Below are 72,089 nucleotides of genomic sequence, written 5' to 3' on the forward strand. Positions count from 1 at the left end.
CATTGTTTTGCTGAGCTATAGAGTTGAAGTATTGTGAATTCGGAGAAATCATTTTGGGACATGGCGTATTGTTAATATTTTGTTGTTGCGCAATGGCTTTTTGCTTTACAGAAACAATTCCAAGTAATCCAAGTAAGTATGATTTATCGGCAACTTGTTCAGCTCCAAAGCAATGCCACAAAACATAGTCAAAGATAAAAGTATTTTCTTCCTCTGAGGCAAAACACTCATATTCGCATGGCATAGGTATTCATTTTACAGCTTGGTTCTGTGAGATCTTTAAAGGATCGTAAAATGAAGAAATATTTCGCATGTATTCTTCAGCTGAAGTGATACATTTTTATCGTGGATTTCCAAGGTATAAAGCAGGAAGGCCAGCCACCTGCAGACTGCGCGCCGCGTACAGTCGCTGATTTACTGCAATTCTTACTAACTGCAACCTTGGGAGAAGAATACATTATGATACCAATTCTGTATTTCCTCCACGGAGGTATGTGGCGATTGGTATAACGTAGCATTCAGTAGAGTATATACAGAATACACAAAGAAGTCAACATTGTACTGTACGTTGCGAGACAGGAGGATTGTTTTTTGTTTAGTCGGTTATTTAACGACGCTGTATAAACTACAAGGTTGAATAATTTCGAGGGAAAAATTGTTCCGGGGCCGGGCATCGAACCCGGAACCTTTGGTTTAACGTACCAACGCTCTACCAACTGAGCTACCCGGGAACTCTACCCGACACCGATCCAATTTTTCCCTTTATATCCACAGACCTCAAAGTGGGCTGACAACCATCAAGCAACCAACTTCGAGTGCACACTAACTCCGTGTGACTTAAATTGTGATTTTCTGTTAACGAACTGTGACGTGTATTATGCAAATCAAGATTTCAGGTATAACTCCCTGTAAAGTTGATTTGAATAATTTCGAGGGAAAAATTGTTCCGGGGCCGGGCATCGACCCGGGACCTTTGGTTTAACGTACCAACTGAGCTACCCAGGAACTCTGCCCGACACCGATCCAATTTTTCCCTCTATATCCACAGACCTCAAAGTGGGCTGACAACCATCAAGCAACCAACTTCGAGTGCACAGTAACTCCGTGTGACTTAAATTGTGATTTTCTGTTAACGAACTGTGACGTGTATTATGCAAATCAAGATTTCAGGTATAACTCCCTGTAAAGTTGATTTGAATAATTTCGAGGGAAAAATTGTTCCTGGGCCGGGCAACGAACCCGGGACCTTTGGTTTAACGTACCAACGCTCTACCAACTGAGCTACCCGGGAACTCTACCCGACACCGATTCAATTTTCCCTCTGTATCCACAGACCTCAAAGTGGGCTGACAACCGTCAAGCAACCAACTTCGAGTGCACAGTAACTCCGTGTGACTTAAATTGTGATTTTCTGCAAATCAAGATTTCAGGTATAACTCCCTGTAAAGTTGATTTGAATAATTTCGAGGGAAAAATTGTTCCGGGGCCGGGCATCGAACCCGGGACCTTTGGTTTAACGTACCAACGCCCTACCAACTGAGCTACCCGGGAGCAATTTTCCCCTTGAAATTATTCAAATCAACTTATACCTGAAATCTTGATTTGCAAACTACAAGGTTATTTAGCGTCGATGGGATTGGTGTTAGCGAGATGGTATTTGGCGACATGAGGCCGAGGATTCGCCATAGATTACCTGGCATTCGCCTTACGGTTGGGAAAAACCTCGGAAAACCCCCAACCAGGTAATCAACCCAAGCGGGAATCGAACCCACGTCCGAGTGCAACTCCGGATCGACAGGCAAGCACCTCAGCCGACTGAGTTACGCCGGTGGCTGGAGGATCCTGCGGGGAGGAGGAATTTTATTGGTGGGTGAGAAAACAGTCACATGGTGTCAAACTCTTCTGATTCTCTACGATATAGCCAGTAACAGAAAAAAAATGCATTGCAATACTACTCATTCAGTTGTCTGATGTGATGAGCGCTATGTAAGATTTGAATTATTTACAGGACGTTATGGTTATTATATTCTAACATGGAAGAACAGTTTCCACCCTGACGAGACTAGTGACGCAGTAAATAAAATAAACGAAGACTTGAATTCGATTTCACTGTGGGCACACAAATTTGGATTAAGGTTAACTCCAGAGAAATCGCAAGCAATCGTAATGGGACATAATCGTCTTCGAAGCACTCTTGATAGTAGTACTATACCACATATAATATTGAATGGGATTATTGTTAAATACAGTGAAACAGTTAAAAATCTTGGCATTTTTAAGGATAGCTATCTAAATTGGAACACTCAAGTAACACACACTTTCAAAATAATATTTTCTTAACTTCACTCCTTGTTTCATATGAAAGAATTTCTACCACTTAGTCTAAAAAAGAATCTTATTCAGACGTTTGTAATGCCGCATTTTGATTATTGCGATTTCTTGCTAACTAATGTAAGTTCACTCTTAGCTGAGAGATTACAACGTGTTCATAATGTGTGCTTCCGATTCATCTACAATACTCGTAAATTTGACCATATAACACATTCCCTCCAGTTATTTTCATGGGTGCATCTGAAGGAACGTAGAACAATACATTCACTGTCTCTTCTCTTTAGAATCATGCATACTTCTACTCTGAATTATCTGCTATCGCGCTTTTAATTTCTTACAACTCTTCGAAACCGACATCAAGCACTTCTTTCTATTCCTCATCATAGAATATCTTTATACTCATCCTCCTATACTGTAGAAATACCTCGCCTCTGGAATTCGTTACCTAATGATGTCAGGGACTACCGGACTTCATCACAATTCAAAATTAAATTGGAAAATTTTATCTTATTTAATGCCTTTTAGGTATTGCTAGAAGTGTTGATTTGTGTCTTTTTTTTTACTCTAGATTAAGATTGCAAGTTTCTTGTTTATGTTAGTTAATTAGTTAGGATACAATTAATTACGATACTTGATCACTCATTTAAAGTTTGTGTGACTGCGACCTTTGTATGTTTTTGTGTGGCTTTACTTTGTTTATAGTGTGTTTTTTTTTTCTTTTTATTTCTATTACTGTATTTCTATTTCTGTGGAAGAGAAGGCCTGATGGCCTTAACCAAACCAGAATAAATAAATAAATAACATAAATAAATAATAAGAGGAGCAGTTTGACTTCATGAAGGGAAAAGGTACGAGAGATGCAATTGGACTGCTACGAACAATCTGCGAAAGATACCTAGAGAAGAATAAAGAAGTAGACGATTGGAGCGCATGTAATAAACCATTATTATTATTATTATTATTATTATTATTATTATTATTATTATTATTATTATTATTATTATTATTATTATTATTATTATTATTTGGTTACTATCCACCTGTATATATTTGTCGTTCTGGTACACTGACATTCAGAGATGCGCTATTACTTTTCATTCGGTAGGACTGTAGTCCAAGCTCACACAACTTAACAGTTTTGGCACCAACTTCCTAGTTCTGGTCATTATCCACTCTTCAATGGCGATTCTGCGTAGATCTTGCAGATTGCATAGTCGGTCTGGGAGTGTATAAACAGACATTTTAATCGATTTTTTTATTTATTTAGTAGGTGATTTTACGACAGTTTATCAACATCTAGGTTATTTAGCCTCTGAATGAGATGAAGGTGATAATGCCGGTGAAATGAATCCGGGGTCCAACACCGAAAGTTACCCAGCATTTGCTCATATTGGGTTGAGGGAAAACCCAATCGATCGCAGGTATGTTCAATAGGATTCATGTTCTGGGAACAAGCAGGACATTCCAGATGGTTCATTCCTGCACGAAGAAGGAGATTATTAGAATTATGATGGACGCTCGAATTACGAGGGGGATCCAGGAAATAACGACCGTTCGCGCATACCCGCCGCGCCGCTGACTCCCCTTCCTTGTTTGAAGGTCAACTGGCTTCCTTAACATGTGTTCTCATAATGTTGTGAGTACTGGTTGCAACAAGTCGCCATTGTGCATTTTGTGTTACTTCAAAATGAACGACGTGATTGATAATCCCGCCGACTGTGAGGTGAGGAGTGTGATTCGATTTTTGAATGCCCGACATTTGAAACCTGCAGAAATTTACCGACAATTGAAAGAAGTGTATGGTGATACTGTAATGAATGAAAGAAATGTGAGAAAATGGTGCGAAATGTTCAACAATGGGCGAACAAATGTCCACGATGAAACTCGACCCGGACGCCCATCACTCATCACAGAAGACCTGAAGACTAAAGTGAACGACAGAATCTTGCAAGACAGGCGCACATCACTCGACGAATTGCATATTGCCTTTCCTGACATTTCTCGTTCTTTGCTTGGTGAAATTGTGTCGCAACATCTTGGCTACCACAAAATCTGTGCCCGCCCGCACACTGCTGCTTCAACTCGAGAATTGCTGGATCAATTCGGTTGGGAAATCTTTGAACATCCGCCCTATAATCCAGTCCTTGCTCCTAGCGATTTTTACCTTTTCACTAAGCTGAAAGACTTTCTGGGTTGTACGCGTTTTCGAAGTGATGAAGAGTTGAAAAAGACAGTGAACACCTGGCTTAATGAACTGGCGGCAGAGGAGTATAACACTGGAATTCTAAAGCTAGTCAACAGATACGACAAATGTTTAAATGTAGGTGGTGATTATGTAGAGAAGTGAAGGAAGCTTCAGTTATGTAACAGACTTTGTTTTTTTTTTTCAAATAAATATATATTTTTTAATTATTACAACAAAACGGTCGTTATTTCCTGGATCCCCCTCGTATCATTCATGAAGACGAATTCTTCTCCAAAATGCTGACGATACGGTTAAATTATTAGTTGGAGGTTGTCGTTCCTGCATTGTTGATCCCTGAGATTGACCTAAGTGACCAGTAGGCATATGGTGTCCCCACGTAATAACACCCCAAAACATCAGGGAACTGTCCTCTTGCTGCACTCGTTGGACACTGTTGGAGACATGTAGCCTGACCTGGTTGCCCCCAAACGCTTACATGGAACAAGACACATGCCACATTCTTCGGTAAACATTACCTTATGCCAATTCTGAGCAATTCATTCTGCATGTTGTCTGGCCCATCTGTAACGTGCCCATGATGTCGAGATTTGAGAGATGGGTCTCGCTCTGGACGTCGAGAGTGCATAAATTTACAAAACTCCTATCCCACCCCTTTTCTTCTGACCGTCTTCTGCTAGGACAAGAGAACAATCCCCAAACCTAACCGTCCCTTCTTCGGTTTACTTGTTTCGCACAGGTGAGTGCCATCAGTTTGGAGCTGTTCTATACCTGTCTTCTTTCTTTTTGTCGTATGACTCTGCTGCCTGCACTTTAAATTTGTTTTACTTTTGATAGATAGCGCTTAGTGCAGGGTTCTTTACGTTTCTAGATAATTAAAGGCAGTAGCGGCTGGTGATCAAAATAATGAGTGTGCTACAATCTCTATATCGGCCTACTGTAGGCTTACACTTACAGTATATGTATTTATCTTAATTTGAGTCTCGCCTAGTCACGAAATATGAAGTCCATACGACGTTCCTTCCTACTGCAGAACTTGTCAGTTACCCTGATATTAAACCCTCCATCTTGGACATCATACTCTTTTCTGTTGGCAGTATTGCAAGAGCAGAGAGACGATCCTGGGACATAGTGTTCCTTAAAAATCGTTTTTATGCGTTTCAAGCAAGAAAAAAATCTTTCTGGCTCAGCAGTGGTCATTGGTGTTGTAACCAAAATATTTAACAACTTCGGTACTTCACAGAATGGATCCTGTAAATTGTTGGAGACTATGTATTGTAACAATTGAACAGGCATCTATATTTTGGAAGTCGGGTTTTCCGTATAGAACTCCAAGTTGTGTCTTTAACACTCTTTTGTTCAGTATAGTATAGCTGTTGACAGCAACTTCAAGTTCGCGTTCACGATAATTATACGAAAAATTCTAAAAAAAATGTTGCTGTTTAACAATTTTGTTGCGTCTAGGTAGCTTAAAGACTGGAAACGGTGAGTAGCTTCCTGAATTATACAATCACATACTTCCTTGGCTTCAATTTTCTGGGATCCCATTTTCCGTCGCTTGCTAGCTGATTCAGGAGGAACCTCATAGGCCTACAGGTAGATGGCAGCAGCAGTCTGATATTTAAATTACAAAATACATTGTAAATAGTTCCGAGTTCTTCCACAAACAAGCATTCTTTCGTTACGCTTTACTTTTGCAATCTCCAAGCTGTGTTGTGCTGAAGCTGACTACAGCACTTTCCCGCGTAAAAGTAGCCAATCACAGCAGTGATTTCAGCTTCGCACATGCGCATTAATTGTCTACATTCTCATACGAAGTTCAGAGTAGCACAACGAACCCCCTGAGGCACCAAAGAGCGAAGAGCGAAGACTAAACACTCGATAATGCGTCATGAATATAACCACGGGAAATTGTTAAATGACAGATGAGATACTATGGTATTACAAAAACATTATTTGAGCAAAAATTATCAGTGTGCTGTAGCACCCTAGCACATAGGGACGGGCCGCCCCTGGTTAAAGGGAATATGCTGGGATGGAATGGAATTTCGGGAGGAGGACAATACGACTCAACACTGCGACCTTTCAAGATCTACCAAGCTAGGCGCATTCTCAAACCCACACCGGCTGACTACACTAAGGTTCGCTGCGTACCCAGGTTTCGAGCAGGCAACCCCACTCATCTCTAGGCCAGCCCCCTCCGTGCGTCGTCAGTCGGTGTTCGGGGAATGCTGTGGAATGATAACGGAATGAAGAAATATTGACGGAACGCTGTAGGTGCCTAATATGGGGAAGTTTGAGAACACCGAGGAAAACCCCAACTGCGACCTTGTCCGTCACAAGAAGAAGAATCCCAAGCCAGACCGGGACTCGAACTGGAACCACCTCTGTGACCACTCAGTCACCGCTGGGTTAAGAGATTGTGTTATTGACGTAACATAAATATTCAATATATGGTAATGAAGGAAACTTTGTCTGGTGTGTTTATTATGATGGAAAGGCTATACAGTATAAGCTTACTGGAGATTCCATGGACTCTGCGGCTGCAGGAAATCTTCGTTGTTAATTTTACTTCATGAACTTCCAGTGCTCAAAAATTCGCACTGCTTTTTTTTTTTTCATTTATTGTACACAGATCTACAATTAAACAGGATATGTCAACATTTGATTTTGAATTGACTAATAACAGATGGTCTGTGTACATAATGAGGTACATGACTTCCGAGTATCACAGCTGTGGATGGAGATGAGTCTGTCGTGAAGAGGACGTCTCTTTTGTTATAAATAAGTCTCTAGCTCATCATCTCATGGGCTTGTTTAAGCCCTTCTGGACGTTGTGTTTAACAAAACCTAGAAGAAAAAGTGATTTTCAGTTTAATATTGCTACTGTAACAGCTTTAAGTTGTGTGTAAATTTATAATATGATGTGTGTATGTATGCATGCGGGCATATAGGTACGTTATGTAGGTCTAAAGTAATACATATATATGTTTTTACCTATGCTTAAGATTTAAAAATAATACATTTTGAATTCCTTCTTGGAGAAAGCCATGCTAATGATTTTATCGCCCTTTAAAATCTATCGCCTTCCGCCGGATTTGAACCCGCGAACCTCGGTTATACCAGTCAGCATGATAAGCGAGATTTTTGGGTTTCCTGGGTTTTCTTGCATTGATGTGGAAATATGCAATATTTCGGAGCTCTTGGTAACAGAGTTAACAGATAGATTCCCATATATTATATTATATTATATTATATTATATTATATTATATTATATTATATTATATTATATTATATTATATTATATTATATTATATTATATTATATTATATTATATTATATTATATTATATTATATTATATAATGCGTGTTATATCTAACTCGGCAAACATTGGCTTTCACCTATATCGAAGGAGCAGTGTCTTTGAGTTGAACTTCCCAATAAAAAGATAAAACATCGCCCTGTCTCTTTCGTGTATAATAATTTCTACGCAGTAAAAATTATTTGACAATTCAATGAAATTTATCTAAAACGATAATAAACTTACCGGGAATTGATAACAAAGCGATGATTATTGGTGAATATCAGTAAAAGTCGTCAAAACCATAGTTCCCACCGCCGCCTTTACTGCCGGCCCCCGAGTTGGCTTGACTTTGTGAAAAACTGGCTGAGAAGGGACCAACTCCAAAACTCGCTGACTGGCTCTGGCTGGATGCGAAGCTCTGACTTGGGCTTCCATGACCATGACCTCCACCAATACTGCCACTAGACGCTTGAGCCTGTTGACAATGTGCATGACACGTTACCAAATTAGACACTTTGTTCAGTTTGTTTTGCGTTTTAAATAATATTAGCTACTTCGGATTTGTTTTTACAGAAACCTCTTGAGTACTACTGTATAATCCATGTCGTGATCCTTATCTTGGTCCCTGTCGTGATCCATGTAGTAGTCGCGATCCTTGTGATTTACTTTGTCATTGTCCTTATCGTCATCCTTATCTTTTTCGCGGTCTTTATCATGGTCCTTGTTCTCTTTGCCATAGTCCTTTTGTGGGACTTATTTCTTTGTCAGGGTTCTTATCGTGGGACTTATTGTCTTTGTCACGGTCCTTATAGTGGGATTTAATGTCTTTGTCATGGCCCTTATTGTGGGACTTATTGTTTTGTCATGGTCCTTATCGTGATTCTTGTCTCTGTCGTGGTCCTTTTTATCATGTTTCTTATCGTGGGACTTATTGTTTTGTCATGTTTCTTATCGTGTTCGCTGTCGTAGGCATGATCCTTATAGTACCTAATTCTTATCGGCGTCCTTGTTATTATCCTTATGGTCCTTATCGTGGTACTTGTCATAGTTCTTACCGTGGGTCTTGTTGTCTTCGTCATGTTTAGTATAGTGATTCTTGTTGCCTTTGCAATGGTCCTTATCTTTGTCGTCATGGTCGTTGTCCTTATCGTGAGCCATGTCATGGTCCTTATTGTGGTCATTGTCGTTGTCCTTATCGTGGTCGTTGTTGTCTTAGTTATGATCCTTCTTGTCTTTGTCATTGTATTAAACATATTTGTCATTTCAGAATGATCTTGTTTTCTCCATGTGGAAAGTGACTTTTGTATCACACGGTAGTAAATCTAATCTTCATCGCAGTACGGCAGTCTGATCAATCATAGATTTACTCAGGATCTTGTACATCTAACATCATGAAAAATAATATTTGAAGCGACCTGTACGTGTTCCACAGCCTTCTCGATGACGAGAAATCAGCATTCTCACACTCACATCTCAGCACTCTCACTCGCACGTTTCCTAAATGGACCGGGCTATATAAGTAAAACTGTTGTTTCTCACATTAAGTTATATTTTGCAATTTTCATTTTAAATGAAGCTCATTCTAAAGTAAGAGGTGGGATGGTACAGCGTTTTTTCGTCACAGGTCCCGAAAAATCGCTGTGACAGATAATGGCGGTTTTGTTACTGAGTGATTTTTGTGTTCGGATGATTCTTGGCGATTGTGAATGTTTCTCATCTCGAACCGACGAATGTTTATGTTTATCGCTTCTTTGCGAATTGAATTAATACACCGATGCTATATCCTACATCAACAATAGCGATTAGCGCGGCGAGTATCCTATACTAAAAGCAAAATACGCTCTGAGTTGTGTTATCGCGATGTGTGGGCGTGTATATTCTCCCAAGAATGTTTACGAATGATTCGGTGAATTATTCGTGGAAGAATATAGCGAGTGCATTTTAGCTGAAGAGTTGCACACGTTAACCTTTAGTGTATCCACTCGAGTGGAACGAAAATTAATTACATCCCAGATGTTTTCCTTCAAGTTAATCTGCTGACTTGCAGTTGTCTGGACTCTGGAGCTGTAACCAGAGGCCTAGACGTACATCAGTCGCCATCGATATAAATCACATCGGTAGGCAATGAGGAATTCTCAGAGCTGTGATTTTGGAACGCTATACTCAGTCGGAACCAGTGACAAACCTGTCACAGCGGCAAAATCACAGATCTTCTAATCATATCCAACCACTATTCTAGCAAGGCAACACTGCTACAACATGGAAATCTTAAAATATAATAAGCAAGAAAGTATGTGGATGTAGATTTCAAGTAGGCCTATAGATACCAGAAATCGTTATTACTTCCTTCTATGAAATATAGGGTAATATTCACGGCTAACAACCCGCGCTTTATTAATCAATTCTATAGGCCATTTTGAGCAAAAAATGTCATATGAACATTATCAATCGTTGAGTTACAGCTGATTGAATCCTATGGAAGTAGCAGTGGTTTTGAGCACGACTAAGAATATTATTATTCACTTAAAATAGACTGAAATATTAATTCAAAATACTGTATTAATAGTAAAAAAATATTCCTCAGTTTGGAAGCAGATTTCCAAATATCCTTCCTTCCACTTGGTCGCATAGATGTGAATGGCGCTTAGCTTTCCGTACCTCGGCACAGCTGTCCCTGTTGAGCGTAGCTGATAATCACTAGGGTGTGACATATGTACATATTTATGTAAGAAAAATAAGTTGAATATGTACCAAAATATGTAAAATCATGAAAATATTTAATATCAATATCTGGCAGGTATAGTATAGGTAAGACTCTCCAGTTGTGATTTCATAGAGCACCCGATTTTTTTACCGCACACTTGACACATTACTATTTTTCCATCTGTAGTGAAAGCTTCGTCCATTGCAATTCATGATTTTATTTTTGTCGTTAGGTTGAAGTTACAGGGGCCATTTTAGTTAGTTAAAAGCACTAGATAAACTCACTTGCACTTATAGGTAATGTAAGTACTGAAGCTGGAAAACCGAGTGAAATGAATGACAACAGTACTGCAAGCATTGTTTCGCTTTACTGGATTAGGAGAAAATAAGAGGAGATGTGAGACACATGCATTTTAGCTGCTCCCTGTAAGAAACAAGTACCTACTAAAACCTCAAACTATAGGCATTTACAAACTGTTGTTTGAAAAGTGACATTCATATCTCATTCAGAAGGGTAGGATTATTCCAGCCGAGAACCATACTTTCTAATTGCTCGGAAAATCCCATTTCCGTATAGGTCTACTAAATTTTAATAAAGAGATCAAGCAATAACCTGAAAGTCTCATGTCAGACTTGACACTGGTTTTCTCTGGAAGAATTAGGAAGAGGGTGGGTAAGGTTGCAAATTGCATGAGAACGGCTTGTTAAGACGTGTGCAGAACAATTATATTTCGAGACAAATTATGTCTTCCTCGTCCCACCCACCGCATGAAGGCAACGCTACTTTCTGAGTGATTTTACAAAGTCTTTTTAAATCTGTGCATTTCAAATTGTAAACTTGCCCAGCAGAAGTTTTTTTTTTTTTTCCTTTCAGAGAAGTAAAAATGAATAAAACCCCTATAGATTTATGTAATACCAAGCCATAATATGTAATGTGGGGTAAATATGTAAAAATATATAGTAGCCTATAACATTTTAACATATTAATGGTAATTACAAGATTCGAAAAGATTTGTTATTTATATACGGTTAGGTTGAAAGGAATATAGTATGTAATTACATAAAAATCCGGTCCCTAAATCACTATCTTCCCCTTCTCCTCCGCACTTCTCGTCACAGTGCAACCCTCCTATTAGTTTACGTTCTAATGTTTCTATTACGATGCAAGCAACTCCAAAGCCTGATTCACAGTATGACGTTTGGATTTTTACGAATTACTTTCAAACTAGTGATAATTTTACCCATGTTCATATGACACTTTATGCTCAAACTGGCCTAAAGACGTGATTGCTAATACGCGGGTCAATAGTCGTGAATCACTCTGTATATGCTGTAACTATCAAATTGTATAAATAATAAAATTAATGTAGTCTTCTTGAGACGAAGATTTGCAACACAAGTGAACATGTTTCGATGTAGGCTACACTACAAATACCGTCAGATATCTCAACCTTCTAAGATTACGTAAGCAACGTTCTTGACCAAACCTGTGCAGCACTTCCAGAGAACCCACCACCACCGTGATGTCCACCGCCACCGCCGCCTCCACAGTAATTGCAGCCACCTCCATAATGGCCACCATGGTGATGACCTTTGAAACCGAGAAGACCCAGGATCGGGGACCGTCTATCCCTAACATTACCTGTAGAACAATAACAAGCTTTAATTTTATATGTTAGGTAATTCAAGACACATTTGAAAATGATGAAACTTTGTTAGAAAATGTTAAGAAACAACATTTCGTTGCAAAAGAATGGGTTTTACTTAAGTCAAAATTGATTAATACAAAATTCAAAATAATATGATCCACGCCTGGAAACATTACTGTTCTAAATATTCTTAGGGAGTTAGCAATCCTATCTTAATCATGATAGCATTAAGTACCAAATCTTGTCTACAGAGACAAAATCATTATTATGACGAAAAAAATTATGAAAATAAATCAATGAATAAGTTTAATTTGTTAACTTTTTGAACAAAACATTGCCAGTGCAACCGAGATGAAACAACTGAAGATAATTATTGTGCCAATAAATCCCATTTTTTAAATGAAAACCTTACTAGGTTCATTATACTTCAGTCGCTACTACCAATAACAATGTCGTGTCCATAGCCCTCGGGTTTGCGAACAGACTGGAATTGTAGGTTCGTTGCAGGAACTAAGTCCTCAGTGTGTACGTAACAGAACAGCTTTATTACCAGATGCCAGTGCGTTTGACAATGCGTTAACAATTTATATAGAATCTCGAAAGATTGATAAGAAAGGACGGTGGCCAAGCTCATGTACCCTCTTGACCGTCGTCTTCCTTGACCTTGGGGTCGGGCTTCACTTATATTTGATTGTTACTTCTTATAATTTCATAAATGGGCCGAATCGGTTAAATGAAGCAAAGGTTTTAAATCTAGCGTTACAATTTAACTGAAGCAAGACGGATTCAGAAAACAAAATAATTGGAACATCAATTTTGGAGGTCCAGATTTCAGTTTGAAAAAATTCTTACACATTCTGACGAAATTATGAGTTCAATTACACAACTTCAATAATACCAATAAAATTGTTACCGGTATTTATCATTACAACAATAGAATTATTATTATTACTACTACTAAATTATTATCTGTATAGAAGTGTTGGGCCCTTATACCTTCTGCACTTTTGCGAAAATTATTAACATACATTAGAGTGCCCAGCATTTACGAAATCGGAGTCAAAACTCTTGTAGGTATATAGGCCTACAGTCACGTTATTTCTCGAGTGAATCTACTCTCTCAGTTCCTGAGCGTTCAAGCAACCACATCGTTTTTTGCTTCTAAAAAATTTTGTGCGCTATAGCTATAGGTCTAATATCTTCTCTTACGCTTAAGGTAACACAGGATATCACATCCAAACGGAAAAATATCCATACACTAGGTTGCATTCGAACCCACGACTATACAGCTTACACCGCAGCCAATAATAATAATAATAATAATAATAATAATAATAATAATAATAATAATAATAATAATTACCTGTACTTCCTGTTGGTTTAGCCATGGCCGTCAACGCCACTAAGGTTAGAAAACAAAATACAACCAAAAATTTAGAATCCATGTTAACGTTCAGGTCTCCTACGGAGATTAGAACAAATCCGTAGCTAAACCTTCGTTATGTTAGCACACTAACATCGCATGAATACATGAGTAGCCTTTTATATATTTCCGTAAGGTCAGTTTGCTAAGGAAGGTGACTTCCAGACTTAATTGTAGGTGTGTTAGTTTTTCTGTTCTTCCGGCACGCGAAAGATGAGCATCTCCGTATACTTATATATGTAGAACATACCCGTCGCTACAAAAATGAACCTTAATGCAAATAGATTTGTCATTTAGTTCTGGTGATTTGAATTTCGTACATAAGGTTTAATTTCGAGGTTCACCTGCGGGGAATTTCTGAGACCGATTATTCATGACCGTAGGCAGATTCTTAAGGTCCACAAGTCTCCGGATCAAGGGCGTGCAGTATGCTGACCTTCCAGGGGCACCGCTATGTCGTAACAAAAGATGATGGTCAGGTGCTGCGTATGATATCTCGTGTCCGGTTTCGAGGAAGTGTCGTTAGCAAGACCTCAACCTGCCTCCTGGGATCGAGCCTTGCGGTCTATTGTCAGCTACGCAAAAAGCGGAGAACCATTAACGTTTTTTATACCTTCAAAAACAATAATCTTCGTTTCAGCTATTTCTTACTCATACACGTGTTAGTCTGTGAGACTGAAGGTAACACAATTATCTCGCTAATTACTGTACTGTAACACTATTGCACAACTCGTGTCGGAGCCGCCGGCGTAGCTTAGACTGTAGCGCGTTTTTCCGGAGCTGCACTCAGAAGTGGATTCGATTCCTGCCTGATCTCATTGTTTGGGTTTTTTCCGAGGTTTTCCCAAACTGCTAGGCGAATGTTAGGTAATCATTTAATCACACTGAAAATTCTCGGCCTCATCGTCGAATACCATCCTGCTATCACCAATTCCATCGATCCTAAATAACCTAGTAATCGATACAGCGTCGTTAAATAACCTGCTAAAATATCGTGTTAAAATTATGAGTAATGCAGCCTATTTCTATTAGGGATTATTTAAATACGTCTCGTCTCTTAGAAATAATAGAAAATCACAAAGATAGTATGGAATCAACACGTTTACCACAAATACTCCATACAGGTTGTAAGCGGCGAAGATACCGAAAATTTTACTGGCGATAAGGAACAAAAAAGAAGTTTAATCGAATTTTTCGAAATTCTAAAGTTTAAACTACAAAAAAAGTACATTTTTTCAGAATCTTAAGTAGGCCTAATAAAGTTTACAATTATTCAGAAACACATCGGAACAGTCAAGTAACTAAAAACTGAATTACAGTCTTAGAAAATATTTTGTCGCACAGATAATTTGCAAGTCCCAGAAATGAAGCAGTGCGCATGATCAGAGGACGAGCGACCTGGGTCACAAGAGAAGGACCGGTATGGCATAGTTGCGCCCCGCAGTCAATTGGGAGGCCTAGGCATGGCATAATTGCGCCCCGAAGAAATCAGGTAGCAGATGGACATGGCATAGTTGCGCCCCGAAGAAATCAGGTAGCAGATGGGACATGGCATAGTTTCGCCCCGAAAAAATCAGGTAGCAGATGGGACATGGCATAGTTGCGCCCCGAAGAAATCAGGTAGCAGATGGGACATGGCATAGTTGCGCCCCGAAGAAAGTGTGTCATGACGTCACTGTTGATGAGTCAGCGATTTGAAGCGAATTTCGGCTTTTGTGTCAGAGAAGTTGCCTATTAATCAAGGCGTTCAATCTGAACTTGAGAACGTGTATGGTATAACTTGAACGTCGTAGCAACAGATGGCTGTCTGTGTGCTACCATAACCTCTTTCGAACTGGGTTTTGCGCGGCCAAGTCGTACGCAGGATATTTGTTATCATCGGTTGCGTACGGCAACATTCCATAACACAAATCAAATGCTCCGTGTCCATGTTGACCGTCGAAGTTAATGTCAACAAATACGTAAGTAATCGTCTTAACCCTCTCCACTTATCCCGACAGTAAGAAAAAACTCACCTCAGTACATGTTTCGAAACAGTTCACATTCCTGCCACTACCGGCATTACCGTTACTCTTCAGAATGAACGCCGTACTTGCTAGGTAACTTCTCTGGCAGATAAGTAATACGCCTCTGCGGAAGTGTAGGAAGATTGAATTCTCTAGGCTCATCGACTAGCCACGTGACGGCATACAGCGAGCCATGACACACTTTGAACTGAACACCCAGTAGTTGAGGTAATAAAATTAATTTTGTTTCGTTGTATGTCTGATCATGCGCACTGACTTTCTGGGACTTATAAAAGTATTTGTGCGACAAAACTTTTTTCTAGGACTGTACATGTTTCCAGAACCTTAAGAGCCACCGGCGTGGCTCAGTTAGTTAAGGCGCTTGCCTGCCGGTATGAAGTTGCGCTCGGGCGCGGGTTCGATCCCCGCTTGGTCTGATTACCTGGTTGGGTTTTTGCCAAGGTTTTTCCCAACAGTAAGGTGAATGTCAGGTAATCTATGGCAAATCCTCCGCCTCATCTCGCCAAATACCATCTCGCTATCACCAACTTAATCGACGCTAAATAACCTCGTAGTTGATACAGCGTCGTTAAATAACCAACTAAAAAACCTTAAGTAGGCCTAATAAAGTTTAGAATTCTTCAGAAACACATTGGAATAGTTAAATAACCCACTCTGCAAGAAAGTGTGTTCGTTGCTTCATTCTCTAAATCAATTGCGAAATTGTCTGCCTCTTTCTATGAAAAGAAACACTGTTCAATTTTTAGTGATGCCCCATTTTGATTATTGCGATTCTCTCTTGACAAATACAACTGTCAATTTAACTGAAAGACTACAACGTGTTCATATTGTGTAGGTCTATATCCGCTTCATCTGCAATACTCGTAAATTTAACCATCTTTTGAAACCTCACTTCTACTTCAAAATATCTGATAAATTGCTTTGAACATCTTACAACGTTACGGAGTCAACATCAAGCCTTTGTAAGTTCTCCAGAAAGAAAGAACAAATGAGATTTATCCTCGAATGTATCAAGAGTTTGAGTCTTTATTATGTTGTGGGAAGTTAAAATCTAAGGATTGCAACATATGCTAGGAGAAGAATAATGAATACTCCATTTTCCTTCAGGAATATTGAAAGAGGTCTCTGGAAACTGGAAAGAATGATGTAGTTGAAAAGTCTAGTTCATTTGCAAATTTCAGAAAGAAAATAAAAGTAATCAATGATTTAAAGGAAGAAAGATGCAGAAGATGTACTATAATTGACACATTGTGAGATTCTTCAACTTGTTTATACGTACTAAAAAAAAAAGCTTGCACATCCTCGTTGCATGTGTGTGTGGAGTGTCTCCAGTATCATGGCACAATAAGTATAATATTAACTGGTTGATTAAAATAAATTTTAACAGAACTTTAAAACATTATTGTTTCACATTACTATATCAATATCAGCAGCAGCATCTTCAAGGTAGACCACATGGGCTGTTCTGTCTCGGAGGTTATCTTCTCCATGACGCGACGTCTAGGTCGCCCAACACTACTTCTTCCCTTTGGCCTTATATTACAATATTTGTTGTGAGAACCTTCCTGAGTTCTTCCGTATAACATGTTCATTTACCAAGAAAACATTTTCTCGATATAAATTTCAAATTTTTGGTCTCATTTCCTAACATGCCACGTCTTTTAAAATCTCTCTCAAAAATTGGTTTTTACCGTTTTTCGGTAGTTTAATATGTTTAAAATGATAGTATGATTTTATTTGTTTTAATTGTCAGTTTTTAGCCCTATCTTCAGCAAAAATATTGTAGTAATTAATGCAAAAAATGTTATCAATGAAATTTCTTTTTTGTCAACCCCTCAGTGGAATTTTAAATTTACTTAGCCGATTTTATACATAAAAATATGTTACATATTATGTCCTATTTTTCCTACATTTGTATCTTTTATCACTGCTGAGAAAAATGCTCCCAAATTTGAGGAATGTAACAGTGCAAGATACGGAAACTTTGACAGCATTTTTCTGCACTTTCTTATTTTTGTAACATTGGTGCACTTTTTTCAGAAAGTATTGTACCCAGAAGGCTGAACTTAATATACAATATCAATGTGATGGCATTTTACACAGTAGGTTAAAAAAAAATAAGATTATTTCTATGTTCAGTAAAAATAAAAAATAATTTGTAGTAATTTTTAATGCAAAAAATGTCACTAATGACATTTATTTTTCCAACCGCTCAGCGGAATTTTAAATTTATTTGATCGGTTGTATACATTTTTTTTTTTATTTTATTGGGTTATTTTACGACGCTGTATCAACATCTAGGTTATTTAGCGTCTGAATGAAATGAAGGTGATAATGCCGGTGAAATGAGTCCGGGGTCCAGCACCGAAAGTTACCCAGCATTTGCTCGTATTGGGTTGAGGGAAAACCCCGAAAAAAACCTCAACCAGGCAACTTGCCCCAACCGGGATTCGAACCCGGGCCACCTGGTTTCGCAGCCAGACGCGCTGACCGTTACTCCACAGGTGTGGACGGTTGTATACATAAAGATATGTTTCTTATGCCCTATTTTCTTACATTTGCAACTTTTATAACTTCTGAGAAAAGTGCACTCAAAATTGAGGAATTTAACATTGTAAGATATGGAAGTACAGTCTCCCCTTATTTTGACCTTTTATTATATTACAGTTCCAATATAGTTTTTTGGTCTATACTTTTACAGTAAAAAAGTAAATCCATGGCGCTAGAGCCCTTTGCAGGGCCAAGACTGATCAACCGGCTGCTGGCCTCACATCCACATGCCGAAGTAGAGGTGTATGATCATCCAATCAGAATGGAGGTATTGTGTGGTTAGCACGATGATCCCCCCAGCCTTATAGCTGGTTTGCGAAACCGGATTTTTGCTACCTATCGTAGCTCCCCAAGTGCATCACGGTGCTGGGTGGGCACCAGTTTCGTACACTGGCTGAAATTTCACGAGAAAATTTCTTCCCCCATGAGGACTCGAACCAGCGCGCATTCCGATACTTTTACAGTAAGTTATATAAATTCTTAGAGAAAACAAAGAATATCGTCATTGTTTTTATGAAACCTCCTATGTGGCAGTACAGAAAATAACTTTTCAGGAGAAAGAAAAAATTAATTAAAAATCAATGGGCCTACATAAGAATATGAAATAATTCGATAGAAAACGTTGGTGCATATGATGACATCATCGAGGATCAGTGTAGGCCTATTGATATTTGAATAATTTTTTCTTCCTCCTAGAAAATTATTTTCTGCACTGTCACGTAGGAGGTTTCATAGAAACAACGACGATATACACAAAAAGAGAGAGAGAGAAAGGAAATACGCGCATTTTTTGAGAAATTATAATTTGCAACTTTTTTAGTACTGAAGAGGAAGATGATGTGCTTTGGACAAATTCTGAATTACAAACGAGGGATTATTAAATATCAAATGAAACCTTAAGAGATCATTAAGAAATTATTAATATTGGCCAGACGAAGAAACAGAAGTTACACAAAAAATATTGCATAACATTTGGCAATTGGACTTTTATATTGATTAATAAAAGTGTAGCCCTATTACATGGAGAAGTTCAAATATCTTGGAGCAACAGTAACAAATATAAATGATACTTGGGAGGAAATTAAACACAGAATAAATATGGGAAATGCCTGTTATTATTCGATTGAGAAGCTTTTATCATCCAGTCTGCTGTCGAAAATCTGAAAGTTAGAATTTATAAAACAGTTATATTACCGGTTGTTCTTTATGGTTGTGAAACTTGGACTCTCACTTTGAGAGAGGAACATAGGTTAAGGGTGTTTGAGAATAAGGTGCTTAGGAAAATATTTCGGGCTAAGAGGGATGAAGTTACAGGAGAATGGAGAAAGTTGCACAACACAGAACTGCACGCATTGTATTCTTCACCTGACATAATTAGGAACATTAAATCCAGACGTTTGAGATGGGCAGGGCATGTAGCACGTATGGGCGAATCCAGAAATGCATATAGAGTGTTAGTTGGGAGGCTGGAGGGAAAAAGACCTTTAGGGAGGCCGAGACGTAGATGGGAGGATAATATTAAAATGGATTTGAGGGAGGTGGGATATGATAGAGAATTGATTAATCTTGCTCAGGATAGGGACCAATGGCGGGCTTATGTGAGGGCGGCAATGAACCTCCGGGTTCCTTAAAAGCCAGTAAGTAAGTAAGTAAGTAAGTAGCCCTATTACAATATAACGTCACTAGTCGGAAATACTGATAATCCGAAAATGCTAAGAAAACCCAATGTAATGCTACAGTGTTATAAACTCAGAATGCACAATATACAGTACAACTTCCTCTATCGTTCTTGTTTTCTATACTATTATAATAATAATCTGCCAGCTTCTTCTGACGAAGATAATCTTGACAAAGCAACAATGTCCCGCCAAAGTTCCATAAACTCGAAACTGAACAAAGCTGAGAACAGTGAAAGATGGAAAGAGGTTAATACGTGTTTTCCCTGCTTGCAGTCTTGTCCCTCACTTAATACGAATAGGTCTAGTCCCAATGAATTCTACTAGCGGGGTTCTATTGTATATTTCACCAACAGAAAATATATTATTATTCATATTGATTTCAATAAAATTATGAAGGGTGAACAAAACTTCGAGAATTAAGGTATCTGAAATTTTAACATAACGATAGTACAGAGCATTTGTCTGTGTTGAGATACGGGTCAATATTTTCTCAAGTCTGGGTGTGAAAGTGGTTGTCAAGGCCATTCACTTGTTTTCTTGATGAGAGTCAGCAGTCGTTTGACCAGATCACCCACGCACTGCACTCGACGGAAATTGCGAGCACCATGTACATAACAGTACTTTTGCAATGGATTTAGTAAAGAGAGTAGGCGTATTCAGCACTACACAAGCTTTCACTCTCTTATTTTTTTTATTTTAGTAGGTTATTTTACGACGCTTTACCAATATCTTAGGTTATTTAGCGTCTGAATGAGATGAAGGTGATAATGCCAGTGAAATGAGTCCGGGGTCCAGCACTGAAAGTTACCCAGCATTTACTCATATTGGGTTGAAGGAAAACCTCAACCAGGTAACTTGCCCTGACCGGGAATCGAACCCGGGCCACCTGGTTTCGCGGCCAAACGCGTTAACCGTTACTCTACAGATATGGACCCACTCGCTTAATATTATCCTGAAACTTTGTACTATCTCTCTTACATAATTTTACACCAATATTTAAAATGTATTCAGGTACTAATTTTCGTACTATTGGTGATGTACTTTGGTTAGTCTGGTTAGCCAGTTACGTTTTATTTTACGAGTACAACGGACATTAACATTGACCGTATTTATTCGCGTAATAGACGCACTTCTTTTTCCATAATTGTTGGATTAAAACTCCAGGGTGCTTATTATATGCGAGGAAATATCAATAACTATCTGACATCCCACGTGATAATCACAGCTGGTTTCGACATCGGACATTCAAGTAATGTTTAAAGTGATCGATTGTACGGCTGCGAAAGCATCGATACATCGAACGCTTTCGAGCAGTAATAATGTAAAGTGCGTAACATACGAAATGAATAAACTGTAAACTCTCGACCAGCTGCCCTATTTCCATGACTTGCAAATTTAATTACTTTTCCTTTGAAATTTTCCGAGTAACTTGTATATTAAATTTACACTTATTAGGGTTCATTATGCATGTATCGTGGATCTCTTTTCTCTTTATAATAATAAACACAACATTTTCATATTACTATTTATTATATTTTATTAATATCAAATAATTACTACTGTTAAAAAACTATAAGAAATACACAAATAGCAAGAAACATCCTATTAGGAAAAGTATGCACTTTTAATAAATCTGAAGTGTTTTTATGGTATGATCATAAGTATTGTGAAAGAAAAAAGTCTACAGTATAATTACAATTATAATTATTGTTAAAAAACTATAAGAAATACACAAATAGCAAGAATCATCCTATTAGGAAAAGATTCCACTTTTAATAAATCTGAAGTGTTTTTATGATATGATCATAAGTATTGTGAAAGAAAAAAGTCAACAGTATAATTACAATTATAATTATTGTTAAAAAACTATAAGAAATACACAAATAGCAAGAATCATCCTATTAGGAAAAGATTCCACTTTTAATAAATCTGAAGTGTTTTTATGGTATGATCATAAGTATTGTGAAAGAAAAAAGTCTACAGTATAATTACAATTATAATTATTGTTAAAAAAACTATAAGAAATACACAAATAGCAAGAATCATCCTATTAGGAAAAGATTTCACTTTTAATAAATCTGAAGTGTTTTTATGGTATGATCATAAGTATTGTGAAAGAAAAAAATGTCTACAGTATAATTACAATTATAACTATTATTAAAAAAACTATAAGAAATACACAAATAGCAAGAATCATCATATTAGGAAAAGTTTCCACTTTTAATAAATCTGAAGTGTGTTTATGGTATGATCATAAGTATTGTGAAAGAAAAAAGTCTACAGTATAATTACAATTACAATTATAATTATTGTTAAAAAAACTATAAGAAATACACAAATAGCAAGAATCATCCTATTAGGAAAAGTTTCCACTTTTAATAAATCTGAAGTGTTTTTATGGTATGATCATAAGTATTGTGAAAGAAAAAAGTCTACAGTATAATTACAATTATAATTATTGTTAAAAAACTATAAGAAATACACAAATAGCAAGAATCATCCTATTAGGAAAAGATTCCACTTTTAATAAATCTGAACTGTTTTTATGGTATGATCATAAGTATTGTGAAAGAAAAAAGTCTACAGTATAATTACAATTATAATTATTGTTAAAAAAACTATAAGAAATACGCAAATAGCAAGAATCATCCTATTAGGAAAAGTTTCCACTTTTAATAAATCTGAAGTGTTTTTATGGTATGATCATAAGTATTGTGAAAGAAAAAAGTCTACAGTATAATTACAATTAATTATTGTTAAAAAAACTATAAGAAATACACAAATAGCAAGAATCATCCTATTAGGAAAAGATTCCACTTTTAATAAATCTGAAGTGTTTTTATGGTATGATCATAAGTATTGTGAAAGAAAAAAAGTCTACAGTATAATTACGATTACAATTATTTAAAAAAAAAACTATAAGAAATACATAAATAGCAAGAATCATCCTATTAGGAAAAGTTTCCACTTTTAATAAATCTGAAGTGTTTTTATGGTATGATCATAAGTATTGTGAAAGAAAAAAATGTCTACAGTATAATTACAATTATAATTATTATTAAAAAAACTATAAGAAATACACAAATAGCAAGAATCATCATATTAGGAAAAGTTTCCACTTTTAATAAATCTGAAGTGTTTTTATGGTATGATCATAAGTATTGTGAAAGAAAAAAAGTCTACAGTATAATTACAATTACAATTATTTTTAAAAAAACTATAAGAAATACACAAATAGCAAGAATCATCCTATTAGGAAAAGTTTCCACTTTTAATAAATCTGAAGTGTTTTTATGGTATGATCATAAGTATTGTGAAAGGAAAAAATGTCTACAGTATAATTACAATTATAATTATTATTAAAAAAACTATAAGAAATACACAAATAGCAAGAATCATCATATTAGGAAAAGTTTCCACTTTTAATAAATCTGAAGTGTTTTTATGGTATGATCATAAGTATTGTGAAAGGAAAAAAAATGTCTACAGTATAATTACAATTACAATTATAATTATTGTTAAAAAAACTATAAGAAATACACAAATAGCAAGAATCATCCTATTAGGAAAAGTTTCCACTTTTAATAAATCTGAAGTGTTTTTATGGTATGATCATAAGTATTGTGAAAGAAAAAAGTCTACAGTATAATTACAATTACAATTATAATTATTGTTAAAAACTATAAGAAATACACAAATAGCAAGAATCATCCTATTATGAAGTTTCCACTTTTAATAAATCTGAAGTGTTTTTTATGGTATGATCATAAGTATTGTGAGAGAAAAAAAGTCTACAGTATAATTACATACAGAGTAAAAAGTCAGATTCTCAGTTAGCATTTGTACTCATAAAATATGCAATGTAAATGAAAACATATTTCTATCTTGTCTCCTTTAAAATTAGAAACAAACTTATAGTTCCATTAATCAAAGGTTTCATTCTGTCATTCAGTCTCTTTCACTTGTAGTTCTTTTTCTATCTCGCTTCTTCTTCGTCTGATATCTTCTTTGCATTCCTTGAGACCTGTAAAATGGCAGATTATTTTTTATTTATGCAATTGCTGCAATTAAGGGAGGAGTTGATCTACATTCTGGAATAATCTTTTGTTGCAAAATACTGAAAGTTTAATTAATAATAATAATAATAATAATAATAATAATAATAATGTTTTAACATTCTTTCTGCCATAGCAGACTGCCTAAATGACAAAGAATACTATATAAATTTAAATTTCTTGAGCTCTTTTACACAAAAGTTAAAATTATAAAATGTATAATTAGATATCTCGCTCCCGAAAAAGCCAAGGTTTGTGCTCGGGAGTGTTCTTGGAAAAGTAAAAGTCAAATTATATTAGTAAATACCAATACATTAAGATAAAATACTAATTACAAAACACAGTACATTACAAAATGAAATGCGATTAATTCTAATGTAAAAATGCAGGAAATGTCTTTAGAGTCCATTTTTCTGTTAGGAGATGAAAAAATTTGCAATAGTAATATGCGTTACAAGAGTGGTATGTTGAAATTTTCATGTTCGAGGAAAAGTTTGAAAAAGCGAAACATAGTTGAGCTTTTTTAATTTCCGAGTATTGAAAGAAAACATACTGCTCGTGTATCGTACATTATTTTGTGCGAAGATCGTTTATTATATACCTGAAAGAGGAATTTCTAATTAGTTGCAATCAATTCTCCATCTCGGTTTCTGTTCAATGATGGCAAATTTGCAAAACAAAAATATCTATCTTCAACATTGTTGCTTTAAAATGTTTTCTGTGTGTTAGGTAAATTTCAGTTATATTATTGTTAGTATCAAACTTTATTATGTATTTGTATATTGGCAACGTTGAATTTATGTATTTTCTATATTGGTAACATTTGTTAATAAACACGAGAAGATGGCAGACAACCTACCGACTCTCTCTACATGGTCCTCCGAGCTACATGTTTACTATACTCCAGCAGGCCGTGATATACGTCTGTCTTTTTTTTTTTTCCCCAGTCTATGATGAGTCTGGATTCTTGTTGACTTTTTCACGGCTTTCTTAATGTTACTTGCATCACGAATGCAGTAACTTTAGTGGAGTTGTAGAGTTTACTTAATTTTTGCAAATATTTAAAAACAATAATTAACAGTGCAATTTAGGTGAAATTGCAGTGGTAAGTTTCCAATTTATAATTATTACTATATTGAACTTCTCTAAAAATAATATGTTAAAAGCCTAAAGCAGTAAAATCAATATGTCACTTAAGCGGTAAGAAATTTCTATCTGATGCTTTTCCAATTCACTGCGGGCTAAAGCAAGGAGATGCACTATCACCTTTACTTTTTAACTTCGCTCTAGAATATGCCATTAGGAAAGTTCAGGATAACAGGCAGGGTTTGGAATTGAACGGGTTACATCAGCTTCTTGTCTATGCGGATGACGTGAATATGTTAGGAGAAAATACACAAACAATTAGGGAAAACACGGAAATTTTACTTGAAGCAAGTAGAGCGATCGGTTTGGAAGTAAATCCCGAAAAGACAAAGTATATGATTATGTCTCGTGACCAGAATATTGTACGAAATGGAAATATAAAAATTGGAGATTTATCCTTCGAAGAGGTGGAAAAATTCAAATATCTTGGAGCAACAGTAACAAATATAAATGACACTCGGGAGGAAATTAAACGCAGAATAAATATGGGAAATGCGTGTTATTATTCGGTTGAGAAGCTCTTATCATCCAGTCTGCTGTCGAAAAATCTGAAAGTTAGAATTTATAAAACAGTTATATTACCGGTTCTTCTGTATGGTTGTGAAACTTGGACTCTCACTCTGAGAGAGGAACATAGGTTCAGGGTGTTTGAGAATAAGGTGCTAAGGAAAATATTTGGGGCTAAGCGGGATGAAGTTACAGGAGAATGGAGAAAGTTACACAACACAGAACTGCACGCATTGTATTCTTCACCTGACATAATTAGGAACATAAAATCGAGACGTTTGAGATGGGCAGGGCATGTAGCACGTATGGGCGAATCCAGAAATGCATATAGAGTGTTAGTTGGGAGACCGGAGGGAAAAAGACCTTTAGGGAGGCCGAGACGTAGATGGGAGGATAATATTAAAATGGATTTGAGGGAGGTGGAGTATGATGATAGAGACTGGATTAATCTTGCACAGGATAGGGACCGCTGGCGGGCTTATGTGAGGGTGGCAATGAACCTTCGGGTTCCTTAAAAGCCATTTGTAAGTAAGTAAGTAAGTAAGCGGTAAGAAGAGGGAAATTGTTATTTGTGTTAGGTTGGGAATACTGAATGTGGAATTTTAGACTTTCCGCGGATTGGTTTTGTGCAGAAACCAAGCAAATATGCACGATCTCGCACAAAAATAATTTTTACACTATTTTAAATAGAGAACCATTAGTTTATGTTAGATGAGCATAATTATATTACTATTAATAAAAGAATTGTATAGTCTTTGCCGAAATAAGAGTTATGCCTCAGACCAGATTCAGTATTACACTTAGGTTCAATTAGTGGAAGAGAAGTAGCATATCTTCTTATAGAATGAGTATAACTTGATGAGTGCTTAGTTTTATTTTTGTGGTAATATGTTAATAATAATTATATATATATTAGTTATTCTTTTTTATATCTAAAACTTTGAAATATTTATATACCGGTACGAGATTTGTTGGATAACTTAAATGCTTATTTAAACAAATTTTAATCATTCTCTTAAGCTGATACAGGGGGAACAGAACAGATTTTGTTCTACTTCCCCAATCTATTATCCCATACTGAATAACTGACTGAACTAAAACTAAATATATAGACCTCATTATATTACATTCAGAAGGCACCATAGCTGGTAAAATTTATATATCAATTTTCTTCATTTAGAGGAAAGATAATCTATATGTTTTTTCCAACCTAAATTTGGTGCATTATAATGCGTAAATATTTCACCTGTTCTGCTGTCCACATGTAAGAATTTAAGGATAATTGAATAATTTCCGGCATATAAAGTAATTTTTTAATTACTTTGACTTGGGGAAAGTTCTGTTTATTTAAATAAAAGGGTATTACAGCTGTTTTGTTAATATTAATAGGCAGAAAGTCTGCATTAAACAATTTTTAACAATGATAATTCCTGTATTTTGTATTTAGATATGCTATTTCCCAGTTTGCACCACTGAAAATTAAAACAGTGTCACCAGCGAAAGTGTATATATTTCCTTTAATTTTATCTGGGCTTATTAATAAATCATTAATATAGAGAAAACAATAGGGGTTTTACTTAAGACATTCCTTGAAGGCTGCCAATATTAACAGTTGTATGATAGCTAAAATTATCTTCAATTTTAGTCTGCTCACTGCTGATATCTATTTGATAAATATGCGCGAAAAAGATCAAGGCAACATCCCTAATCCTCATTTTGTAAAGTTTGTCTGAAAGTATTTTGTGATTAATGGTATCGAATGCCTTCTTTAAGTCTAAGAATACGCTTAGGTCTAATGTTTTTATAATCTTTTCTGTGACAGACATGACTCATCTTGCGTGCTCATGTTATGATGAATCCAAATTTCAGATGTGATAATATATTATTTTTCTCTAGATATTGTGATAGTTGATTTTTAAACAGATTTCAAACAATCCTGCTAAAGATGACAATAAAGATAACGGCCTATAATTATTTCCTATATTTTGTCCACTTCATTTGGACTATTTTATTTGACTATTTACCTCTTCCATCGAAGATACATATACCACTGTGAATTTTTGAAGAAGTCATCTAGCGAATCATTAAGTTCATTAGTCTGCATAACTGCCTCTCTGAGGTAAGAAGGTAAATTCTTGTACACGTGACCCTGCCAAATAAAACTTATGTTTAATACAAATAGCCCCTAGCTGATGAAAATTAATTAAATATGATCATGTTAGGATTTTCTCTAATTATGGTATGTTATAAATTCTTATTTGTAGGCCTAATTTAGGAAGGAGGCTTAATAATGAGTAAGTTAACACAGGATTAAAATATATTGGGCTATAGCTATACAATAAGAATTGAGGACCGTTTTCACAAAACTCAACAAACGCCACTTTAAAAATTTTACATGACACGTTTTTTTTAGTTTATTCTCATACCTTTGATGCTATAATTATGAAAAAAATTGGGCATTGTTCCTCTCTCAGAGATGCATTAATTCATATAAAGTGCAACTATTATTCTTATCTTCATTATTTGAAAAAAAAATATGACAAAAGTTAAAAATTTCACAAAACTCAACATATCCACATTTTTAAATGCACATACCTTAAAATGTTTAATTATTTTTCATTCATCCTCATCAAAATCATTAATACGTATTTTAAAATAGTGCTTAAGTACTGCTGAACTAAAAACAGTTAATTGAAAACACTGAAACCTAATTTCAAGCTTTTTTTTTCTTTTTTCCAAAATTTGTTATTGACTTACAATAACTCTTTATTTGCACGAATTAACTGTTTCTATTTGTGCAATACATTACACAGATCACTGAAGATCAAAATCGTAAACAATAATCTCAGTGCAATAGTTCATCATAATCTATTCTATTGTCAGAATCTTTGGCATATTCCTTTAAAACTTTACCATAAAATACCTTGCTTCCCATCTCCGAAATGCCATTATGGAAGTAACTCATTAACTTCCTCATATCATTAGCTTTGTTTTTGCTGACATGGTTCACCAGTGAAAGGTCAGATGCTTTAGACATTACAGAAGCACTTGTCTTTCTTGGTTTAAACACTTGAACTTGTATTGGTGCAGAAAAAATGTGTGTTTTGTAAATAACACTTTACACGATTCTTACAAGTTTTTTTGTACGTAAGTACTCTCATCTCAGATATTTTAAATGGTAATTTGACTTTTACATTATTTTTGTCATCGATTTTAAATCCCAAGTATGCCAGCCTTGCCCAAAAGTTTTACGTCCCCAAACATTGCCATAATTTCATAATAATCTGATGCCAATATGATGTATTCATGTGTTCTCAGCTCTTTCTCTATCAATTGAAACACATGGTCCGGAGGCATATAGCTATGGTCACGGATAGGAAAGAAATGTTTAATTTCTTTAAAAACTTCAGAGCTTTCCAGATAACCAACAAGCAAAGCAATCATTATGCAATTTTTATTCTGAGACCCACAAGAATCTGAAAACAATCTCTAAGAGTTAAATTTCAGGACTTTTCTGTGAATAAACATTTTTTTCTAAATTACCTATGTAATCCTTCAATGTCGTAATAACATACCTGTCACTTTTCTAAACGTAGCAGAACATAGGCCTACTGGGAAATGTTCTCCATTTTCACCTCTTACGAAATATGAAATAGACACAAATCTGTCTAGCTTTTTGAAGTCCTTCTGTGCCATTTAGGTAGATCAACTTTCATATGTCTTAGCAAAAAATTATCCTGTTCAACTTTTGTGCTACTTTTGTATAAATTGTCTCGAAAATTAATTAGATTATTTAAGCAGAACGAACCTGCAGCACGTTTTCTTTTTCCCTGTTCTCAATGATTACAGTTTAGTTTGGATGTACGTCATTATTTTTAGGCGCAACTACACATTTCTTACTCTTACATTAACGTACTCTGCTTCTACTCTTCCTGCTCCTTTCAGTAGCTTGAACGATTTAGAATACTCAGGGTTCTTATCCAATTTTCATCAGCATTCATAAAATGCATGCACTTACAACAGCGGCCAGATTTATACTGAATTAACGCAGGAAACAACAAAATATTATATAATATTTGAGCTCCGAAATGTGTCACTGTTGTCAAAATGCAAATATATTACATTGTTGTAAAATATTGTGGCTTGTGAAACAGGATAGAAGTGTGAAATGTTGAGTTAGAGAATATGTTGAGTTTTGTGAAAATTTAAGAACTGGAGATGTTGAGTTTTGTGAAAACTCTCTACATTGAGGCACTCTTTTCAACGGAAAATGTTGAGTTTTGTGATATTATGAGCACTGCATCATTTTCCTCTCATTACAATTGACCAGAATCCGTCAAAACCCGCATTTTGAAAAAAATGGCGTTTGTTGAGTTTTGTTAAAACGGTCCTCAATTTATTTCAGAGTTGACAACTCTGCAATTTCCGACTCCTGGACATTACTGTCTGGAGTAATCTAAGTCAAGAAATTAGATTTAGGATGAGACTTATCATTTTATAGCACCAGAAACCGAAATATTCTCGGAAAAACTTAGGTTAAAAATGTTACAAAATTAGAATCTTTCACATGCTATATCTGAAATAAGAACATTCCATAATAGTCCATTTTTATATTATTCTAAATGCAAATAAAATGCCTTTTGGTTTTCTGTTCATTAATAACATACACAAACAGAAATACATACTACATGTACAAACTAGAATTTTGAAATTTATTTTAATGTACATTACATAATCCATTACTAGGTATTGTCCATTTTTAACTTTGAATAAATATTTATTAAGTAATTGAGAGTAGGCTCTGAGGATGGTGTGATGAAACACCGAAACAGCTGTAAGCAGCACAGACTTACATAATTAACACGAGTAAATCCGCTAGTTGATTAATTACTTATATTTAAGTGTTAAAAGTAGTGTACGCAAGATTCAAAATGGATTATCGAAATATTTATTGTTGCATTTTCGACTCAGGGGGGGCAATGGATTAGAGAGCGAAATATTCATAAAACTCTGGACAGCTCTGAGAAGAGTTGACTTAACACTAAATTTTTGCTTCTACAACATCAACATCTAAATAATTCTGAATATTATTTGAAATGTTTCCATGTTAGAAAATCTAAGTTCAGTGAAGCATTGTTTACAGGGACTGATAAACTGAACCCCATTCTTTCGTTAGTTATATTAAGTTTTATTAAAACTTTATATTTAACAAAAATTCAGAGATTTATATGTAGGTAACTGAAGGACTATTACACTTTTACTACATCGTACTACCTTTGACCAATAAAACTGTACAGAACGACGTGTTTCAACCAATCATGGCTGCTTATCATGAAATTTTTACCACCTCCCTAGCATTTGTTTCTTTGTTTGCCAACACGTATCAGAGTGTTATATATATATATATATATATATATATATATATATATATATATATATATTGATAATTGAAGTGAAATACAACTGTTTTAATAAAAATGAAACTGAATCAACAAAGCCTTCTTGATTAGTAATCTTCCATAGATTTCAATGAAGATTGTATGGTAACAAGAGAACAAATAATGCCTATGGCTTGTCAGTATATCTTTTCATTAATAATCTTCCTCGTATGTAATCGTGAAAGCTTTGTAACTAATTCAACAGTTCATAGCATAAATACACGTCAAAAAAATTACTTTCATACTCCATCGGCAAGTCTATCGTGTTATCAAAAAGGAGTGCGTTATATGCCAGTAAAATTTTTTTTAATAGCCTCCCTAGCAATATAAAAAATGAAACTCAAAACATAAGATTATTTAGGGCCAAATTAAAGAAGTACCTAATTTCTCACGCCTTCTATTCTGTAGGTGAATTCATGACATTCAATAACACTTCATGAAATTGATACTAAAACTACCGTATGTGTTGTACTAGTAGACTATATTGTAAATTTCGTCTGTACATATTTGATCTAGCCTGTGACTATAAATTAAGACTTTATAATAGCATTACGTTTTTTTACTTGTTCCGTATTCTAGCTGTAAAGCAATGTATGAATACCATGGAATGTTAATAAATACTGTACAATACAATACAACAGCTCATCATAACACACTACTACCATCTAGCGGAATATTTATAGTGATGAGATGGTACAATAATACATTTTCAATACAGTTTAGTATTCCAGTACGTAAGTCAATTAATATTTTATTGTATTGAAGTACCGTACTGTACTTTATTTCTTCTAATCTTTATATACTTTCTTCTAATCGTGTAATAGTGACTTAAATCCCACTTGAGTTTTGATTTTCACTAGATAGGCTAAATCAAAACATCTAGTGAGATTACTGTAGATAATTAAACTAGTAAAGAATTTATGTCATTTTGAAGATAAGTAACTACTGGTATCTATTGATACTTCATTTGTAAATACTAATGCTCTCTTTGTACGAAAAAAAAAATAAATAAATAAATAAATTGTTAATTTTTTAACTGAAACGTAATGAACACGAAAACTTTCACATTTCTAATAGGCCTACGTCATGCAACATCAGAGAAACTTGATGTTGTTTAGCCAGGAGATAATGGGATAAGGTAGCCAGTTCCTTTCCCCCTCTATTGCATACAGTATGTACATTGCTGACTAGTAACTTCAGTTATATACAAACAATAATTGTTCTTCCTCTGATACATATCGTCAAGTGAGATGTACTGCTTGATAATAGATGTACATATCAGCCAGATCCTCAATCACAGGTACAGAGAGACTTAAAACTATTAAAAAGAAAAAGAAAACCTTCATCCCTGAAGCATATTTTTCATGTGCCTTGGCATAAATTTCATTCAGTTGAAGTATTGGTAGGTGCACAGTTGAATATCCCTCCGTCATGTCGAAACAGACTTTTTCTTGCTCATCATCATCATCGCTATCGTCATCATCATTGTCAGACCTAAAAAAATAGAAAACATAAATTCTTCCCTTGCTGTGTATAAATTAAAAAAAAAAGTTTCATATGTAATATCTACTTGAACAATGTTAGAATAGAGGAGTTTTTTCAAATAATAGAATGTTCTTAATTTCCCCTAAAAGTCTTCTAATTATGTCAGTAGATTAGAGTATAATTTTATTTGTGTAATTCACCTACTTCCATGTAACATGAACAAATATTACTATGTTTTATACATGTATTATTTTGTACGATTTGCAAATTTGGACAAGTCCCATAACATCTTTGATGTTCCAGTGGATAATAAATTTTACATATTAAAATAAAAATATATATATTATGTGTACCAACAATCCTGAGAGCTATACTGGCAATAGCTTGACTACTGACACCTAATACAGTGGAAAAAGCAACAACCAAATTTCTTGGCTTACAAACCGATAATATAATAATTTGAAAAATCATATTAAATAAATTAACCCCAAACTAAATCCAGTATGTTTTACTATTAGATCTATGCAAGAGATAGTAAATATCAATACCTTAAAAGCAATATACTTTGGATACTTCCATTCGATAATAACTTTTGGAATAATATTCCGGGGAAATTCTACAGATACTAACAGTATATTCCTACTACAAAAAAGAAAAATTAGAATAGTAGTAGATGCCAAATCCAGGGAGTTGTGTAGGACCATTTTCAAAAAACTACAAAAAATGCCCGTGGCTTGTCAGTATATTTTTTCAATAATAAACTTCCTCCTATGTAATCATGAAAAACTTTGCAGCTAATTCAACAGTTCACAGCATAAATACTTCTCAAAAAATAAATTTAATTCTCCATTGGCAAGTCTATCAAGCTATCAAAACAGAATGCTATTTTTTAATAGCCTCCCTGTGGATTTAAAAAATCAGACTCAAACATAACATTATTTAGGGCAGAAATAAAGAAGCATCGGTACTTAATTTCTCACTCCTATTTTCTAGATGAATTTGATATTCAACAACACTGCATGAATATTTCTGTCTTGTATGAAGTATCAAAACTAACCTCTTGTATTGTACTAGTATACTGCAAAACCTTTCAGTACCTATATTGTAAAACTATTCTGTATATATTTCAACTAGACTGTAACTTTGAATTAAGACTTTGTAGTACTATTAAGATTTTTTTAGACAAGTTCCATATTCTAGCTGTGAAGCGATGTACGAATACCATGGAATGTAAATAAATGCAATACAATTGGTAGGGTCTCCAGTGCCAGATAGTGTAAGAGAGAGATACTAGACAAAGAGAGACTCATTAGTCCTTCAGGACTGCAGGGGGTTGGGTCTAGAGCTGACAACCCAACACAGGTAAACTTTAATATTGTTCAAAAACCCCAGGAAGGCTGAGGCCTGCCTTGGACTGTAATCACATGATGATTATGATGATGAAAATTGTTCCCATGACCCATATCGTTGTGTCTAACTATTCTCAATTATTGTGATTTCTAGTTCAGATATTGCAAAGTGACCAGCAAGAATAAGTGAAATATTATTGTCAATTGAGTAGCTACAATGTTGATATTGAATGACGGCAGCGACCAAAATAACTATAAAACTAATTCCAATGTTCCTAGTTTAAAAAACTGTGTGTTAACATGAACTATATATATTAAATCTTCCACCATGTTAATGATGTCAAAACAAGTGCTTGTACAAATTTTAGCAACTCGAGCGCAATTACGAGGGCCGTAAAAAAATAAGTTTCCCTGGGGCCGTATACAGAAAGAAAACACAATTTCATTGGAACAATTTATTGGAACAGATATAATAACTGTTGAGCTATTTTTCAACATATTCCGCACTTGAATTGAGACATTTTCATACCGTGGCATCGACATAGAGGTGCAGACGGCTGTCACACATTGGTTCCAATTCCAGGCAGCAGTTCTACGACACAAGGATACAAAAGTTGATTTTACAGTATGATAAATGTCTCGGTTCTGGTGGGGAATACATTGAAAAATAGTTCAACAATTGCTGTTTCTGTTCCAATAAATCTTTCCATGAAATTGTATTTTCTTTCTGTAAACAGTCCCAGGGAAACTTACTTTTTTATTTGTCACCATGAGAATGTTTGCTTGTTAGTTCTTTTACTTTAAAAACTAATACCGGTAATAGAGATCTCAATGACGAAGAGAGCAATAGTGGATTAATATTTGTTGACTGAGTGGAATGGACTTTTTCCATTGCTAGTGATAAAATATAGTTTCACGACGTTTCGAAGCTTGGTTTTATCTTCGTCATCAGGTGAAAGGAAGCCTACTCGTCGGGATCGTTACATACAGCTGTCTGTATGACTGATCAGTGTCCATTCCACTCTGTCAATAAATATCCTTAGAGAAGCAAGTGTAAATTGTGTAAAAAAATTGTTTAGGTATTACCATACTGATATACTTACAATTCACATTCACTGTCAGAACAGCAATTATCTGGTAAAATGTCATCCACACTGAATGTTGGGATTTCAGAATACTCTGCAAGATAAAAAATTCATAAAATCATAAAATTTATATTTTCCTCATTTCTTATTGAAAAACCAGACAATTATACTTTACTTGCCATAATTACCTAACCTAGCACTCGTTTTTCATTCATGTTACGGTGCACAATTGGAAACTACAATCAATTGCGTGAATCTCATCTGAAATTGAAATCAATTCTTAAAAATAATAAATCAGGCTGTTTAGGGCCTGCATACCTGACCAATGTAGTGCTGATAGGAAGGCACTATAATGAAGTAAACCATCTTCGCCATCATCTTGGAAAATCTATATAAAAGAATGTATTGTGTAAACTCCAGGTTCCTAGGTTCGAACCTATTCTATTCCTCTGTTGCTACCTTTAAAATTAAAATGTTATTTTTTTCTTGGTAAACACTTCGTTGAACAAAATATGAGATTTTATGTAGGATCTAAAATATATTTACACAGGACCTAAATAACTCCTAGTTTAATGTTTAGATCCTATAAGACGTAACTACATGTTTCAATGTTTAATTTCGTATGTATATAAATTTTATTAAAGAGAAGTATTGTTGATTTACTTTACTTCGTTATGGCTTTTAGAAAATCCAGAAGTTCATTGCCACCCTAACATAAGCCCGCTATCGGTCCCTATCCTGAGCAAGATTAATCCAGTTCCTACCATCATATCCCACCTCCCTCAAATCTCTTTTAATATTATCCTTCCATCTACGTCTCCACTTCCCCAAAGGTCTTTTTCCCTCTGGTCTCCCAACTAACACTCTACATGCATTTCTGGATTCGCCCATACGTCCTACATGCCCTGTCCATCTTAAACTTCTGGATTTAATGTTCCTAATTATGTCAGGTAAAGAATACAATGTGTGCAGTTCTACGTTGTGTAACTTTCTCCATTTTCCTGTAACTTCATTCCTCTTAGCCCCAAATATTTTCCTAAGCACTTTATTCTCAAACACCCTTAACCTATGTTCCTCTCTCAAAGTGAGAGTCTAAGTTTCACAATCATACAGAACAACCGATAATATAGCATTGTCGATTGCAAGAATCAAATAATAAACAAGCTTCTCCCTCGCCTCTCCATTAATCTTCCAAAATCATTTTGTCTGCATAAAAGAAATTTACCCATGAATATCTTTGAAAATACTTAGTTATGTAGTGCCTTTCGAAAAGGGTAAAGTAACTGATTTGACTATCATTCAGTAAATCCTATGACTGGTATGACTGTAATGAATATTATATAGTGTGTTCATTGCTTTGTGAAATGTAGGAAATTATTGGTTTAAAGATGTGATATTTTAACAGAGTGCTCTATAATAATAGTATAGCTATATTGATATACTTTTCATTAGATATCCTGTTGCTGTGAAAAAAATTGCAGGAACAAACACAAATAACCAAAATCTGACGAATATTTGGGATTCCATAAAGACAGAAGTTGTAATTTGCTGCCATGAAGATGATGAAACTCCAAGTAAACGTCGTTGCACAAAACAAGACACTGAAGTTGCAAGAAAGGACCATTACAATAAGATAATTGATACAATACTGATAGTTTTTCAAATTGATCAATGATTTACAGTAGTTCTATTATAACTTTAACTTCGTTGCTTTATTGGATCCTTGGAAGTACCGGTACAAAAAATATAGGGTGGACTTTCCTGCTACTATATTTAACATTTTCAAAGGAAAACACTCGGACACGTTTGATTTTATCAGACTAAAAATTAACTCATTGTGCTCTACTTTTACGGAGAATTTTCTGAACAATTGTATCAGCTGGTTAGTACACTAAAGAAAAAGCAACTTGGATTACTTATTGTCACCATCCTCAGCACAACAGCTTTCGTAAAGTGAACATTCTCTGCACTTAGAAGAATGAAAACATATCAATGATCAACACAAAGCTAAGAACATCTTACCTGTTTAGCACTTCTATAAATTAAAAAGGGACTTCTTCATAAATTGATACAATCTGCTATATTATGAAGACATAATAGACAACGTCACAAAACAAGAAAGAAGAATGAACTGTATGTTTAAGTAACACATTTCTGTAGCTACTGTCACTATGAAAGAATGCTATAATAATACTTATTAAAACTTTGTAGCGCTGAACTGGAGAATTTGCTATGGTAACTTTGAACCATCCTGTTACGGTTACGACCAAATTGAACTAAATACACAATGTCGCCAACATAAGGACATGACGTTGGTCTGTGGCGTCATTAGAAGGAGAAATTAGTTTTTTTTTTTTTTTCCTCTCTACCTCCTTCATTCTGAACATTACTAAGAGATAGCACCACTGTTAGCGATAAGATGCACTTGCGTAAATAATGCGAGTAGATTATGTGTCTTAGATGAGGAGCTCACGACAGGAACAGTTTTGCTATGGCACATGTGCGGACCTCTCATGCAGTGTCAGCATGATCCTTACTTGAATTTATTTTCGTGTGTACATTCCAGATCAAGTCAAGAACATCCTTTCTTGCTCCGGTTATGCATCTTTCATATACGAAGGTTAGGTTAGGTTAGTTTAGGTTTTCATTAAACAAGTTCGTGCATGCGCAGACAGCCAAGATAATTCTGTCGGTCATGGCCCTTATGATAGTTTTTGTTTCGTAATATTGATGAATGGTGAATAAATTCATGGCCACTAAAAGTTTTGTTTGTAAAAGACTAGGTAGGTATGTTCTCCAGACCACAAATAAAACTGCAACACGGTCATAATTACGTACTTAACGTTTTGGCGAACATTAATCGGAAATTTACTTTCCTTCATTTGAATGATATTCCCTGAAACACACCTTCCCCCCCCCCCCCCTTTATTTCGTTGTGATAACCTACTTTAAGATCTTACTACATCTGCATTTTTTTATGCATTCAAAACACTGTCGTTATACTGCATTAACCTTGCACTTAACTTATGGAGTGAATTATTTAAGAACATAGTGGTGAATTTTACTACTGTACCACCATTTTGATTGTCTTTTGTTTGACATAGTTTGGTATGGCCCAGTGACTAGTGGCCAGCGAGCAACGTTGAGTACCGACATTGGTCTACCATGCGTATTTTCCAGTTGTTCCCTTTGTAGTACTGTAACTAAAATATATTTAACATTCATTTTGAGAAAAATGTCGAATGAGTCATGATTAATATTTTAAAAAATGTAAGTAAGTAAATTTCAGAGCATACTCACACAAAAAATTCACCACACACTCAATTCAGTTCTCTTCATGTATCTCTAGGAGTATGCATACTGCTGTTTGAGAAACACTATTCTACTTCATGTATTTTATTCTTCAATGAAGCTGTTACATTGTATTGTTAATCTGAAACTTCTCAGTTTCAATAAGTTCTTTTATCAGTAATACTGTATGTGTAATTTTCTACAATAAAATTTAGTTTTTGAACTACTGTAACTCGTTCTTTATATTTGTATATTTTGTAATAGCTAATTTTAATGAACAAAAGCATTATTCTGATTCTCAAAAAAACACAACTTGCCCATATCATACCTTATACAGCATGCCTTCGTCATCTGCGCCATCTAGAGAACAGACATCCCATTCATCTTTTGAAGCACCCTCTGCCATCAGACTCTAATGAAAAGAAATATGTTGTGATGTATTAGAGGGTCTACTACTTTCAGTGCTAAAGAATAGATAGAATAATAAAAGGTCCAGTTAAGGAAGGAAATAATTGGCTTCCCATACAATTGTCCAGACAGAATGATTTATGCTGCACAACAATCCATCCAGCATTGCAATATTTGCTGTAGTCTACTTCGTGTAGATTTGTACAGGATGCACATCTTCATTTCTTAGAGACCTAGAGACTGAAAAGTGTTCAAAGTCTGAATCTAATGATGTAGGGTTATAACATGTCCAAGTTTCAATTTATAGATTTCTTTAACACAATGATAGCTGTTATGGAAGATATCGTTCAGGTTAAACAAGTGCAGAAGTAGTTCCCTTCAGACTCTGCTAATACACCTTCAATTTTATTGTTTTCCGCTTTTCTAGCTGTTTCTTAAGCTTACTAACATAACTTAGTGTGACATTATGAATATCTCACGCTAGTGTACACTCGAATTTTTTTATGTTAGGTTTTGTTAGTGTAGGGTAAAAACTTAATTCTGTAATTATTGCGTTACCGGTACCACGTTAAATACAAATGTATTTACATCCATTTCTAGTTGAGTCATATGTATCACAGACAAACAAAAAAAAAAGTATCGATACTGACGCTTATTTCACATCGAAAATAAGGGTCGAAAGTTGCTGTGAAAATGGTGGCCACCAGAGAGGTGGAGGAATCTGTGACAGGTTAGGTTAGTTTAGGCTTTTGGTATGCCTTGCATATACGAATCTGTGTTAGGTTAGATTAGTTTAGGCTTTTGGTATGCCTTGCATATACGAATCTGTGATGGGTTAGGTTGTGTTAGTTTAGGTTTTGGTATGCATTGCATATACTCAAAATTATCTAAGAATGTGTCCATTCTTACTGACCGCCATCCTTTGGTAACGCTATTGTAAAGATTTACCAAAAGCTTATATTAGGTTAGGCTCGCTTAGCTTACAGCAAACATTCTGATGGGGGTAGATAAAAAAGTTAATTTTTTTTTTCTTTCACCATGTTAATAATTTCAAAAGAAGTGCTTATACAAATTTTGACGACTTGACCGCAATTACGAGAGCAGTAAAAAAATAAGTTCGTCAGTGGCCGTTAACACAAAGAAAACACAATTTCATTGGAAAAAATTTATTGGAACAGTCACAGCAACTGTTGAGCTATTTTTCAACATATTTCCCATCGGAATTGAGACATTTGTCATATGGGATCGACAGAGAAGTGCAGATGGCTGTCAAATGCTGGTTCCGATCCCAGGCGGCTGACTTATATGACACAAGGATACAAAAATTGATCCCATGGTATGACAAATGTCTCAATTTCGGTGGGGGATATGTTGACAAATAGCGCAACAATTGCTGTATTTGTTTCAATAAATCTTTCCATGCAATTGTGATTTTTTTCTGTAAACGACCCCAGGGAAAATCACTTTCTGGTTCCTCATAATTGCGGTCGAGTGGCCAAAATTTTTATAAGCACTTCTTTTGACATTATTAACATGGTGGAAGAAAGTATTTAACTTTTTTATCTGGCCCCATCAGAATGTTTACTTGTTAGCTTAGAAGATGTCAAGAGCCCCTATCCCGATGGTCTACGATAAGATCCGGGCGACAGGGATTGAGTTCGGTAATTTTCAGGTGCTGGGAAAGGCAGTTAATTTTTTGTTTAGCGACGTCAGTACTGGTCGACAAGTTACTGTAATGACGGATATACAAACGAAGTCAGATTACAAAAAACTGTTTATTTCATTAGCCTATCATTTGTTCTATTTTAGGCTGACTATTTTTAGTGCTTATCCATTAAATTATGTGCATACTGGTATTTCACATAACATTGCATGTTCTTCATTCCTACGGTTTTTTTTTTCGCTCGAAACCACCATCACACTCATTATGACGCACTTATCATTTCAAACGTAATTTACTACCAACATTTCCGAACAATTCTGTTTAAAAAGATGCCGATATAAAATACCGGTCCTAAAATATTAAACTTCATCTCTGACATTACCAGTACTAAACAAAAATCACCAGGCTTTGAACATCCTGCACAAATTTGTATATGCAATTCATGACAAAAACCTAATCTAACCTAACCTGTCACAAATTCGTACCTATATAAAAGGCATAACAAAAACCTAAATTACTCTAACCTAATCTGTCACAGATTCGTATATGTAAGGCATAATGTGAGTGTACATTAGCGTGAAACTTTCGTAATGTCGCCTAAGTTATGTTGGTATGACTGGTAAGACAATCGGCATGATTTATTATTTAAAAAATGGTTTATTTAACGACGCTCGCAACTGCATAGGTTATATCAGCGTCGCCGGTGTGCCGGAATTTTGTCCCACTGAATTTCTTTTATAGCCACTAAATCTAGTGACATGAGCCTGTCGCATTTAAACACACTTAAATGTCATCGTCCTGGGCCGGGATCGAACCCGCAACCTCGGGCACAGAAGGCCAATGTTACACCAACTGTGCCACCCAGGGCGACTGATTATTATTTTTATTTTACTCCCTCCCCCCCCCTTAGGTAAATGTTTATATTTGAGGAAGTAGATCTGCAGCATTTTGTTAAAATTCGCTCTTGCAAAGTTGGTAGTAGGCTACATTATTTATGTATAGGCTCTAGTGAGAATAAAGAAGTAAATAAATAAATAAATAAAGGGCAAAAGTAAACTTCAGCTTTCCCTGCTTAGGTCCTTATTAAGTAACCGTAATTTTACCGAAGTCAGAAAAATAGATGATATTTTTAGAAATACTTAAATGAAGGCTGAAAGTTGGGCCTAAAAACGGATAATGCCTGGTAAAAAAAAAGGGTAATATAGCAACTCTTTATCTGGCTGAACCGTTTCCCATCAGAGAAAAATTCTACATATACGCCACTATTTCTAGGGCACAATTAAGTTACATACCAGACTTAAATTTACAACTCACGATACTTTATTCAATTTTTTATTGCACTCAAGGCCGCAAAGAGCATAAATGCTCATCCTATCATATTCAGTATTATTATTATTTATTTTGTTTTTTTTTTTTTAGTTCAAGTAATGTCCAATATTTACTTAAAATACAAATAGAAAAATAACGAGGTAAAATAATTACCGTATATTACAAACTCCAAATCTACACAGATTTTGCACTGTTACGTAGTCTATTTGGTAAGATACAGGTATAAATACTCGTGAACCATTCAATCACTACAGTCTAAGACAATGATTTGAATTTCACTGGCCGATATTACGAACCACTTAGCTTGAACTTGAAACTGTATATTGTTGATTAGACATTCTTATTGGCGTATTCAAATACTGGAGTAGAGCCTTTACGAAAGCAGTGATGCCAACAGTAACTTATTCACTAAACAAATGTGAAAATGTTGCATTATGTATAAGGTTGCCATCTTTCAAAAGCGAAAAGTAGCGACACTGCATATTAGTAGAGGGGAAGACATAGTGATAATAGGGTACCGGTAGGTTGGCCAGTTCCTTTCTCCTGTCATTGCATACATCGCCAATTAACTACATCTTACACTAATCAGGAGATGCAGACAAACAAATTGTTCTTCCTCTGACTCACACGTATCGTCAAGTGAGATGTACTGCCTGATAATAGATGTAGCCTACATATCTTTGTTGTCCCTCCCCTACTGAGCTCTAAAAAAAAAAAAAAACCAATAATTGAGTAGTACTACTAAATAATAAGATGTGAGAACTGTACCTTTAGTATTAAAATATCTCAATTTTATAGATGCTTAAGAAATAAAAGACGAGATATGTTGGGACTAATTCAGGAAATTGTTTGTGCCAATAGCAGTGCCTTGTACCATTAGGAATGTTATAGAAAATCTAGTGTTTTAAACCACTGCATAATTAAACGTTAATATTTTCAGTATATAAAGACTATACGGGAATTGACAGTTTCTTTTATTATTTTTATTATTATTATTATTATTATTATTATTATTATTATTATTATTATTATTATTATTTACTAGGTATTATTGGACTGTCTTGATACTTGATTATGAACAAAAATTATGTATGCTGGTGTGAATCAGCTATAGGATTTTGCGTAGAACTATGTTGTATGTGTTGGGTAATAAATAAGAAAAATTTGGACATGTGGTCTCCAATTGCATTTTCTCAGAAATTGCTTTGTACTTTCAGATTTATATGTTAGCATAGTATGGTATGTGTATAATATGTTATAGATAGTCATATTTGAAATTGTTACTATAGGTATAGTGTTGTGTATTACAGGTGCTATGTTAGGTTCAAGTTTGCTGAGTGTGATGAAGTTCGATATAAGCCCTGCAAAAGGAGGCATGTCGTGTTTGTAACACTTTGTAGAAATGTTCGATGTCCTTCACTCCCACACCTTCATGTTTTAAGGATTTTAGCACAGAGCTTGCAATTAGTTATTTATATGAAATAAGACAAAAGTTTGTAATGTCTTGGCTACCTCTCTCATGTTGGAACAATGCAAGACACTATAGTCCCGTCGCTCTTATTTCTGGCAGCCAATCACGTTGCAGGTCAGCTACATTTAAACGTGTGCGTCTTGTCATTCGCTATTGATGATGTAATGAATTTCCTAAGGCTCGATAAATAATACAATCGCCCGCCATTTTGGCTCTTTCGTTGGCGTTCGCAGAAATCACACAAGGACGTTATTTGCCGCTCAATTACAGTGCATTTGATTTATTATCATAGGAGCTACGACATGATAATATTTAACGGTGTGGCAAATAGATTCCTCGTATGGTAGCTCGGCAACGAAAGAACAAAAATGGCGAACGATACTACCTACGTAGACTTTATAGAGCCTTCACTTCCTAAGACGTAAGCAAAGAGGGGGAGTCACGCCGGAAATAACAGCGACACGACTATAATAGGCGATACTTCCCCGTAACAACTTTTTCAAGTAGGCTCTACATTTGTAATGTTTGTAGACTTTGAAGCATATGAGATTTTCTGTCCAAAGCATTTCTTCTCAGATGATTCTTAAATTATTACTTAATAAAAAGAAAAAAAAAAGTATCCCCGTAACATGCCATGAAGGCACTTGAGGGGCATGGAGGTAGAGCCCCATGCTTTCCATGACCTCGGCACTAGAATGAGGTGGTGTGGTCAGCACCACGCTCTGACCGCCTTTTACTCCCTGGGAAAGACCCGGTACTCAATTTTATAGGAGGCTGAGTGAACCTCGGGGCCATTCTGAAAGTTTGACGAGAAAAAATCCTGTCACCACCTGGGATGGAACCCCGGACCTTTCAGTCCGTAGCCAGCTGCTCTACCAACTGAGCTACCCAGCCGCCAAATTATTACTTAATAATTAGAAATAAGAGGAACCTAATAAGACAAAAGAAAAAATACCAAAGTACACAGAAAATAACTGTAAAAAATTTACTTTATTTAATAAAACATACCCACAATAACAAACATAAATATCTCATTTTTAATTTTGTTTCATATTACTTCAAAATATACATTTAACCAAAATATCTTGAAATAATATAAAGCAGACAATATAAAATATATAAAGTAGAATGTGTAATAATTATATTCAGTTTTAAACTCTGGATTGAATAGGACATTTAGAAACAATGGTAAATATATGATGATCACATAAACCAGGGGCCTCATACACATGGCTTTCAGTTTGTTTTATTTGGTCTTCAACTATTTTAATTTTAAACATTTCTGTTGTGGAAGAAACACTTTATGTGAAGTTTAATAAGACTCCATGTTAAATTTGTTTCGAATCCTCTGCTTAGTCCATGATAACTGCTGCGAAATATTACAGCATCTGCCAGGCTTTATTGTTATTAGTGAGTAGATTAGGTTATGTTAGAGTAAAAGGACAAACATTTCCATATCTGCAATTGTTCTTCGAAATCATTCAATTTTATCTACAGCTCGGCTGGTTCAGGTAGAATCTGATTGCCAGTCGAAAACAAAAGACATTATGAACTAATATTAAAAATTTTCCTATTTTCTCTTAGGGGAAAAATTTAAAGCAATTATCATTGGCACAACTGCTTGCGAAATTATGAAGTTAATGCCATTAATAACAACAAATGATAATAATGCAGGGTAGTAGTCTTGTCTTATTAATATCTAATTTATACAATATGGTTGTAGAATGTTGTACTCAAATACATATTAATTTTTCACGCATACAGTTTTGAATCTGAGACCCCTGACATAACCTCTGTGAGCCAAAAGCACAGTAAAACATACAGTGGTAAGATGGGATACCCATTTACGGACATATTACATAAAATATGATCACTTAAGTAAATAATGTGCACATTTTTTTCCCCTATCTTTTGGTCACAGATCTTATCTATCTAATTTAGAGATGCTTGGATTCACTCTATATGACTAAATAACAATAAAAATGTGATATCAAAAATAGTTACAAAAACATAGTCAAAAGTATTCACTGAGAGGTTACACTCTGTCTTTGTATCATTACACAAAAAATCTGAAATAAGGCTGTAAATTTAAATATTCTTAATTAATATTTGTAGTTTAACAATAACAATACTTGAGATACTGTAATTTATATGCCTGAACATGTTCACAAAAGAGAGTACACAAGCTTCAACAAATTACATTTTTTACCATTCTTGAAAAAATTAAATCCTGGAGATGACATTGCATTTTACACAACTGCTACAGATGTGATTAAAAAAACAGGCTCTGAATATTAACGGCTCAAGCATTATAAAAATACCATAAAAGGGACCTTAAAACAGTTAAAAATGACTCGCAACTTAAGAGTGCCCTAAACATGTACCAAATATGCTATAATTATACAACTTCCCAGGGGGGGGGGGGGAAATAGTGTATTTAAATATCAACTGGAATTCATGTAGGGGCAATGCTAGGCAAGTATCTACCATATTTTCCCCCCCCCCCTCCTCCCAAATGCACAGTAATACTGAAAGTGCAAATAACACTTTTTTTTTTTTTTTCAAGAACACTTTCGACTAAATTACTTTAATTACTGTTACATTTACCCCACAACATTTCATAGCAATTGCATTACAGCTTCTCTTATCACTGTGGACCTACATAAACAGTGTTTTAATTTGTTTAATATATTTTTTAACGCAATAGTACGGGAATTTAGAAACTCAAGACAAGGTCATAGAACTATGAATCGAAATTTGTGTCTGGACATACTGACTTTTGCAAACGATTTGGTTTTGCTAGTCACTTCAGAAGATGATTTACAATGATCAGTCTATAGTTTAAAATTAATAGCTGATAAACATCGCATGGAAATACCAAAGGAAAAACAAAAACAATGACAATTTGCGGCAAAGAACCTGTATGAAGCAAAATTTGTATAAATGGTAACATTTTTAGAGAGGGTTAATGAATTCAATTATCTTGGTTTCAAGCTTTCACAAAAAAAAAATTTTAATTCAATAAATCTGCAGGCATTATCAACAGTATAATGAAACATTCTTTAGTCTAAAAACATACCTGCAATCGTCTGTACAAGACCTTAGCAAGACCTGTCCTTTGTTATAGCAGTGAAGCTTGGACCTTACAAAAAGCAATGAAAATAGAATTACTGCCAGTGAAATGAAGTTTATGTGCCGAACAGCAGGCTACACTAAATGGTATCAAAAGAAATGAAAACATCCTACAAGAACTGGGAATGGAACCTGTACTGCAGTATATTCATCAATATCAAGACAACTGGCTTCGCCATGTCAAGCGTATGCCTAGAACAAGGATTCCTCGAGCAATCTTGAACTACAGACCAACAGGGAAAAGGTCACTGGGTCGTCCAGTGAAGAGATGGTAGGAAAACTTTTGTAGACCGGAATAATCCTTCTAGGACTATCACCTGTTAGGAAGATGATGATGATGATGAATATTTTTTTAAAGTGTGGAATAAGTTTGTTTAATTTTGTTTCGTATCTGGGTAGTGCATAAAGGTCAATGTAAGGCCGTGTCTCAAAGCTCAAGTCCGTACAACACACTAGTGACTAGCAACTAGGTGACTTGTAAACTACATACTAGGGAGCTTTGGACATGTATGCTTGAAACATGGCCTTCTTCATTGACTATTTTTCTGAAAACCATGACATCACAGTGCAACATTGAATTAAGAAGGCAGTGTCCTAATGCAGTTTCATTACGACTTATGTGGAAAAGATAAGGGCTTAATATATTACAATAATGTTTAAAACATTGTACAAAAGGTACTAACAATGTCAATGTTCAAAGTTAACGTGTTATTCTACACTATATTTACATTATTTCACTTCCAAAGCATTTTAAAATTTCATAACCGCAATTGCTGATGAGGTATCCATGTTTGTTTAGTGAACAAGTCAACAATCAAGCAAGCATTTTCGTTTACTAGCTACTAGGGACTTGATTGCTATGCACTATGTAGCTTTGGATCATAACTTCTGACGTCACATCCGGCTATTTAGTCAACAATCTAGTTCACTTCAGCTGAAAATGTAGCTTTGAGACACGGCCTAATTGTATGCTAGTTAGCACCAATATACAATGTTTCATAAATTATAGGTACAAATTGCAGGGATGACTTGAGGATGATGAAACAAAGCAAAAAGTCCTCGGCATAAGAAGGTACTGTAGTTGCCAACCACACTCCAATCACCTTTTACACCTAGGAAAGATCCAGTAGTGCCTTTCTGGAAACAAGAAGAATCTTATATATTATTTTAATGTACCAGAGTACATATGATATTTCCATGCAGATATTCTGCATCATCATACAATTAAATTTTTCTCCATTCCATTACTCTTTCATCGTAAGAAGAATCTTGCCACCATCTGGGATTGAACACAGAACCTTCCAATCCATAGTCAGTTAAAATAAAAGATAACATGTCATTAAAATCCAGGTCCTGTTTATTGTAATCACATGCAATGTTGAAGTAAATGTAATCTATTCCATTTATCATATATATCTATCGATTTAACATTCATTTCAATTACAGATGAAAGTCGTTGAAAAAAAATTTATAGGACACTATTATTTGTATCAGTCATGAAGTTGATAAAAAAAATTAACAAGATACACATAACAAAAATAATTATGAACATAAAACAGCTTAGAATCCAGGCAACCCTACATTTCATGTCATGACATTCCTCCATATTTACATTTTGAATAGTTAGGTCACCATAGGACATCTAACTTCAGTATATGAGCAGGACAATTCTAATATGAGACAGGTAAATCTAACAAGAAAATATAATATTATAAGTTACTTTTTAATTACTTTCTATACCTAAATGATCACGTCTTGGGTATTCAAGAATATCTACTAAAAATAAAGCATTGACATACTGGGATAGGTTTTTCTGCAAGTGCACTTACCATTTAGGCCCAAAAATAAAATAACTTGGAGCTATATCACAATATAATGGGATGTTTGAACTATATCTATGGCTCAGTATACACAGTGCACTATCACTTCAGGATCACATGGGATCAACAAAAACAGAACAGTACAGGAAGCAGTAATCATTAACAGCTATCTATATACAGTAATAACACAGTCACGAAGCTCAATACGTAGTAAATATGCATCCATAGATAGTTGCTAACCACTAGGATCGCTACTATCGCCTCATCACAGACAATGCGAAATAGTACCTGCATAGCCTATTGTTCCTAGTACCCTCACAACTCAAGCTTCGTGACTGTATATACTAGACTATGGTAATAACCAGACAGCGGATTTTCGGTCCCTACACAGTGACAAGATGTCACGTCCCTTGGCGTATGGAGGGGGTGTAGCAATGAGTCCAGTGACCTCCCTGCAACTGACACACATTTAACATTCAGTAACAGGACCCAAAATCCGCTGCATGGTAATAACCTCCGAACTGTGGCTTGCAAATACTACTTGGGAGATAACTATTGTCTTATTTGTAAAGTTTATTTAACACTCTAGAAGGGATAAGGTGCAATGCTGTTTATTTCAAGCTAATTAATAAATTCATAATAAAACGTTTATATCTTCTCAAATATATACAGTAGAACCTCTATTATCCGTGGTAATGAAGGGGGTGGACTGGACGGTTAATCGAAAAAATCGGATAATCCGTACCATAAAATATTTGCATAATTCCTTACTACAGTCTCATAATATTCCTCCGTAATGCTGTGTTTAACATGCTAGATAGTGAATTAGAAGTTCACTAATTTAATTCTGGTTGTCAACGACAGGTTTATAAGGGCCAAGTAAGTTCCTTAGGATGGTTGTTTGCGGAAGGATAGAAATAGTAGAGGGTGAAATGGGGCAGCTCCACCTTTTAACAATGGGCAGTGTTTGCTATCATAGCAGGATTTATCCAATGATATCCTCTATAGAGATAATTTTATTATACACTGTGGTGAATGCTTCAGTTTTTTTTTTTTATTGCCCCATAGTTTTAAGTATTTTCTGGCTCTTGTTGTAGATCTACATACGTTATACACTTTTAGCCACCGGCATGGCTCAGTCGGTTAAGGCGCTTGCCTGCCGGTCTCAAGTTGCGTTCGGGCGCGGGTTCGATCCCTGCTTGGGTTTTTTCCGAGGTTTTCTCCAACCGTAATGTGAATGCAAGGTAATCTAGGGCGAATCCTCGGCCTCATCTCGCCAAATATCATCTCGCTATCACCAATCTCATCGACGCTAAATAACCTAGTAGTTGATACAGTGTCGTTAAATAACCAACTAAAAAAAAGAGAAAGTTATACAATTTATCATTATTTTTCATTAAATCACGCACAGTTGTAACTCCAATCACGTATTCTGATGCGAAATGAACCGCGGTTTTTATTCTTTTCCCAAACCTCTCAATTATTTGTATTTTTATTTTGATACTTAGCAAAACACTTTTCACACCCGTGGAAGATATTTTGCATTCAAGTAGTAGGACAAGAACTGAATGCTGCACAGGTTTGCTATATATTGTGCGGAAGTTCTTGGGACTATTTCTTTGAAAGCAGGTAGTGACTATTTTACAAGTTGGGAAAAATACCTTCAAGTAACGTTCTTATTGCTTGCAGTAGTACTATGTAAAGGTAAAGGCTTTTAATAAAACATTCTAGAAAAAATAGGATTGTAATATAAGGTATAGTGCTAAGTTTCTTACACGTTTAATTCTGTAGTAAAGAAAGAAAGAAAGAAAAAAGAAAGAAAGAGCAACAGAAAGACAGTCGGATAATCCGCTGATCGGTTAATACGGTGACGGATAATCAGGGTTCTACTGTATTTTGATTAACGTTTTGAAACTAGTTACTGAAGTTCTTGTGATCAGACAGAGATACGTGATACTTAAGACTGCTCATATAGATCTTAGATTATATCTCTGCCGGTCAATGGCTGTTAAATTTCAAATAGCTTATCTTACAACGTGGGCGTCAGCATATTGAAAAGCATTACAACTTTCCTCCCATCCCCTCACTTCCCCACCGCAAATGTGACGTTGCACAGAGGCAGAGATAAAATCCGAGATCTGTACACAATGCTACTAGAAAGAAAACTTTCCACATTGCACGTGGTTCACCATAATACCTACAGATGGTACATTCTGCTGGCTGTGATATTTGAGAATAATGACATTCTTTCTATGCAAAATAAAATGGTGAAAAGTGTCTTTACTAGTTATTACAGTCGCCATATACCTGGCTGTAACTTTGCAGCTGTTTTTTTTTTAAACTTGTTTTCTTGAAATATTTGATTTCAGTATATTTTAATTTCAACACTAGCTTGTTTCATATTAACTTATATAGCATACTTCAACTACCATACTGAGAGCTCCGAATTTCCGCATAATTTTTACAAAGCAACCTGCAGTTTGGTGCACTTGTCACATAATGCAACAATTTGTTATAATCTTACTTCCACTTATATTCTTATCTATAATTTGTACAATCTATTTGATGTACTGCCACTATCTTAAATCCTAATATAATTTCTTAACTCTTACTTTGTGCTGTAAGTTTTCCATACTACTGCATAAACAGTACTTGCTTTAATTTTTGCAATATGAAGAACAATAGATTTTGTAACAAATCCAACAAATTCTCTTGTTTTCTGTATGTCTATTATCTTTCATCTTTAATTTAAATCTTTCCACTTTCTTCTTCTTACTACATAATTCAGCTCTGTTACATATACAAAGTAGAGTCAATAATTTTGTGGATTAGTGATCGTGTGATACCGGTACTATAGTCGCGACGCTGTTATTCCCGGCGTGACTCCTCCTCTTTGCTTACGTCTTAGGAAGTGAAGTCTTTTGCCACACCGTTAAACATTATCATGTCGTAGCTCCTATGATAATAAATCAAACGCACTGTAATTCAGCAAATAATTGAGCGGCAAATAACGTGTGCTTTCTGCGAACGCCAACGAAAGAGCCAAAATGGCGGGCGATTATATTAAGTATTTATCGAGCCTTAAGAAATGAATAACGTCTTCCTCAGTGAATCACAAGACGCACACGTTTAAATGTAGCCGACCTGCAACGCGATTTGCTGCCGGAAATTAGAGCAACCAGACTATACTATGCAGCATGTGTACAAGTAGTGCCACCTATGTATCATTCATTAATGACAAGTTATTAATCTATGTTTGTGGTTATGTGAATAATGTTACATTACTAAAGGTGATACAGTGATACTGACTAACAGTAAGTCCATCATATGATTCATATGAGCATATGAAAAACAAACCAATATTAAATTAATGTCATCAATGTTCAGGTGAAACAGTAACCAAAATTCTGAAAATACCAATGTTCTCATGTCATTAACATTTTTCTGACACAGCACCTTGTAATTTCTTTGTTCAGATAGTTCTTGTGAAATACTTTCATGTTATCTTCGGTACAGGAAGTTATCACAGCTGCAGTCGAATCTAAACAGTGGTTCTTGAGGACTTTTAAGCAGTGTATCAGTACTGTTAGAAAAGCATCATGGCTAACAAGAGTACCTAACTTTAAAGATGAATGTGCATAACAGGCACAATTACTAACGTGTTCACAGTAGTTGTAGTATAGAAAAAATACTGACTCTACTATGTATATCAAGTTATTCTCTTCACAGATCTCTACAAATCTATTTGATTGCATTCCTTAATTGTAAAATATTTGGAAGAATCTTTCTTAAATATATTGAGCCACTTTGAGCAGTTTAAAATTTAAGACCTGAATGAATGTTCCTTAATATTTTAATTTGAACATAACTCTTTATGGTACTTTCATCTTTGAGAAATGTAATAAAATTTTATATCAGCATAACAAACACTCATAGGTAGTATACAGAGTGGATGGTAACCTCTGCACTAAAATGAAACTGGTAATAGATCATGAGGAGAGATTTGAAAAATCGAAATAAGCTTTTTCTGTAACATTCACCATTTTAGAGGAAACTGTTGTTTCTATGAAGCATTTGGCAATATCATAGCTGCTGCAATATCTCTAAGTAAGAGCGGCTTGCACTCCTTACCATCCCCTTCCCCCTCTGTGTAATCAGTCGGTAACATGCTATGTGTGCTGCATTGCAAGATTTATTTGAACGATTTTTGCTATTATTCAATTTAAATTCATGACTAAATGCTTTAATTTGCAAAAAAAAGATTCAAGACATTAATCATTGTTTTTACCTATCTGTTTATATAGCAATCAGCTATTTTTCTCGGACCATTACTGCAATAGAGCGCTGAAAACATTGGGCGAAAGCTATTTTTTTTCTGCTTAACAGTGCTTCATCAAAGGAAAAGTGCAATAACGGTTTTGTTATATTTAACCTGTAGAATCACCTCTTAAATTTTGGTGCAGAGGTCACCATCCATCCTGTATAGGTCTTTTACTGTTTTAAGGGTTGTGAGCTGAACTTTAATTACATTATTTAGTAGTATCACAGTTTCCTACAGGTGAGATATGTCCATTAGAAATGCCAACAGCTACCAATGCTTGAAGTAGGTTTAGAAACACCTTATCTAGGGTCACACGTCCATTTAACAAAAGTATTGGGTAATACTATACATGTATATTGCTTGTAACTAACACAAATTAATAGTATCAATATTAGTAACTGTAATCTTACGGCCTGCTTTCAAGTGAAAAGAAGATGACAACTGAATTTTTAATTGCTTATTTTACGACGGTTTATCAACTGCTATGGATTATCTAGCATCTGAAGGATATAAAGGGATAATGGCTGCAAAATGAGTCCAGAAAAAAAAAAAAAAACGCACACGCACACGCACACACACACACACACACACACACAAAAATCAATTTTGAAAGCATCACAATAACGTTCTCTATTATTTGTATAATGAGGAAGTAAAGTTTATATGTGATATTATTTAATGCTGGTTTCTTACAAAAATATGTTTTCCAATTTGTCTAATAGCCTGTAATTTACAGCCTCAATATCATTATGCTTCCGGGTTTATGTTTATCTGCATATACGTGCAATATCTCTCTACAGTCCTTTATGTTTTAAAGCATTTTGAGTGCAACTATTTTGCAAACCATAGCTCTTACAATTGTGAAATTGCAACCAAAATTTCGCACTTAATTCTCGGAATTCATGATGATTAGAAAAATTTTGCTTTCTTAGATATAATAAAGATAAAATAATTGAGAAATATATTTTGTATTTGATGTAAGATAACTCTATGTACTTGCTTTAATAAATCGTTAATAGATTATGTCAACAGGATTGCTGCATTCTTACCTGTATCAATAATCGTATGTATTACAGTGTAATATGTGAATTTATTATTCTACGAGAGATATTTCCCATTTTAAACATTAAATTTTTTGACAAAACTTAGTGAGAAGCAATAATAAATTTTATTAAGTTTAAATTTTAAGTTTTTAAAGATAAATAGCAGGCATTTGAGTAAATGTGTTCGACTCTCAGTTACTCGTATTTACTGAGATTTAAAATAACTCCAGACACTGAATTGACTCACTGTAACAAAAAAAGGGAAAGTTCTTTACAAATATATTCAACTTTTATTGGCTGTAAGATCGATGGTATGTGTTAATAGGAACTGGAAGACCAAACAAATGCAGTCAGTGATGTGAAAATGAAGTGTAGTCTTCAACATCGAATTTTTATTTGAGAAACCTTTAAGTGAAAGTAAAGTAAAAAATATTACATACAAAATTCTCAGATTCTCTAATTTTTTACAAAACAGTGGCAAAATTCCATTTGAATGATTGTCAAATAAAAAAAAAATAATGGCAGCAATCGGCAGAGCACAATGATTATATTTTATTTATGTATTTATCAACCTTGTTTGGCCATGGCAGATTAGTTGCATATACTGATTATTTAATTGATGACCTAGCATCTGCTGAACAGGCATAAAATCTGCAAGGAGTAATATTTCAGTGAGGAATATACGCCATGTTTTCCATCATTTTTGAGGTTCAATTTATAATCACAATTTGTGATTTGTTCAAATTTAGCAGATAGCGGAATTTTGAAAAACTTAATATGAATTTAATAAAATGATACATAACGTACTGTCTGTCCGAGTGGTTATGTCACAGGGTCATCAAAATGTGGGAAATCACGTGACAGTTCCTTACTTAATGGGGCCCTTTCTGTTTAAGTTATTTTAAACATTTGTATAATATTACGTAGAAGCAGAATTTCGAACAGCAAATGTTTTCAGGAAATAACTAAGACAGTTCAGCCACAAGCCTTTATAGAAGGGCTAGCAGAAACAGGTAAGGGAAACAGAGATTCGACATAACCACTCGGTTGGACAGTAATTAGAAGCTGAAAATTGTGTGACAGATTTTGAAATGGGAAGTAAAATAATTGGCGATGTTTATTCCAACAATTTCCTTGGTTTAGTGCACTGTTTCCTAATAATATAATTTAACCTCAAAACTGGCGCCAACTTCATGCCTTCAATATATTCAAAAGCGTATCCAGATAGACTCATCGAAGTTGCTCGTCACCTAGCAATTACTCATCAATGTTTTCTGCCAAATGCAACCAACAAAATGAGCAAAGCATGTCTTCACTGAGAAAAATTAAATTAAATTGGAACTAGTCCTTGAAAGTAGTTACACCATTTACCCAGCAGGTGAGTGTGTAAGAAATTTGAGCATTGATGAGCCACAAAACTGCTTAAAATTTGAGCGAATTTTTCTTTAACATCTGGCATAAAGAATTACTCTATTGGGGTTCAGGAACATGTTCCAAGTAGATAGTCGTAGTTTTGAATGTTAACTGTAAATTTTACTGTTTGAATTTTGGAAGGCAGCAGACAGTGGCATATGAAAGTACTTCCAAGTAAATACGGAATGTTTTATCATCAACAAAACAGTAGATTTTTTCTCAGAAGTGTGGTATTGCACTTAATTGCAATTTAATCGAAATTGGGTTTGTTTGACAGATTCTCATAAAATAGCTGTACATTAAATTACATCAAAATATACCAACAGAAAGCAGACTTTTTAATTTGGACAGATACTGCAAACATATTAGGTATAATGCACTCCTGTAAAAATAATTTAATTTAAATAGAAAGAAAATAGCGAGGCACTGCTAACTGAATACATTCATACAGATAATAAAATATTATTATAGATCAATCGTTATTACAACATTCTACTCTGCTGTAAGTTCTGTATAAATGATGAAATGAAAATACAATACATCCAAGTTATAACATTTCGAGATAAATCTTAGGACCATTAAACGAGTTAGTGGCAAGAAACCCGAATTATTCATTACCGATACTTAGCTACAAGAATTTTAAGATTTTTAAAGGTTTTTCTTTTACTAGGACAATTGTACAATTAATAATTTCAAAGAAAAAAATTCTTAAGACTGAAAATGGTAAATCTTTGATTTCTTTGTTTGTAACGCAAGAATTTCGATGGAAAAATAATGCCAAAAATGAAACCAGGAGGGATGGATGTAGTTCAGGTGGAGAAATTACTGCTATCATTTCACTCTAGAAAAGATATTATTTTGGCACCACACTACGAACAAGTTATCCAATGGAAGAAGAAACCTTCACAATATCCAATTTTAATTCTTATGTATAACTTTTTTTAATACAAAACAGGAATGTCAACCATTATTCATTTAAATATAATGATATAATATTATTACAATTTACTCTCATGTATTTTATACTTTCATGGCATATCACCTCTTTTTAAACACACAACTTTTACCACAGCCATGATAATAATTCCTGCACTGTTCCATTAAAGCATTTGGACATATTTTTCCACATAATATATTACACGTGTGTTTCATACAATCAGAATGTTCATGAAAAGCTGGAAACCCATCATTTACATACATATTCCCACGAAATGTGTAATATTTTAAAGCACATGAAACAAGCCAATATATTACTTGGATTTTGCAAGAGACTGTTTATGAAAAATATTCACAGTCTTAGAAATGACATACGTGTTTGACATCTGTCAAATAAATGCTGTAAAACGACTCTGTAAAAATACAGTAATTTATGTAAAATTGCATGACACTTTAGCAAAATATAAATAAAAAAAATTCAATTTTAAGCAAATATTACTCCACTGATAGAAACAGGCTCCCTACCATAAACCTACAAAGGCTGAAAACAGCTGATGGCTTTCTCGCAAGTATGTTCAAATAATTTAACTGTGAATTGTATTATGTAATGTATGCAAACGTGAATATGAACCCAGGTCTTTTATTTTCAAATTAGTAAAAATAAAAATAGAAAAAAAAAAAGAATTATAGTACCTGGTCTTACAAGAATTACTTTTACTACATGGAAAAGATTTCCATACAAGTATGAATACAGTGAAACCTGTTCAAATCGGAACCTGAATAATCCGGAATCCTGTCTATTTCGGAACAATTTATTGGTCCTGGCGAAATTTGTATGTATTATGTGTAATTTTTCCTGAATAAAACGGAAACTGTCCAACATGGAAACAGAAACTGTCTGCTACTGTTCAAAACGGAAACAATATTTTGGACACACTATATTTTGTAACTATATTTTGAAACAGCATGTAATTTCAAGGAATATACGAAATATGTAGGTCATTAAGATAAAAACAAGCTTTCTTTGCAAAATTCTAGAGGGTACGAGGGTGTGTTGGCCTGTCGGTCATAAATTTTATTACCCTGTTGACTAGGCAGACGAGTCCCTTCAAAGATTTTCAATGCTTCACACCCGTATACTGTCGTAGCTAAACAGAGCGCAAGTGTAGTGATTTCCAGGTAAAAAAAAAAAAGTTGCATAAAATGTGGCATTAACATTAAGTGATGAAGTAAAAGTTATCGAGATAAAGGAAAATTAGAAACAAAGTCTATGTGAAATAATATTGAAGTACAGTTGTGGAAAACTCAGGTGTGACACTTTAAAAAATAAAGATCATAATGAGTGAGTGGCGTGCGGCCAATATTGATGACACTAAAGGAACCAGAAAGCAAATGTTTATGTGGAAATAAATGAATGTTGTGGGAGTGGGTTCTTCATGACCTTTCAAAGAACAAGCCAATTTCTGGATCTATCCTGCAAAGCAAGCTATTGAACTGGCAAAGAAATTAGATAACCCAGAATTCAAGGCTTCTAATAGATGGCTCCTAGTCCAATTAATTAATAATGTGCATTGATATGCAGTACAGTATTAGAGTATAGTGTTAGATATTAAATGGAATGAGATTAGTAAACTTTAGTAATGTTTAATGACTAATGAGTGAGCTATGATAATATTTATACAGAAAATGAGATTTTAATCAAGATGATTCTCAATGTAATAAGCAACACAAAGCTGATTTAATGTGATGTGTGTTAAATGGAATATTTTGCATTTCTTGCAGTTTGCGGCATGCCATTTTGTTTTTCATGTATATGAATCACAAAATATTCCATTTTAATGTCACACCTGAATAATATGGAAACCTGTCTACAACGGAAAAAAAATTAGGACCATGTCACTTCCGTCTTGAACAGGTTTCACTGTATAATATTACTGACTGCCATTTCACACGCATAATTGCCAAACTCTATATTAAATGATATCATCTATGAACTACAATTTGAAAGTCAAGGTGAACAACTGAAAGTTAAGGATCCTGCCATTGTACAAAAAAATAAAAATAAAATGATAAGAAGATGCAAATTTTTTTTAAATATGCAAAAAGTCTTTCATTGGAAGCTATAAATTAAAACGAAATTAAATATTTAAATTATGTGCAATATCAACAGAATACAATTAATAACAAATCCTGTTTGAAGTGGTATTCTATGAAAATTGTACTCGAGGCTATTAGATGCAAAACTTGCCTTGTCCATATTAAATGATTTTCCACAGATCGCAAAAAACTCCTGAAACTCAAGCTATTGGTTACTGAAACAGAAAAAATATGATGTTACATTATAATGTATGATAGTATTACACCCTTCTTTATGAAAATAAAAAAATATGGGTGTAAACTGAATTTTATTTTTGGATAAGACCAGTTATGCTACTTAATGATATGTACAAGGCACGTTTTGAAGGAAATAAACTAATTATATCATAATATATCTGAACATAATTATTATTACTCGACAATAATTGAAGCTACAGAATGAAACATCATTCATTACAGACAACATTTCAAATCTGTATTGGAGTAAAACAGATAAAAAAAACCAGTACAAGACAAGTTTTGCTTGAGACTTTCCATTAAAGAAGCATAAACCTAGGAATAAGAACAGGTTTGCTCAGAACTTCATGGAAGATTCATGCAAGATTTGCATCAAATTTTATAATGAATTAGGAGAGTTATGCATTGAATAATGATTTTAGAGACCCTCATAAAACTGTAAATAGCCAAGTTTTGACGTGGAAACAAATTGCATACGGTGGGGAACAATATCAAGTATGAGATACCGTGCCTAACTCATTTTTTTTTTATTTTGGATGAGTTTTGCATCTAATAGCCTCACTTGCATTCATGATTTTAAACGGCTTCAATCGTACATATAAATGCATGTTTGATGGTGAAATATTTCTAATTTTGTTTTTCAGCTTCCTTGCTCATATTTGCTCTTTTTAAGCTTGTATTAACCAATAATGCGGTATTTTGTTTTACAGTTATGGTTATAACACAGTCTACTATATACAGTCACGAAGCTCAATACGTAGTAAATATGCAAACATTAGATAGTTGCTCACCACTAGGATCGCTAATATTGCCTCATTACAGGCAATGCAAAATAGTACCGTCGCAGTCTATTGTTTCTAGCACCCTCAAAACTCAAGCTTCGTGACTGTATATATAGTAGACTGTGGTTATAAGAAGAAAAATATTTTCAATGAACACTTGTTAAGTTATTTAAATAAGAGAACTGCTTCACTGTGGTAATATTAAACTATGTATTTTACCTTAATTGACTAGTTTAGATTTGATATTGTATCATTGTACACATATGCCATATCGAAACTAGTCAATTAAGGTAAAATACATAGTTTAATATTAACAGAGTAGAACAGTTATTTATTTAAATAACTTAACAAGTTTTCAGTGATATATAAGTGTTAAAAGAGGATAATAAAGAATGAAAAATACTTTCAGTATTTGGTAAATGTACAGAGCGTTCACCTACGGGTGAGGCCAGGAAAGCAGCATGTACTGATACGCCGCTTTGTGTGTGCAGTTGTTGAGACACGCTCGACAATCAAGGACATCAAGGTCGACAAGTTATCAGTTGTGAGCCAGATGTTGCAGTATTTAACACGTACAGTGCAGTTTCTTGACACAGTTGCATAAATATTCAGTGTGTGTGTAAAATTTGTTAACAATGCAAAACGCAAAATTCACGCTTGAACAGAGAGTTTTTATGTATGATGCGTATGTGAAAACAGAGTCATGTAGAGAGGTGCGTAGGCAATTTGAAGTGAAATATCCGGGTGCTCCAATTCAGGGTAGAGAAACTGTTAGACGTCTTGTTAACAAATTAAGGACAACAGGGTTGATAAATGCTACAATTCCTAAGCGAAAACGAAGAGTATTGACGGGAGAAAAAATTGATGAAATCAGTGTATCATTTACACTCTCTCTAAGACGTGTTTCACAGGAAGTTAGTGTTTCAAAAACATCAGTCTTTACTGCTGCTAAACTTTTAAAATTAAAACCCTACAGAGTATAGTATAGAAAGCGGAAGCTTACGGATAGACGATTCCCGCAAGCGACACCGCAGGCAGGCCGCTTTCCTGGCCCCACCCGTAGGCAAACGCTCTGTATAAACAATCCAGCTTTTTTTGGCTTTATTACATATGGGACAGAGAAGACAAAATTTGTACTTTAACCATTATAGCTCCATTAGTACAGGTTTACAGAAATAATCAACAAATTGTAACATGATGTCAATCAATTGTGCACTGAACACACAAACTGATAGCATATCAGTAATATATACAGTATGTCTTCACCATCATGCCCGCTCTTCTACCACTGAGATGGCAAGCGTGCTCGCACAACTTATCTCGTTAAAACTTACAATGGAGCTTCATGCACAACATCTAGTTCTCTGATGATTAATATTTGTCATTCCGCGTAGCCATACAGATGAAATCAAGCCTCATAATAAAAAAATAGATTGGGGATCAAATTCTTCATTATTTACTTTTTCTAACATCTAATTACAAAAATTAAGTCTGCAATTGTAATCTTGGGGCTGTAATTCATGACATGATGGAATTCTGTATGGTTTTAGTTTAAATAATTTTACTCCCGTAGATGCCTTAGAAATCTCTGTCTGCTGTGCTAATAATCTCAGAGACTTGCGTGGGCTATGCTCTAATGTCGCACCAATTTCATCCAGTTTTCCCTCCATAAGAACATGGCGCTTTTGTCGTCTTTTTCTATCATTTACAGAACCTGTTTCATTGAATCTATTAAATAACCTTAATATTGTGTTTCTAGAGGGTACTGGCCGTCAGGAAATTTACGTTTGAATTTTCGCCTCGTTGAAACACACGATTTTCTATTTTTTATATAAATATGTTCCCTTAATGAATATATGTTTACCATGATGAAATGATCTGTTCTCCATCTCAGCTAAAAAAAATACTGCCAGAGGTCAAGTTACAGATAAATTCTGTGGCTGGGAAGAAAAAGGTCTTCAGTAAAAATTTTATACTTTTCAGGAGAGCAGCGGAAAGATTGAAATTGGTGTCAATTATAGAGTTCTTTTAATTAAGAGATTTTTCCTGGATATTATTTGTTTATATTTCTTCCAAAATAGGTAATGTTGCTCATTTAACAATTTTCTTGATTATTTCCAAAAATAGCCGCACTTAAGCCCTTTTAAGACTACAATCCAAACTGAGAAGAAGGGACTATTTAAACATAATACCTTTTTCAAGTCAAAATAAATGGGAAATGTAAATTATTAGGAATGCAAAATAGGTCTTAAACAATATAGGACTGTTTACCTCGTGCTTACAGTTTTAAAAGGAAAGGGCATCAATATGTGATAAAATAACTAAAATACAAGTTAGACCTTTTTAATAGAGAGGCATGGAAAGTAAACATGTGATAGTTTGTAAGGAATAAAGTATTAAATATTCTTAAGTCCTTTATTCTGTGTGTGCTCGATTCAAAAAGTACTTAGAACATTTGGTAACGCTCTATAAATCCAGTCAGGAGTCTTATTTGACTTTAGCCGTTTTACCAGAATGTAGAGAATTGTTTCCGCTTTCAGAATAGATAAAAATCTCATTTTCACAAAAAATTGACTTAAGACCTTTTTCCTCTCGGCCACAGAATTGTTTTATTTATAGACGTTTTAGTATTGACATAAATGGGAATTGTCTTGACTAGCTGCGTCAGAATACATGTCATCTTAGCAGCAAAAGCGTGGCCTCCCACCAGGGACGTGACTGGTCAGTCATCGCGGGCATGATGGCTGTACTACACTATTTTTGCAGCTACCAACAAGTAATGAATAATTAATTTAGGAAGAGAATTATGAAATGAATATATCGTTTTTAGCTGTCTGTTGAAAAGTACAGTGGAAGCACTTACTAATTTGATCTTAGAAATGGAGCTGATAGAAAGCATCATCTTACTGCATAATATAGTAAATTCAGTGCATATTCAGTTTTTATTTTGTGCATATACGTATTTCTGGACACCAGTTGGTAGAAATAAACCTTCAAATATATAGTGTGTGGAACTGTTTCAGCAAAGACTGCAATTTCTGCCATATTAGCATTCATCATCTAGCACAGAATATCAAACTAATGAAATGAGAATTATTGACTTGTAAGTTTTTTTTTTTCATTTTGCTTCAAATAACTGCAATTCTTCAGCATAAAGTAGAAACTAATTAGCTTTATTCTGTTGTAAGTTTGAACTGTATCAAAAAGATACTAATCCTTCTAGGAGGTACATGTGTATCAACTTTTTCAAAACTATCTTTCAATTATAATCACATGAAAACCCACATATTGGTCCTTAAAGAAATCAAATGTACTATGATGAAAAACTGTAAATATATCTACTTTTTTAAACTTATTCTTCTTGTATTTTAAGTTGAAAGTTCTTCAGTTTTCAGTGACAACTTTTAGGTACTGATAGTATATAGAAGAGAACATTTCACAAAAGTATACAAAGCATTTAATTAAAAATATCCATCATGATTTCATCTCAGAACTTCCTGTTAAATCTGAAGGACGGCATAATTATTTAGACACAGCTCTGTTTGCTTCAGCAGCGAAATTCTTAAACAAAACTACCTACAGTATGTTTCTACTGTATTTAAGATATCTGCAAAACCTATAGCGTGTATGCTGTTTGTATATTTGTTTGCTACTTTGCAGTGCACTGAGTGGGAAAGCCTATTCATGAACATTCTTAATATGGAATTACAATTTATCATTCATTCTTGATGGGGTTTTGAGGTAGTAGGATATACGTATTGTGAAGTGGTGGTTTGGGTCGGTGGCAAATCTTCACTAAGTTTCTTAGCGAGGAAATAGATTTCTGCCAAAGCAATGATGAGTGCGAACATTACTCCAAGAAGCAGCCTGAATCCAAAATCCAGGTTACCGACTATCAGCTCTATGCCCAGGAATCCGAATGCGAATCCGGCCAAGACTGAGAAGACGAACTGCGCAACAGCGATAAGCTGTTTGTTGATCTGCTTCACTAGAGAAAGATAAAGAAAACAGCATTAATATCACTATATAAGTGCAAATGTAACTGACATACAAATACTAAAGTCTACAACAATTAACTGAAGTTAATTCTCTTCCTTCATATGTATGTATGTATGTATGTATGTATGTATGTATGTATTTACACTGCAAGTGGGCAAGCACCGGGTGGCAGTGGTATATACAATATTAACAATACACAATAAAATGATAACCAATACACAATAAAATTTACAATACACAATACAATTTTACAACACATATACAATTTTACACACAATACAATAAGAATACACAATACAATTTAACACAATAATAATAAAACATAAAATAAAATACCTAATTTTACAACACAACCTGCATAATTATGTATAGGTCCTACATAAGTCTCAATAGTCTTTCACTTTACTCTCATCTCATTCCCTGTAGTGGCATTATGACGCATTTCACTGACACTATAGAACACATTTCATTGATGCTATAAATTATCACTGATTGGAACTGTTCACTGCACTGTAAAACCATAACTTCACTGACTCACCTCGCTTCACTGATACAACAGTTCAAATAAGTCAAATAATTACATCCTTATGCATACTTATAAACAGAACTACATTTAAACTAAACATTTCTAGTCTAAGGCCCTCTTACACGCTATTTTTAAATAATTTACAATTCAAACCAAGGAAGTAAACTGGTCAGCCTAGATAAATACATGTCACCTTAAAAAATTAAATGTTGAATGTCGCCTTAATTTTAATTTTCACTTTATATACAACTTTTTAAATTATTCTTGAATCTCCTTAAGGAAGGACAGCCCTCAAAGACCGCTGCAGGTAGGTCATTCCAATCATTTATAGTTCTATTTAAAAATGAGAATTTACCTACATCCGTTTTCTGTTTCCTACATTTGACTTTAAAATCATGATCGTTCCTACCATAGTACATTGGCTTTTCTAACCGAGCCGTTATGTCTACCCATGCTTTCTGACCTAGATGTGCTCTATACAATGATGTTATTCTAGTTTTCCTAAGTCTGTTTTCCAAAGTTTCCCATTAAGTTCTTTAATTTGAGTACATGCAACCTAAGATATAACTGAAGCAGTGAGTTCCAAATACTTACAAAGGGCTTTTAAGGAATTCAGAGATCCATTGCCGCCCTCACATAAGCCCGCCATTGGTCCCTATCCTAAGCAAAGTTAACCCAGTCTCTAGCATCACATCCCACCCCCCTCAAATCCATTTTAATATTATCCTCCCACCTATGTCTCAGCCTCCCCAAAGGTCTTTTTCCCTTAGGTCTTCCAACTAACACTCTGCATGCATTTCTGAATTACCCGTATCCAGACATTTGAGAAGGACATCTCAAACATCTGGATTTAATGTTCCTCATTATGTTAGGTGAAGAATACAATGCATGCAGTTCTGCGTTTTGTAACTTTCTTCATCCTCCTGTAACTTCATCCCTCTTACAAGCAAACATTCTGAAGGGGGCAGATAAAAAAGTTAAAATTTTTTCTTCCACCATGTTAATAATGTCAAAAGAAGTGCTTGTACAAATGTTTGCCACTCGACCGCAATTACGAGAGCCGTAAAAAAGTAAGTTCGTCAGGGACCGTTAAAAGAAAGAAAAAACACAATTTCATTGGAAAAATTTATCGGAACAGACACAGCAATTGTTGAGCTATTTTTCAACATATTTTCCATCGGAACTGAGATATTTCTCATATCATGGGATCGACAGAGAGAGGTGCAGACGCAGTCAAAGGCTGGTTCCGATCCTAGGTGGCTGACTTCTATGACACAAAAATTGTCTCAATTCCAGTGGGGATATGTTGGCAAATAGCGCAACAATTGCTGTATCTGTTTCAATAACTATTTCTATGCAATTGTGCTTTTTTCTATAAATGGCCCCAGGGAAAATCACTTTCTGGACGGCCTCGTAATTGCGGTCGAGTGGACAAAATTTGTATAAGCACTTCTTTTGACATTATTAACATGGTAGAAGAAAAAAATTTAAGTTTTTTATCTGCCCCCAACAGAACATTTGCTTGTTAGCCCAAAATATTTTCCTGAGGACCTTTATCCTCGAACGTCCTTAACCTCTATTCCTCTCTCAAAGTGAGACTCCAAGTTTCACAACAATACACAACAACCAGTAATATAACTGTTTTATAAATTCTAACTTTCAGATTTTTTGACAGCAGACTGGGTAACAAAAGCATCTCAATTGAATAATAACAGGCATTTCCCATATTTATTCTGCATTTAATTTCCTCCCAAGTGTCACTCGGGACTAAGAGGGATGAAGTTACAGGAGAATGGAGAAAGTTACATAACGCAGAACTGCATACATTGTATTCTTCACCTGACATAAACAGGAATATTAAATCCAGACATTTAAGATGGGCAGGGCATGTAGCACATATGTGTGAATCCAAAAATGCATATAGTGTTAGTTGGAAGACCAGAGAGAAAAAGACCTTTAGGGAGGCTGAGACGTAGATGGAAGGATAATATTAAAATGGATTTGAGAGACTGTAGAGACTGGATTAATCTTGCTGAGGATAGGGACCGATGGCAGGCTTATGTGAGGGCGGCAACGAACCTCCAGGTTCCTTGAAAGCAGTAAGTAAGCGTCATTTATATTTGTTACTGTACTTGAATTGTTTCATCTTTTCAAAGGATGAATTTCCAATTTTTATACTTCCATTTCGTACTATGTTCTGGTCACGTGACAATCATATACTTCATTTTTTCGAGGTTTACTTCCAAGCCTATCTCCTTATTTGCTTCAGTAAAATTCCTCTGTTTTCCATAATCATTTGTGGATTTTCCCCTAACATATTCACGTGATCTGCATAAACAAGCAGCTGATGTAACCTGTTCAATTCCAAACCCTCTCTGTTTTCCTGAACTTTCCTAATGACATATTCTAAGAGCAAAGTTAAAAAGTAAAGGTGACAGTGCATCTTGATGAATATAGATATCAAGATGCCTTGAATTGAGGGTGTGATATGATAACAGAAGTTTCAACTGTACACATTTTCATTAACACTTAATTTAAAATAATGTTAGCCTTCCATTATTACTAAGTGTAAGGGTAAAAAATATTTCAGGTTTAGATTATAATATAATAAAACTGTAATTTTGTTTATCATTACTTGTGACTGACTCAATTTTCTATTATTTCTTATGTTGCAACAAAACTTGATATTTGCAAACAATTTTGTATCAAAACATGCTCTTATTAAATAATATTTCATTTTGGTGGTGAACAATTCATCAATTAACTTACAGTTTGATAAAAAATTTAAGTTTTTCTTGCTTCCCAAAATATGTCAGGTGTACTTAAGAAGTTTGGAACACACCGCCCCAATTCAAAGATCAATTCTAAGGTTCTGTAATGCTATTCAAGTGGGAAATTAACATCTGGAAGTGAACAGAGTTCTATTTATAGCCTATTTGTGTTGCATAACATTGATCTTATGTTATGTGAACTTTGTTTAGCGCTGATCTAAGATCACAGAAATTTATACCGACCATAATGACAACAACACGAATCAGAAGTGGGAAAATTGTATTCATAACGAGTTTGTTTGCAATGTCTTAGACTTTGAAAGAAAAACAATGAAGGAACACATGAACAGAAGAATGCGTAATGCTAATTTTAAAAATGGAAAGAGATGTTGATTGAAAATGTTGTCAACATGACCCTAGCATGGCAAAATACACCCCTGGCAAGAAATATTTCAACACCCCAGCATCTACTCATCATTTTCAAAACTTTTGTCCATGACTATCCTCGTCCATGTTTCCTAATAGAAATAAAGCAATATAATGGAAGATTAACAAATATATTTTAAATTCACAGGTTTGAAGCCATGAACTTCAGATCTGCTAGTGAAAATTGAAACTGGCCTCTCACTAACAAATCAGGGAATAATGTAAAATATGTAAGATGAAAGCCCAAACCCTGTGCTTATTCCATGTCATCACAGGATTGTCATGTGTGTGTAGTATTAGGCCAAAGGAAAGTAAAAATATAAGCTTAAGCTATCCCAAGATATCCCCATTAAGTTAGAGATTCCGAAAACAAATATCTATAAATGAATGGTTTCTAAATAATTCTAGTTATGTACTTTTCGAGTTGTATTCCCAAAAATAGATACCGGTACCTATGAGTAGAGGATTTCTTAATAATTTCGCTTACATTGATATGCAATATTCTCATCTGGCTCTTGGACTTGTACCATTAAAAGTTATAATTCCCAAAATAGATAGCTAACTATAAATGGACGATTTCTTAATAATTTTACTTACATACAATAACAAATATTACACACAAACCGAAGGCCTACCCATGGGATCACCCATTTCCAGCATACTAGCTGAAATAGTCTTACACCGCATAGAAACAGACAGACATACATACTAAACAAAAACAACAAACACGCAGACAACATTATATATTGCACAGATACGTAGATGACATACTAATACTATACAAAGGAAACAAAAGACAGATCCAAAACCTAGATCAACACATAAACAAAACATTAGAAATTGAAAAAAACAAATCCATAAATTTCCTAGACATCACAATAACAAAAGTAGACAACAAACACACATTCAAAGTATACAGAAAACCCACAACAACACACATACACAACACATCCAACCACCCCACACAACACAAACAAGCCGCATTCCGAACAATGGTACACAGACTACTCAACATTCCAATGAACCAACAGGATTACAACGAAGAACTAAACACAATCAAATACATAGCACAAGAAAATGGATACAACCCCAACATAATAGACAACATAATACGTAAGAAAACAAAACCACAAAAAACAGAAGAATACAACACAAACACAAGAACACAAAAAATACATCACACTAACATACAAAAACAAAAACACACATAAAATTGCAACCTCATTCAACAAATTAAATTACAACATCGCATACAGAACAAATAACACTCTACAAAAACATCTCAACACACAAACAAAACAAATACAACCACACAGGCATATACAAACTCAAATGTAAAAACTGCAACAACTACTACATAGGACAGACAGGCAGATCATTTCAAACACGTTACAAAGAACACATCACAGCCATAACAAAATTACAAAACACCTCCACATATGCAAAACACATCACAAATGCCAACCACATCTACAGAGACATCAACACAGACATGGAAATACTACACATCCAACCAAAAAGCCAGAAACTCAACACACTAGAACAATATGAAATATACAGACACACGAAAACACACCCCATTCACAGTCTACTATATACAGTCGCGAAGCTTGAGGTAATTTTTTGCAAATCTCGTGATAAAGTGCTCCAAGCGGTTAGCAACTAGAAACAATAGACTGTCCATTGTCGACTTTGGACTGTGTCGTATTTCCATCGAGTGCTAGCTTGTTGCGTATTTCACATTGATGCTTGTGAAATGTTCGTTATTGGTTGTAATGAAAATGTTAATGGCTAAAATACAATAATTGGAATAATAATATTTTACTAGAGACGTAGAAAAATTAAGTTTGTTTTAATGAAATTTATTGATCACGTTTTATTTTCAATTCTGGTGGGATTATTATTGCTTAGGCCTAATTTTTTTTTTTCAAAGGATATGTTTTTAATTATAGCTGTTAATTTTGTTGTTATTTTTATTTGTTACTTTACTAGAGACGTAGAAAAAGTCTGTTACAATAAAATTTATTGATCACGTTTTATTTCCAATTCTGGTGTGATTATTATTGCTTAACCTCATCCCACTTTGTTAACTACGTAAGCCTACACTACAAGTACCGGTACGCGTAAGTTACTCCATTAATTCATATTTCCATTATTATTGTTGTAAAGGGAAATGCAAATTAATATTTATTGGTTTCATAGTTAATTATCGCTATAATCTTGAATGAGTGACGTGATTATGGTAAATTTCAGTTCGTTTTGCACAAACAAAAATAATATTAACCTATTTCTTGCAGATATGTACGAGTTTATGGTGGAATTTAATATACTTCATTAAAATAATAAATTAACTTTATGCATTTAATATTTCAATAATGGAAGGAAGGTGTTAATTTTTCCAAAAGAATACAACGAAAGTATAACATATTTTGTCGTCTACTAGGAGAGAGATCTGCGATGATGAGGCGGTAGTAGCGATCCTAGTGGTGGGCAACTACCCATATTTGCATTTTTACTACATATTGAGCTTCGCGACTGTATATAGTAGACTGTGCCCCAATGATATTCTCAACACACAACTCAATTTCAAAAAACATACACTCTTTGACTCTACACTACGAACGCACCCTCACAGGAAACAAGAGACGCCAAGACCAACAACGACCAGTTCTGAAGATGACCCAAAATAGGTCGAAACATGTTAACAAGGTACGTTAAAATTTAACACAGAAAGTTCTTATCATACATATTCCGAAGTGATACAGTGTTAAAAGTTGTGTAATCAAGATGTATAATTTTACTTACGTTGATACGCGATAGTCTCCTCTGGCTCATGGGCTCGTACCGAATCAACATTCTTCGTCATTGCCTTGTAATCTCTAGTAGCTTGCTCAGCTTTGAGGCGTTGGATTCGGGCTTCCAACTCCTGACTCCTGGGTTCAATTTTCGGCTGCGGTAACTTCACATCACAGCCAATCATCAAGTCATGAAACGAATTTGGCCTGTCACTATCATGATTTATCACAAATTGGTCTTGAAGCCACTTTATATCAGCAAGACAGAGATGCACTTCTTCCTCATCTTTCTGAATAACGCTTAGCCTATATTTTTTAATTCCTTCAGGAATGTCCGTATCATTTACTGTTATACTGTTTATAATGAATTCTTTCAGTTTTTCAGAAGGCTTGAACTGAAGCAGTGGATCTACGGAAGAATTCATTTTGATATTTTCTTCCCTTCTATTAACAAAAACTAATGTAAGTGAATGTCGTTATTGTCTTTCAGACATAGATGCACTGTATAAAACAATGTCTTTTACTTTCCAATGTGAAGTTTCTTTTCTAGATCAGAGTAAAACTCCCTCAGTTCTTCTTCTTTTTCTTCAAATGTGGCATCCACTTTTGAACATTTCTGGGTCATATCCTCGATGAAACTTTCCCACTCAGCTTTCCTGATTTCACGCTTTGCTAACAAGGCTGTATCCTAAAACATGAATAATCATTATACCATGTGAAGAGTTCGCGGGAAAAACGATGAATGTCACAGTTTTCTTAAGGTTGATGTCATTATCTAATTCAATGGATCACTGCGAAATTTAATGTTGTTCTTATGAAAAATGGTAAAAAGGAGAATTATCACCACGAATACAGTAATCTTTTCCTTTATTTTCTATAGAAACAGCACTACATCTTGCAGTTATAGACTCAATTAGATCATTATCTAATCCTTAACAGAAATGTGACATCCATCGTTTTTCCTGCGAACTCTTCATGTTTTACTACTGTTAAGACAAATGGATAAGGAAGAACTAAGCTACACTTTACAAATGATACATGTGGAAAATACTTTGCACTTAGCATGAGTATAGTCAGTGGCATAGCCAGGAATTTAAGATGGGGCTGGGGCCAAGTTTTGGAAACATCACTTGACAAATTTGCCCGTAACTTTCATGCAATGTATTTAAAAGATAAATATTTAACGTTTATTACTATGAAATTTAAAAATTAATTTAGACTCTTCATAAGTTATTATACAGCAAACTCTAGATTATTCGTGCTAATTACCAGACAAAACGGCATGAATAAACGAAAAACAAGAATAATCAGAAATGTTTATTGACTTGCCACAGTAATCGTTTGGCATAAGAAAATCATAAACATATATTATGTATAATTAGTAAGCTATAAGTCGCGATGCTGTTATTCCCTGCGTGACTCCTCCTCTTTGCTTACGTCTTAGGAAGTGAAGGCTCTATAAAGTCTAGGGAGGTAGTATCGTTCGCCATTTTTGTTCTTTCGTTGCCGAGCTACCATACGAGGAATCTATTTGCCACACAGTTAAACATTATCATGTCGTAGCTCCTATGATAATAAATCAAACACACTGTAATTCAGCAAATAATTGAGCAGCAAATAACGTCTTTGTGTGGTTTCTGCGAACGTCAACGAAAGAGCCAAAATGGCGGGCGATTATATTAAGTATTTATCGAGCCTTAAGAAATGAATAACGTTTTCATAAGCGAATCACAAGACGCAGACGTTTAAATGTAGCCGACCTGCAACGCGATTGGCTACTAGAAATTAGGGCGACGGGACTATAACTTAATGTATTTAAAATTATTTTTATTTTTTTACGGTAGAATAAAAATATCAGGCTGTAGTTTAATCACTGAACTTAAAAGCACTGGTAATCCCATGGGTCACTGCTATTGCAGAATTTTCACAGTTTTGTTTTCTGGATGAAGTAATCAGTAATGTTTCTCTGTCTTTTATCAGAATACTGATCACCTCACCACCTAATCATATCAGTTGAAATCTCTATACTGTAATGATCTATTTTAAAATAACTTCGCCAATATTCGACAAAAAAAAAAATAAATAAATAAAAAAAAATAAAAGTTAACAAATTGTAATTAGAAAGACAAAACATCCTTTGTTGCTCTACCGCTAAGAAATTAGACACTCAAAATATGATATAATTTATATTCTATTGTTTCTAATTACAGTACTAAATACATTACTGCATTGAAATTGCTGTACAGTACGTTGTTAGATTTAGCTTTCATAAATTTTTTTCAGTTCGGTTCGCTTATCTAGTATGTAATGTACTGTTTATACTACAGCTGTGTGTCGATTGTTGCTGTTTTATGACGCGCACTGTTAGTTGTGCAAGCTCAGTTCACAAGTATTCTAAATTTCTTGTCATTTCAATCTTTCGAACACATTCACTGAAGTATAAGAAAAAAAAAAAGGCCTTGCACGAATAATCTGAAAATCGGTCAATTTAAAACAACTTGTCAGCAGAAAAATGAAGGATTTGTTTTTTCTAAATATTGGCCATTATCGATAGAAATAGTCAAACAATATTTTTCTTTCAGTGTCGCACTTGCAATGACAATGAATTTTTTTTATGCTTTAAATCTCATGTAATTTAAAAATATTTCTTGAAAAATGGGGAGCCTTCGGCTCGGTGAGCCCCTCCTCCCCCT

The 72,089-nt window shown here is 34.6% G+C and overlaps 4 protein-coding genes across 5 annotated transcripts in view; all 4 read right to left on the reverse strand.

Moving 5' to 3' along the window:
• Nucleotides 1–6,994: 6,994 nt before the first annotated feature.
• On the reverse strand, nucleotides 6,995–13,711 carry LOC138694942 (uncharacterized). The gene is made up of 4 exons (XM_069819147.1): nucleotides 13,556–13,711; nucleotides 12,031–12,185; nucleotides 8,084–8,315; nucleotides 6,995–7,384 (listed from the first exon to the last, which is right to left on the reverse strand). Exons 1-3 carry the CDS (start codon nucleotides 13,635–13,637, stop codon nucleotides 8,121–8,123), a joined length of 432 nt encoding a protein of 143 aa, XP_069675248.1. The 5' UTR covers nucleotides 13,638–13,711; the 3' UTR covers nucleotides 6,995–7,384; nucleotides 8,084–8,120.
• A 9,699-nt stretch (nucleotides 13,712–23,410) lies between these two features.
• Nucleotides 23,411–42,003, reverse strand: LOC138695324 (uncharacterized). 2 transcript variants are annotated; one of them, XM_069819748.1, is made up of 7 exons: nucleotides 41,781–42,003; nucleotides 38,556–38,639; nucleotides 35,255–35,324; nucleotides 34,955–35,030; nucleotides 32,358–32,511; nucleotides 27,604–27,728; nucleotides 23,411–23,895 (listed from the first exon to the last, which is right to left on the reverse strand). In XM_069819748.1, the coding sequence occupies exons 2-7, from the start codon at nucleotides 38,631–38,633 to the stop codon at nucleotides 23,820–23,822; spliced, it is 579 nt and encodes a 192-aa protein (XP_069675849.1). In that variant the 5' UTR covers nucleotides 38,634–38,639; nucleotides 41,781–42,003; the 3' UTR covers nucleotides 23,411–23,819. The 2 variants fall into 2 exon arrangements, with proteins under 2 accessions (XP_069675849.1, XP_069675848.1); XM_069819747.1 differs by lacking the exon at nucleotides 41,781–42,003 and having other exon boundaries at nucleotides 38,556–39,054.
• Nucleotides 42,004–53,786: 11,783 nt separating this feature from the next.
• On the reverse strand, nucleotides 53,787–69,821 carry LOC138694943 (transmembrane protein 199). The gene is made up of 2 exons (XM_069819148.1): nucleotides 69,407–69,821; nucleotides 53,787–62,867 (listed from the first exon to the last, which is right to left on the reverse strand). The coding sequence occupies exons 1-2, from the start codon at nucleotides 69,819–69,821 to the stop codon at nucleotides 62,599–62,601; spliced, it is 684 nt and encodes a 227-aa protein (XP_069675249.1). The 3' UTR covers nucleotides 53,787–62,598.
• A 95-nt stretch (nucleotides 69,822–69,916) lies between these two features.
• Nucleotides 69,917–72,089, reverse strand: part of Muted (biogenesis of lysosome-related organelles complex 1 subunit 5) — a 5,097-nt gene continuing 2,924 nt past the window's right edge. Inside the window, exon 4 of the mRNA XM_069819150.1 lies at nucleotides 69,917–70,084. Within this exon, the coding sequence (XP_069675251.1) occupies nucleotides 69,917–70,084 (168 nt within the window). The remainder of the gene's footprint in view (nucleotides 70,085–72,089) is intronic.

This window comes from Periplaneta americana, chromosome 2 (assembly GCF_040183065.1).
Source record: "Periplaneta americana isolate PAMFEO1 chromosome 2, P.americana_PAMFEO1_priV1, whole genome shotgun sequence".
NCBI classification, from domain to species: domain Eukaryota; kingdom Metazoa; phylum Arthropoda; class Insecta; order Blattodea; family Blattidae; genus Periplaneta; species Periplaneta americana.

Bases quoted from the DNA above. Each gene is read 5' to 3' on its own strand.
- LOC138694942 (XM_069819147.1), bottom strand. From the start codon at position 13,637: ATGGATTCTAAATTTTTGGTTGTATTTTGTTTTCTAACCTTAGTGGCG. The intron at 12,186-13,555 runs GTAATTATTATT...ATTGTTCTACAG, and splicing joins TAAACCAACAGGAAGTACAG to GTAATGTTAGGGATAGACGG. The intron at 8,316-12,030 runs GTTTGGTCAAGA...CATTGTCAACAG, and splicing joins TCTCTGGAAGTGCTGCACAG to GCTCAAGCGTCTAGTGGCAG.
- LOC138695324 (XM_069819748.1), bottom strand. From the start codon at position 38,633: ATGGCAGAGGGTGCTTCAAAAGATGAATGGGATGTCTGTTCTCTAGAT. The intron at 27,729-32,357 runs GTTTTCTTTTTC...TTTATTTGGCAG, and splicing joins AATATGCTTCAGGGATGAAG to GGTCACGTGTACAAGAATTT. The intron at 23,896-27,603 runs GTAAATAGTCAA...GCCATTTTACAG, and splicing joins ATGTATCTTCGATGGAAGAG to GTCTCAAGGAATGCAAAGAA.
- LOC138694943 (XM_069819148.1), bottom strand. From the start codon at position 69,821: ATGAATTCTTCCGTAGATCCACTGCTTCAGTTCAAGCCTTCTGAAAAA. The intron at 62,868-69,406 runs GTAAGTAAAATT...ATCTTTCTCTAG, and splicing joins GGAGACTATCGCGTATCAAC to TGAAGCAGATCAACAAACAG.